Below are 72,089 nucleotides of genomic sequence, written 5' to 3'. Positions count from 1 at the left end.
TTCCAACCCAAGTGAACTGTCTTTAGTAGTTCAATAAGTTGTACTGTCTCCATCGTTTGAAGTGAAGGAAAGGTTTGTATGTCTTGTTGAGTTGAAAAGCACTTCAGCTGAATCCATATTTACAGCAATTGATGCTGAACTAAAGAAAAGAAAACTTTCTTACGACAGATTATTATATTGTTCTTTCGACGGTGCTGCTAATTTTAGTGGTTCTATCTCTGGAGTTCGCGATCAGTTGTCAGAGAGAAAGGGCCATAAGCAGCCATACATTCACTGTAGAGCACATGTTTTGTCAAATGCTGCCACCAACTCTAGGAATAAACACCCCTTTATAAAACGCACATTACATGTTGTTAAAGACATTTACAAACTTTTTCATGGCTCTTCCAAACGAGAAAATGTTTTGCATGAAATTCAGTGTGCTTTAGAGCAACCTGTTTTAAGTATTTATCGCACAGTTCATGCTATTTTCCTAACCTACAAGTCCATTATAATGGCATGTGAACAGATACACAAGGATGGCGTGGATTTAACAAGTTTAGCTGGAGGAATGTTGTTGGAAATGATGAATTCCAATTTCATTGTGGGTTTAGTGATTTTAGACGATATGTTAAATGCAGTCTCAAACTTACGTAAAGTTTTGCAGAGACAATCACTTAAAATATCGCAAATCCCTCTACTTGTTTCTGGAACTCTGGAACATTTAAGACACATTGACAGTCTTTGTGACTGCAATGGACATAGTGCAGAAATTGAAACTCTAAATAAAATTAAAAAACTGCAGGAAGACACAACAGAAGTTAAAGGTGTGCTATTCACGAACGTAGAGGACCAGATTAAAGCTATGAAAAGTGCAAGGAAATTTGTTAAAAGTATGACTGATGAAATTGAGCAACGGTTTGATGAGAAGGCAATAAAAGTGATAGAACTAAGTGCATATTTTAAAATTTTAAAAAATGTCTAGAGTTTAGTGATAATGATTGTTAAGAACTATGCTTAATTTTGGGACTTACAAATGTCGACGCTGTTATTGCAGACTTGCATTCTTTTAGGTACGTTGTTAATAATAAATTAGATGATGCGTCTTCTGATGTTGCTTCTTTCATTCCGAGAGCCGACATCGGCTATGAAGCACTACGGACACTCGCTGAACGTGTACTGTGCATTCCCGTTTCGACTTGCACTGTGGAAAGGTTATTAAGTACAATGAACAGAATGATGGCAAAAATAAGGAATAGGATAGGTCAGGAAACGCTCCAAGCTTGTGTGAAGATTTCAACTGAAGGGGACGAGGAGCCAAAAGAAAGTTTTATTGATGACGTCATCAAGAGATATGCTGTAAAATAGCCACAACGTATTAGTTTGATGTAAATGTGAGTTTTTTTTGCATGCAATAAAATTATTTTATTATTTAATATAATTAACTTAGGCTTAGTCTAACAACTTAGTACTTAACCTACATATTATTTAATTATATTTTAGCTATTCATGAAAAATTTTAAATATTAATAGCGCTGCTACGTCTTTAGAACGCTATCACTTAAATTTTAAGCCTATAACTTTGTCTTCTCCTCCCTCTCCCCCTCTCCTCCCCCCCCCCCCCCCCCCCCCCCCCCCCGTCAAGCTATATATCCCCCCCAGGGGAAAGTGGCTGTATTCATCACTGGCCGTCTGGCAACGAGAAATAGGTTTACTTCAACCCAGTTGGGAAGGTCTTTTCATTTCGAACAGGAAAAAGAAAACTGGCAGTCATGCAAACTGCAGCGCCATCACTGGATTACATGTGAAGCGCTAGGACATCCTTGATTAGCAAAGAGCGCGAAATTTTAGCAGATGTGGATCAGTACTGTACAGCTCCGTTTCCAGATAAGCTTTTGTGTACTGAATAGTGCATACCACAACTCCATCGTACAGATCTATCTGCTCAGCGACGAACGTAAGACTTAAACATACCTTGCCTCTCCCAGCCCTAGTAGAGAAAAGTGGAAATGTTCTTACAAGGAACAGTGCAACATCGACAACCAAGGGATGACCAGATGAGTAGTGGCTGACGGGAAGCAAACTTCGCCTTCCTCACGCCAAGTCTGGAGCCGAGCGACCGCTACGGTCGCAGGTTCGAATCCTGCCTCGGGCATGGATGTGTGGGGTATCCTTAGGTTAGTTAGGTTTAATTAGTTCTGAGTTCTAGGCGACTGATGACCTCAGAAGTTAAGTCGCATAGTGCTCAGAGCCATTTGAACCTCACGCCAATACACAATGTGTATGACTCCCCTTTCGAAGCATAAGAAACAAAACAGATCAAAGTTGTCAGCCATAGAGTTGCCAGGTCCAAAAACAGAAACGTCGGACTCGGCGATATTTTGCTCTGAAAGACAGACTATCTATTTTAAATACAAATATACTCATTTGGATATTTTCAATAGTTATTAATTATCAATCATAATTTAACAATTACAATACACAACAACTAAATGCTGAGTCCTGTTAATTGCTCAGTCTTTGTCCTACTATAATCTTATGTCAAAACAGCTTTTAATTAAATAATAAAAACGTAGGACACACACATAAGAACAGCATGGTTGGTACGTTGATATAGCCTCATGGCATTTCTCCGTAATCTTTCTCGTATTATTCCTTGCCCTTATATTGTTAGATTGGAACGGGACATAGTTGTACTATACTGCTAGAAACCCGGCAAAAGCCTAACTTGTATATATTTGGATGGACACGATTGTAAAATGCCAGACATGTCAGGCAGAAGCTGGATACATGGTAAACATAGTCAGGAACCAAGAAGTAGTATTTTTTATGTAGTTCAGGTTATAGTGAGGGTTTGACTATTGACGACAGTAGGTTGCAGTTTCTGGCGATGAAATTTTTTATATTTGCCTTGGAAATACAGTCTTTTCTTTGTTGCAACCGCATGCAATTACCTCCTTATTTACCAACCACATTTCAACTAGTTTTGAAGACGAATCTCTGCGTTAACAAGAACTTAAGTAACAAGAACTTAAGCCATAGATGGTAGACACTGCAACGTATTTGTTTTATGTAAAAGTACATTCTATCAAATAAAACTTTAAGCAGTTGTCCCATTTTATATGCACAAATATTTAAATAGTTAAGGTTCACTTTTCTGCTTTTATTCGCAGTTTCTGTCGGGCTAACATTCACTAAAAGTATCTGTAAACTTAAAAAAGAAAACATTTTCTAGCGTGAAAGCAACTTGGCATTAAGAATTATATCTAGTGTCAGTCCTAGATCATCATGCAGAGACCTCTTTAAGAAACTTGGTATTCTAACTACTACTTCTCAGTACATATACTCGTTGATGTCCTTTGTCATTTCCAATATGTCTCTTTTTCACAAAATAGTGCAAAACATGATTATAATACCAGAACCAAAAACAATCTGTTTAAGGACTATAAATGCTTAACATTAGAACAAGAATGAGTCAAACACATGGGCACTCATACAATCAATAACTTACCAGAGCATAAAAAGGTCTTGTAAAATGTTTTATGAGACGCACTAAAATGACCTCGTCTCGGGACAATACTCTCACAACAAGACACTTCCAGGACTCTCTTTCTATTCCTCCGAATACCCAAATATGATTGATTTAACTTTGTAAAGGTCCTCTCTGGTTCTTCCGTCTAGCTATATGAGATTCGTCTACTTCTACAACTTTATTTGCTCCACCAATTGGTACACTATCATTTGTCACTACCACATAACAGACTTCTCGGCAGAACCCGAAATAGTCACACACGGTATTTGCAAATAACTGTTTCTGATGCTGTTGCTTGCAACGTGTAGTAGTATCGAATCCAGCACGATAGAAGAATTACGCTCGTCTGAATGGATAACTTAGAAGAGTCGAACCACGTATTTTTCCTGATACTCGTTCGTTTTCTGCATTGTCTGCAATGAAATTGCATCGTTATTTCAGCATCGACACTCCTCTTACGAAGTTTTACAGACTTTGCAGCACCACAGTCAACACAGTCCCTCCTTTCATTGTCCGGAAGAACTCCATATTTGCAGCAAAAGTCCAACAATTCTCTAGGCTGGATATGCCTGGAATTAGAGTTTTCCATGTCAGAGAATCCGCCGAAGAAACGTCAAGAGCACCTGACATCACACTCGCTATCGACAGAAACCACCTGGGTTTCCCAATCAAGTCACAAATAAATCGCGAGGAAATGTAATGTAGAGGAACTAAAGGAATGACGGAATACAGATAAAAATGACGATCACAAATAATTGATCATAACGCCCGCCACGAGACTCGATGATCGATTTACTACCGCACTTTCGATATGTATAGTTTGTACCCCACAACTTCGAGAGGCAATTATTCTTGGAAATTACCAAGATCGGTTTCAGTGTGAATTAAAGAATTTCCTGTTGGCCAACACCTTCTACTCCATTGATGAATATCTTCACAAGGTTTGTAGCTCATAACTCTGTCTGCATTAGAACTGTACAATATCCATGTATCTGAGTAAAAAACAACAAAAAACCATCCCAGAGACTCCTCTCCAAGAGATCCACGGAAAACGATACATGTAATGCAATAGTACAGATGAATTTCTAAGCAAAAATTCATAATATCTCCTCGGTATGCTTAGATCTACTTTTGTGGCCTTTCTGGCCTTAATCATCATTCTTTGTCTATCTACAGTGTAATTTAAAAATTGAAATCTATGTGTATCTGTATGTATAACTGCATATTCATTCAGAAGTCAAGTATGATAACTCATACATAAAGTTATGTGTTAGCTAATCTGTTCCTGTTATTTGTATGATAAGAACAATGTACTCATGCACTAAACAATAATTTGTAAAAATTTCACTTGCTCTATATCCAGAGATATATTCTCATATGAATCTGCAGAACTCGAAATAAATAAATAAATAAATAATAAATTAAGCTTGTGTGAGACTGAATTACTGCAACGATATCATCAAACCATGAAGCCTGAAAATTCGGAATCGTGACTTGTATTTACTTAAACAGATTCAGAAAACTCAAAACAAAAATATAAAGTTTACATTGTGATATGAAGCGCCATCACAAACTACGAGTAATTTCATAATTTGTTTTGCATTAGCACTATGTGGAAGCATTTATTTATTGATTCTGCCAGTTTCAGTGTCTGCATTTTCAATATTTTACCAGGTTCCCAAATAGCTTCATTATAACACTTTTATTTGCAATATGATGGCTTTTAATGCAGGAATCTAATGACATTTTACAAATTTTCAACGACACGTAAATTAGGAGACTGGAGTGTCTTGAGCTGTCCTGCAGGATTGTATAGGAACTGCATTGTAATGCTTGTGTCAGTACCACTATTCTTTGTACAGTACCACAGTGCTGTTGGAGGATATATGTTGTTATCTACATCCACATTTCGAATACCACCATACGGTAGTTGGCTGTGGTGGAGTGTCTATACAGGTGCAGATCCGAGTGGGGCAAAAGGGGGGGGGGGGTGATCATGAAGCCCCCAAACTCCAAATTCCTCAGCCAGAGCGAAAACTAAAACCATGTCTCGAAAATGGCAGGAAGCTATATTGAACACAGGATATTTTGCTTTTCCCTGCTACGTGCTGGGCCCTGCAGAGAATGTTCCAACAGGAAGGGTGCACACTCACAGACGGATCCTACCCGCCATCGTCAACAAATCGACACCGTTTGATAACATATGGGCAGGACTGGCAAACGTGTGCAGGAACAGTAGTACAAGGAAGATGGAAAATACTGACTGAATGACAGCGTTCTGTACATATACACACTCACATAACAGTAATGTACTGACCTGGCGCTCACAGTTGTTACGTTCAGTGTAATACTGACGATGGAGACCACACACTTCAGTTTAATTCGTGAAAATTTTCATGCTGTCAATGTTGCTAGAGTTTTTTGATATTATAGTTCTTTTAACAATTACATGACACATGTTCTTGTAATAGTTTTAACTGCAGTATTCTTCCAAGATCCAATTTCCTGGTTGTACTTAGTACTGATATAAACAAATTATTGTAATTAATACTGGTATACTAAAAATTTTACATACCTCATTGTTAGAATAATAATAATAATTATTATTATTATTATTTCTCTTTCCTGTCCCAGACGTTATGTCTGGTTAAAAATGGAAAGTGACACAGACCTTCATCAAGTGTGACTTCCTTTTAACTGTACGGTATACGTTACATTGCATTTAGGAACTTTTGGGTAATTGAACATGTATCAATAATTACAGATTTCTGTAGTTGTATATATACGTTTGGATGTAGCTGTATTGCGTTGATGTACTGGTGGATATTGTGTGTTATGACTCTTGTAGTTGATAGTGTAATTGGTATGATGTCAACTGTATCCTGATGCCACATGTCTTTGACTTCCTAAGCCAGTTGGATGTATTTTTTAATTTCTTCTCCTGTTTTCTTTTGTATATTTGTTGTATTGGGTATGGATATTTCGATTAGTTGTGTAAATTTCTTCTTTTTATTGGTGAGTATGAAGTCAGGTTTGTAATGTGGTGTTGTTTTATCTGTTATAATGGTTCTGTTCCAGTATAATTTGTATTCATCATTCTCCAGTACATTTTGTGGTGCATACTTGTATGTGTGAACGTGTTGTTTTATTAGTTTATGTTGTATGGCAAGTTGTTGATGTATTATTTTTGCTACATTGTCATGTCTTCTGGGGTATTCTGTATTTGGTAGTATTGTACATCCGCTTGTGATGTGATCTACTGTTTCTATTTGTTGTTTCAAAGTCTGCATTTATCTGTTGTGTTATTGGGATCTTTAATAATATGCTTGCTGTAATATCTGGTGTTTATTGTTTGATCCTGTATTGCAATCATGAATCCTTCCGTCTCACTGTATATATTGCCTTTTCTTAGCCATGTGTTGGATGCATCTTGATCGATGTGTGGCTGTGTTAGATGACACGGGTGCTTGCCATGTATTGTTTTCTTTTTCCAATTTACTTTCTTCGTATCTGTTGATGTTATGTGATCAAAAGGGTTGTAGAAGTGGTTATGAAATTGCAATGGTGTAGCCGATGTATTTATATGAGTGATTGCTTTGTGTATTTTGCTAGTTTCTGCTCGTTCTATAAAGAATTTTCTTAAATTGTCTACCTGTCCATAATGTAGGTTTTTTATGTCGATAAATCCCCTTCCTCCTTCCTTTCTGCTTAATGTGAATCTTTCTGTTGCTGAATGTATGTGATGTATTCTATATTTGTGGCATTGTGATCATGTAAGTGTATTGAGTGCTTCTAGGTCTGTGTTACTCCATTTCACTACTCCGAATGAGTAGGTCAATATTGGTATAGCATAAGTATTTATAGCTTCTGTCTTGTTTCTTGCTGTCAGTTCTGTTTTCAGTATTTTTGTTAGTCTTTGTCTATATTTTTCTTTTAGTTCTTCTTTAATATTTATGTTATCTATTCATATTTTTTGTCTGTATCCTAGATATTTATAGGCATCTGTTTTTTCCATCGCTTCTAATCAGTCGCTGTGGTTATCCAATATGTAATCTTCTTGTTTAGTGTGTTTTCCCTTGACTACACTATTTTTCTTACATTTGTCTGTTCCAAAAGCCATATTTATATCATTGCTGAATACTTCTGTTATCTTTAGTAATTGGTTGAGTTGTTGATTTGTTGCTGCCAGTAGTTTTAGATCATCCATGTATAGCAAATGTGTGATTTTGTGTGGGTATGTTCCAGTAATATTGTATCCATAATTTGTATTATTTAGCATGTTGGATAGTGGGTTCAGAGCAAGGCAGAACCAGAAAGGACTTAATGAGTCTCCTTGGTATATTCCACGCTTAATCTGTATTGGCTGTGATGTGATATTATTTGAATTTGTTTGGATATTAAGTGTGGTTTTCCAATTTTTCATTACTATGTTTAGGAACTGTATCAATTTAGGATCTACTTTGTATATTTCCAATATTTGTAGTAACCATGAGTGGGGTACACTATCAAAAGCTTTTTGGTAATCAATGTATGCGCAGTGTAGCGACCTTTGTTTAGTTTTAGCTTGATATGTCACCTCTGCATCTATTATCAGTTTCTCTTCACATCCTCGTGCTCCTTTGCAACAGCCATTTTGTTCTTCATTAATAATTTTGTTCTGTGTTGTATGTGTCATTAATTTCTGTGTAATGACTGAAGTTAATATTTTGTATATTGTTGGTAGGCATGTTATGGGGCGATATTTTGCTGGGTTTGCTGTGTCTGCTTGATCTTTAGGTAATGGAAATGGAAATGAGCGTTTGGCGTCATTGGCCGGGAGGCCCCTCGCGGGGCAGGTCCGGCCGCCATATCGCAGGTCTTATTACATTCGGCGCCACATTGGGCGACCTGCACGCCGGATGGGGATGAAATGATGATGAACACAACACAACACACAGTCCCTGAGCGGAGAAAATCTCCGACCCAGCCGGGAATCGAACCCGGGCCCAGAGGACGGCAATCCGCCACGCTGACCACTCAGCTACTGGGGCGGACATTGATCTTTAGGTTTCAGATAAGTTATTCCATGTGTAAGTGTATCAGGGAATGTGTATGGGTCTGCAATGTAACTGTTAAATAATTTAGTTAGATGTGAATGTGTTGAGGTGAACTTCTTTAGCCAGAAATTTGCTATTATATCTTTTCCAGGGGCTTTCCAATTGTGAGTAGAATTAATTGCTTGGGTGACTTCATGTTGCAAAATTATCACTTCAGGCATTTGTGGTATCATCTTGTATGTGTCTGTTTCTGCTTGTATCCACCGTGCATGCCTGTTATGTTGTACCGGGTTTGACCATATGTTGCTCCAGAAGTGTTCCTTGTCTGTTATGTTTGGTGGATTGTCTATTTTAATATGTGTGTTATCTATTGTCTGATAAGATTTCTTTTGGTTTGTGTTGAATGTTTGGTTTTGTTTCCTTCTATTTTCACTTTTTTGTCTCTTCTATGTCGTTTGGCCAATGCTTGTAATTTCTGCTTTGTTTCATCTAACTGCTCTATCGCTTCTTGTTGTGGGATTTTACCTAACCTTTTTCGTTTGTTGTCTGATATTTCATTTCTTATAAATTGTGTTAGCTGTCCAATGTCTTTTCTCAGTTTTTCTATTCTGATCTGTAGCCTGTGTTACCATGGTGGTTTTGTGGGTTTTTTCTGTGTGTTGGTTTGCTCTGATCTCTGCCTAATGTGTATATTTAGTGTAATGAGTGCTCCTATATAAACCAGTAGTTGTAACACTTCCATAGTTGTATTTTCATTGATTTTGTTGTGTATGATTGTGTTGATAGTTGTTATTGTTGTTTCGACTTGTGGGTTATTTGGTGGTCTATGCAAGAATGGTCTAATGTCTGTATTTGTGTCTTTGTATTATATATATGTTAGCTGAAATTTTTCTTCTATATCTAACTTGTGTGTCACTTCATGTTTTATTTGTGCTTGTTCTGGTGGCTGTCTTAAGATTTTGTTTTCCTCTGATTGTTTAATTGATGCGTGGTGTTCTTTGTTAGTTTGCTCTGGGATGTTTGAGTCCATTACTGTGTTTCCTTCTTCTTCTGATTGCACATTATTTTGTTCCGTATTTGTTGTACTTGTTGTTTGATGTTTACTAATTCTGACTGGAGTATCCTGTTATTTTTTATTATTACACAGATCCGATCAGCTAGTCGTTCTTCTGTTAAAAATTTTAATTCTGGGTATCTGGTAATACATTTTATGTATACTTGTGATCTGTATCTACTTGTGTTGGTTCCTATGTTTGTATCTTGGTAATAACAGAATATGAGGTGTCGGTTAACTTCATCTGACCATCTCATCCTCTGCCTTTGTTTTCCTTCTAGAGTGGTTGCAGGAAGCATATCCTACAAAACACCTGGATTTAAATCATTTTCTGTGTGGTTAGCAGTGTCGTTACCATTGTGAACAGGCATAGGGTTCAAGCGTCGTCCCCGACCATGACAACACTTGTCCAAGGCTTCATTAGTTCTGTCCTGAACCAACTAATCACACTAAAGGAGGGGTTAGCCCTATTAGTGGTTTGTTCTTTTCGTCGCCTTTTACGACTGGCAGAACATACCGGAGGCCTACTCTTTTCCCGGGCCTCCACGGGATTATTATTATTATTATTATTATATTTTCCTTTCTCAGGCGTTATTATTATTATTATTATTATTACTAAGTGTCTGTGGCACGTTAAAACTGGGGTTGGCCAGTTAAATTTAGTGGTCTGGGTAGTCTGTAACGATCTGTGACCTCCATCCCTCCCCAGCCTTAACCTTGGATTTGTGCCCATTACCTTGTATACCACTGATTCGAACACAAACCTAGTATTTTTCACTTATACACATTTGTCTTCAGTACATAAATACAATGTGTTGCCCATTATTCCTTCAATAAATGATTCCAGGTCATATGGGAGGAACCCATATCAAATAGGAATAACAGAAGATATTTAATGGGTACAACAACGGACAGCACAAATGATCACAGGTTTCTTTTACCCATGGGACAGAATCATGGAGATGCTGAAAGAACTGAACTGGCAGACACTTGAAGATAGATGTAGATTATCCCATGAACATCTGCTTCAGAAATTTCGAGACCCAACTTTAATTGATGAATCTGTAGTTTAGTCAGCATACATTGTGATCCCTGACAGTTGCAGTGGGCTGGGCGTGGCAGTTTTGTGGGCCAACCTCAACCTATAACGTAATGTGATTTTGTAAATGTCTCTATGGCAATGCGTCAGTGTCGCCACAGTTCTGTAGATGTCTGCTGCAACTGTCAGCGTTTCACAGTTGAAAGCTGACAACAGCACTTTGAGCTGTCAGGAATCTTCATAGGCCATCTTGGCTATAGGAATATATTACAACCCCCTACACATTGCTCACATAGAGATTGTAAAGACAGTATTAGACTAATTACTGTGCACACAGAGATACTTAAGCAATGATTTTTTTCACTCCATATGTGAGTGGAACGGAAAAAATTCCTAATAACTGGTAGAGTAGGACATATCCGCAATCATCCACTTCACAGTGGTTTGCAAAGTATACGAGCCATGGCTAGTTAGTTAGTTAGTTACTTTCATGTACCATGCCTCATTTTGCACGATAAATCGTCATGATGTGGAACGAGTCATTTTACATTCATATTGCAAATTAATTTGTACATATATTTGTATTCTAAACATCACCGTATGTTGTTGTTGTTGTGGTCTTCAGCCCAGAGACTGGTTTGATGCAGCTCTCCATGCTACTCTATCCTGTGCAAGCTTCTTCATCTCCCAGTACCTACTGCAACCTACATCCTTCTGAATTTGCTTAGTGTATTCATCTCCTGACCCCCTCTACGATTTTTACCCTCCACACTACCCTCCAATACTAAATTGGTGATCCGTTGATGCCTCAGAATACTCCTCACCAACCTATCCCTTCTTCTAGTCAAATTGTGCCATAAATTTCTCTTCTCTCCAATTCTATTCAATACCTCCCCATTAGTTACGTGATCTACCCATCTAATCTTCAGCATTCTTCTGTAGCACCACATTTCGAAAGCTTCTATTCCGTTCTTGTCTAAACTATTTATCGTCCACGTTTCACTTCCATACATGGCTACACTCCATACAAATACTTTCAGAAAAGACTTCCTGACACTTAAATCTATACTCAGTGTTAACAAATTCCTCTTCTTCAGAAACGATTTCCTTGCCATTGCCAGTCTACATTTTACATCCTCTCTACTTCGACCATCATCAGTTATTTTGCTCCCCAAATATCAAAACTCATTTACTACTTTAAGTGCCTCATTTCCTAATCTAATTCCCACAGCATTACTCGATTTAATTCGACTACATTCCATTATCCTCGTTTTACTTTTGTCGATGTTCATCTTATATCCTCGTTACAAGACACTGTCCATTCCGTTAAGCTGCTCTTCCAGGTTCTTTGCTGTCTCTGACAGAATTACAATGTCATCGGCGAACCTCAAAGTTTTTATTTCTTCCCTGTGGATTTTAATTCCTACTATGAATTTACTTTTGTTTCCTTTACTTCTTGCTTAATATACAGATTAAATAACATTGGGGATAGGCTACAACTCTGTCTCACTCCCTTCCCAATCGCAGCTTCCCTTTCATGCTCTGTGACTCTTATAACTGCCATCTGGTTTCTGTAAAAATTGTAAATAGCCTTTCACTCCCTGTATTTTACCCCTACCACCTTCAGAATTTGAAAGAGAATATTCCAGTCAACATTGTCAAAAGTTTTCTCTAAGTCTACAAATACTAGATACGTAGGTTTGCCTTTCCTTAATCCATTTTCTAAGCTAAGTCGTAGGGTCGGTACTGCCCCACGTGTTCCAACATTTCTACAGAATTCAAATTGATCATCCCCGAGGTCGGCTTCTACCAGTTTATCCATTCGTCTGTAAAGAATTCGCGTTAGTAATATGCAGCTGTTACTTATTAAACTGATAGTTCGGTAATTTTCACATCTGTCAACACCTGCTTTCTTGTGGATTCGGATTATTATATTCTTCTTGAAGTCTAAGGGTATTTTGCCTGTCTCATACATCTTGCTCGATAGATGGTGGAGTTTTGTTAGGCCTGGCCCTCCCAAGGCTATCAATAGTTCTAATGGAATGTTGTCTACTCCTGGGGCCTTGTTTCGACTTAGGTCTTTCACTGCTCTGTCAAACTCTTCACACAGTATCATATCTCCTGTTTCATCTTTGTCTACATTCTCCTCCATTTCCATAATATTGACCTCAAGTACATTGCCCTTGTCTAGACCCTCTATATACCCCTTCCACCTTTCTCCTTTCCCTTTGCTTAGAACTGGGTTTCCATCTGAGCTCTTGATATTCATGCAAGTGGTTCTCTTTTCTCCAAAGGTCTCTTTAATTTTTCTGTAGGCAATATCTATCTTACCCCTAGTGATATGCGCCTCTACATCCTTACATTTGTCCTCTAGCCGTCCCTGCTTAGCCATTTTGCACTTCCTGTCGATCTCATTTTTGAGACGTTTGTATTCCTTTTTGCCTGCTTCATTTACTGCATTTTTATATTTTCTCCTTTCATCAATTAAATTCAATATCTCTTCTGTTACCCAAGGATTTCTATTAGCCCTCGTCTTTTTACCTACTTGATCCTCTGCTACCTTCACTATTTCATCTCTCAAAGCTACCCATTCTTTCTCTACTGTATTTCTTTCCCCCATTCTTGTCAATCGTTCCCTAATGCTCTCCCTGAAGCTCTCTACAACCTCTGGTTCTTTCAGTTTATCCAGGTCCCATCTCCTCAAATTCCCACCTTTTTGCAGTTCCTTAAGCTTTAATCTACAGTTCATAACAAATAGATTGTGGTCAGAGTCCACAACTGCCCCTGGGAATGTCTTACAGTTTAAAACCTGATTCCTAAATCTCTGTCTTACCATTATATAATCTATCTGATACATTTTAGTATCTCCAGGCTTCTTCCATTTATACAACCTTCTTTTATGATTCTTGAACCAAGAGTTAGCTATGATTAAGTAATGCCCTGTGCAAAATTCTACCAGGCGGCTTTCTCTTTCATTCTTTACTCCCAATTCATATTCACCTACTACGTTTCCTTCTTTCCTTTTCCTACTAACGAGTTCCAGTCACCAATGACTTTTGTCTCCCTTCACTATCTGCATAATTTCTTTTATCTCATCACACAGTTCATCAATCTCTTCGTCAGCTGTGGAGCTAGTTATCATATAAACTTGTACTACTGTGGTAGGCGTGGGCTTGGTGTCTATCTTGGCCACAATAAAGCGTTAACTATCCTGTTCGTAGTAGCTTACCTGCATTCATATTTTCCTATTTATTATTAAACCTACCCCTGCATTACCCCTATTTGATTTTCTATTTATAACCCTGTATTCACCTGACCAGAAGTCTTGTTCCTCCTGCCACTGAACTTCACTAATTCCCACTATATCTAACTTTAACCTATCCATTTCCCTTTTTGAATTTTCTAACCTAACGGCCCCATTAAGGGATCTGACATTCCATGCTCCGATCCGTAGAACGCCAGTTTTCTTTCTCCTGATAACTATGCCCTCCTGAGTAGTCCCCGCCTGGAGATCTGAATGGGGACTATTTTACCTCCAGAATATTTTACCCAAGAGGACGCCATCTTCATTTAACAATACAGTAAAGCTGCATGCCATCGGGAAAAATTATGGCTGTAGTTTCCCCTTGCTTTCAGCCATTCGCAGTACCAGCACAGCAAGGCCGTTTTGGTTAGTGTTATCACATCACATCACCATATAATAATTATAATAATAATTATTTTTTTAATTAAGTGATGCTGTCACAGAGTAAGTACACCAAAGATGAAGTACCAACAGCTATGAAGCATGAAGCCTTCTCAGTCCAATGTGAAATCTATGGTGTCTGTTGACAAATCAGTGTGCCTGTTCCCTTCGTTTGTGTAGGAGCTATTATTTTGTTTTGCCAGAAAAATGGTAAGTCTAATAAGAGAGTAATGAATTGTAATGAAGGTTCACATGGAACGTAGAAAAACTGCAACTGGAGCCAACCTTTTCATAAGAGAAGTGCAGGACAAAGACTGTTTATCACGTACGCAAGCTTTTGAGTGGTTCGAGCGTTTCCAAGGTGTCCGAAATGTCGTTGAAGATGATTTACGCCTGGGACCCCCTTCAGTGTCACAAACGGACGAAAATATCGAAATAGTAGGTAATCTGATTATATCTGGCTATCGGTTGGGTATTCGATCGATTGCTGAACTAAAGCAATTGACAAGCAATGCGGAAGGTGACTTTTACATAAGCAATTTAACTTGAAAAAGGTATATGCTAAACTGGTGCCGAAAAATCTCATCGTCAAACAAAATGAAGCTTGTGAAAATGTTTGTACTGACTCTTTGAATACTATTGAAAATGAACGCAGTTTCTTTGAATGATAACACGTGACGAATCTTGATTTTTCACTTCTTATCTGGAAACTAAGCTCCTATTCATGCCTCGCTAGGGCCAAACATCAGCTAGAGCAAAAGAACTCGAATGAGCAAATCAAGATTCAAAGTGGTAATCATTGTTTCTTTTTATATTCATGAAATTGCGTATCTTTACTGGATTCCAGAATATCAAAATACAAAAAAAAATAAAAAACAAAAAACAAAAAAAACACCCGAACTATGGAAGAAAAAGTCATGGGTTCTGCATCAGGGCAACACACCGGCTCACACTGCATTATCTGTTAATAGATTTCTAGCCAAATACAGCATCCCAGTGTTAGACCACACGCCTTATTCGTTTCACCTAGCATCATATGACTTTTTTCTATTCCCTAACGTCAATTCTGCGTTAAAAGGAATTTCGGTCCGTCGAAGCAGAGAAATAAAAAGCAGCATGCATCGTCAAAGAAGCTACCGAGGAGGACTTCCATCAATGGAAAATTTTCATGGAGCGTTGTAGTGATAGAGGAGGCAATAACGAAATATGTGTGCTTTTGAAACAAAATGTTGCACAGCAATAGCCCCTTTATTCTATAGCGACATGTCATTGATATAGAACTTACTGTGCACCCCAGACCAAAACTGGTTTAGCTCTACGAGGTGTATTCAAAAAATTCTGGAACTTTGTCCAAAAAAATTTTCTGCGCTTACCTTTTATTTATTGCGGATAGTCTCCTTCGGAATACTCTTCTCCACAACTGATGCACCGCTTCCAACGCCTTTTCCACTCTCAGAAGCAAACTTGATACGCGTTTTGCTGGATCGCGCGAAGCGCCGTCTGCCAATTTTCTTTTATCTCCTCTGTCGCTGCGAATCGTCGTCGTTTCAACAGGATTTTCAATATTAGAAATAAAAAAAGGTCCGCAGGGGCCAGGTCTGGAGAGTACGGAGGATGAGGGAGCACAGTGATTTCGTTTTTTGTGGAGTAGTCATGCACCAACAGGGATGAATGTGCGGGCGCGTCATCGTGATGCAAGAGCCATGAATCGTCTCGCCACATTTCAGGCAGTTTCCTTCTCACATTTTCTCACAGGCGACGCAACACGTCCCGATGGTACCATCGATTAACAATGTGTACCTGTGACACGAATTCATGATGAACTAATCCTTCAAAGTCAGAGAAAACTATCAGCATGGCTTTGACATTTGACCCGACCTGACGAGGAATCTTTCCCGAGAATTTAATGACATGATCAACTGAAATGTTACATTTTTCTGCAATCTCTCGGACAGTCAGTCTTCGATTGGCACGCGTAGTTACGTTGACATTCCTGACGTGAGTGTAGTCGGTAGACGTCGAAGGGCGTCCTAAACGAAGGTCAGCTTTAACTTCCGTCCGGCCATTTTTAAACTGTGTGAACCATTCGTTAACTCTGCCATCTCGAATTTCGCAAACCGTGCAACACAACGTTGTACTCAATACAGCACTGGTCAGTAACTGACATACAACAATGAAATTTCCGGCAGTTACACATAAAACCAGGCGTGTGCAGCGATTCCGACCGCATTTCGCTCCAACAGACCATGTGCGCGAAATTACGAATGTTCCAGAGGTTTTTGAACAGACCTCGTATGCTTTATAGTGCATATATTTGAGCTATAACTATGTATCTGCTAGTTGTAAAGTTAAAAAAAATAAAGACACTCAGCAAAGGATATTATATCTTTAATAAAGATAGAATTATATTCATTTCATTAAAGACTGAATAAATTACGTTCATATTTCATTTGGTCTTACTGAACATACAGCAAAGACTGTTCTGTTCATCTTTGTTTTTCTTTTGTTTTACTTTGCATTTATGATTTTGGATATGAACCTTATAACAATGACAATAGGTAATTCTGTGTACAAGCAAACACAACTTTATTCCGTGGAAAACAATAAAATGCATCTTCTTCTGAATGGCATACAATGGGTTTAATTTTATAAAAGCTCTTTCTGGAAAAATCTGTTGTTTCTATAATATCCTAGAGCAGATGCTCTGGCCATGGTCTCTTACAGACTGGCCGGAATGGTTTCAGTGCACCAGCACTGTCCTGTTGGCCTGCTTGAAGCATACGATGGCTTACTTGTTGTGTGCTACTGCCCGTTCCTTATGTTGATACTCTGTTAGTGAAGAAGTGAGATCTTACCTTTCATGCAACATATCTTACTGACGACGTATTTTTTTCTGTAAGCTTGAGAGTTGTCACAACCCTTTAATAATGAAGAACTGTAAATTCTTATTGAAATGAACCAGTATTTGAGTTAGCCGAATGATGTGTTTAGCAGTCAACATGTATTAGCAAAACATTTTTATTTCACATACTTGTGGTTTTGATGAAAGACATAGGTCTACGATTATCTGGTTGCACTTTGGTACTACTTTGAAAGTTTTGTTTGCAGATGGATCCAAAATGTGTTCCAGGATGTCTCAGCAACTACGAGAGCACCATTAAAGAAACAGGTTATGTAACTGTATTCCACAGTAAGATTGTTTGTAGAAGACCCAGTATCGGTGGAGGTCATAAAATTGTAATTGGATCCTTCTGTCAACCACCAGATTCACCTCCTGATGTAGCGAGAACTTCAGAGAAAACCTCGGTTCGATTGTATGTAAGTAATCATATAGTGAACATCGGTGGGGATTTTAACCGCCCAACAATCAGTTGGGAAAATTATAGTTTTGTTAGTGACACATTACTAAGCGCCTTCTCTGCAAACTACCCAGAGCAGATGGTTTGAAACCTCACTCATGATCTAAATATTTAAGATCTAATGGCAAAAAATAGACTTGACCCCTTTGAGGATGCCTGCATCAAAACTCATATCAGTGACCATAACACAGTTCTGGGAACAATGATTACCAAAATACAAAGGGAAATTAAACAAGATGGAAGATATATGTTCACTAAACTAGATAAAAGAAGCGGTACCGGTAGTGTCATGTGTGACTGAGGAATTTGAAACTTTTAGCACAGGACAGGAGCATGTTGATTGCTTATGGCTCCAATTTAAAAGAATATTTGACTATACACGGGATAGAAATGTACCCAGTAGAATTCCTCATAATGGGAGGAGCTCTGCGGTATACAGTCACTCTAGAAAAACTTCTAAAGAAACAGAGACAACTGCATAATACGCGCAGAACAAAGCATGGCTCTATAGACCGAGAGATGCAGTTGGATGGCCAGACAGCAATGCGTGAAAACTTGTCACTGCCATAACAGATTATGTCACATGATTCTTTCGCAAAACCCAAAGAAATTCAGGTCGTATGGTTAAGGCTGTTAGTAGCACCAGTGTTAGTGCCCAGATAATAAGGTAGCAAAGGAAAAGCAGAAATGCTTAACTGCATTACGAAATTCTCCTTTACTAAGGAAGACCTAGGAAAGATGCCCCAGGTTAATTATCGTACTTCTGAAGAGATGAGTGAAACAGCATTAGTGTCAGTGGCGAAGAGAACAGCTGAGTTCATTAGAGCTGGACGAAGCTCCATAGCCCAATGGAAGCTTCATCAGATTCTGTACTGAATTTGCACCTAAGTTGGCCCCTTTTTTAATTATAAAGTATCATAGGTCCCTCAAACAGAAGACCATGCTAAACAGTTTGAAGAAAGCATAGGCTACACCTGTTACACAAATGATACACAAATCTACCATCGCATATTCTTGACATCGATTTGTTGCTGAATATTATAACATATTCTGAACTCAAATAGAATGACTTGAACAGATTCCGGAAACATCGATCATGTGAAACCCAAATCACACTTTTATCACATGACACACTAAAAGCTTTGTATCGAGACAGTCAGGTAAATACAGTATTCCTTGATTTCTGCAAAGCATTTGACTCAGTGCCATGTCTTATTTCTAAAGTACGATCGTTTGAGGTATTAAGCGACATTGGTGACTGGATAGAGGATTTCTCGCAAGGCCGTTAGTTATCCAGGATAGAGATTCATTGACAGGGTAGAAGTAACTTCATGTGTGTCCCTGTGAAGTGTATTGTTGGAACCACTGCTGTTCACACTGTATATTAATGACTTTGCAGACAATATTAATGGTAAACTCAGATGATGCAGTTATCTGTAATGAAGTACTGTGGGAAAGAAGGTGCACAAATATTCAGTCAGATCTTGACAAGATTTCGAAGTGCTGCAAAGATAGGCACTTTATTTTAAACTTTCAGAAATTAAAATTGTCCCCTTTGGGAATCAAAAAAATGTAGCAACCTATGACTACAGCATAGATGAATCAGTGTTGGAATCTGTCAACTCATACAAATACCTGGGTGTAACACTTTGTAGGGATGTGAAATGGAATGCTCTCATAGACTCAGTCATGAATACATCAGGCAGACTTTACTTTGTTGTTAGAATACTAGGGAAATGCAATCAGTCTACAAAGGAGTTTGCTTACAAATTAATGCTATGTACTTCATAGAGGCCCCCCCCCCCCATGAACCATGGACATTGCCGTTGGTGGGGAGGCTTGCGTGCCTCAGCGATACAGATAGCCGTACCGTAGGTGCAACCTCAACGGAGGGGTATCTGTTGAGAGGCCAGACAAACGTGTGGTTCCTGAAGAGGGGCAGCAGCCTTTTCAGTAGTTGCAAGGGCAACAGTCTGGATGATTGACTGATCTGGCCTTGTAACAATAACCAAAACGGCCTTGCTGTGCTGGTACTGCGAACGGCTGAAAGCAAGGGGAAACTACAGCTGTAATTTTTCCCGAGGGCATGCAGCTTTACTGTATGATTACATGATGATAGCGTCCTCTTGGGAAAAATATTCCGGAGGTAAAATAGTCCCCCATTTGGATCTCCGGGCGGGGACTACTCAAGAGGATGTCATTATCAGGAGAAAGAAAACTGGCGTTCTACGGATCGGAGCATGGAATGTCAGATCCCTTAATCGAGCAGGTAGGTTAGAAAATTTAAAAAGGGAAATGGATAGGTTGAAGTTAGATATAGTGGGAATTAGAGAAGTTCGGTGGCAGGAGGAACAAGACTGCTGGTCAGGTGACTACAGGGTTATAAACACAAAATCAAATAGGGGTAATGCAGGAGTAGGTTTAATAATGAATAGGAAAATAGGAATGCGGGTAAGCTACTACAAACAGCATAGTGAACGCATTATTGTGGGCAAGATAGATACGAAGCCCACACCTACTACAGTAGTACAAGTTTATATGCCAACTAGCTCTGCAGATGACGAAGAAATTGAAGAAATGTATGATGAAATAAAAGAAATTATTCGGATTGTGAAGGGAGACGAAAATTTAATAGTCATGGGTGACTGGAATTCGAGTGTAGGAAAAGGGAGAGAAGGAAACATAGTAGGTGAATATGGATTGGGGCTAAGAAATGAAAGAGGAAGCCGCCTGGTAGAATTTTGCACAGAGCACAACATAATCATAACTAACACTTGGCTTAAGAATCATGAAAGAAGGTTGTATACATGGAAGAACCCTGGAGATACTAAAAGGTATCAGATAGATTATATAATGGTAAGACAGAGATTTAGGAACCAGGTTTTAAATTGTAAGACATTTCCAGGGGCAGATGTGGAGTCTGACCGCAATCTATTGGTTATGACCTGTAGATTAAAACTGAAGAAACTGCAAAAAGGTGGGAATTTAAGGAGATGGGACCTGGATAAACTAAAAGAACCAGAGGCTGTACAGAGATTCAGGCAGAGCATAAGGGAGCAATTGACAGGAATGGGGGAAATAAATACAGTAGAAGAAGAATTTGTAGCTTTGAGGGATGAAGTAGTGAAGGCAGCAGAGGATCAAGTAGGTAAAAAGACGAGGGCTAGTAGAAATCCTTGGGTAACAAAAGAAATATTGAATTTAATTGATGAAAGGAGAAAATATAAAAATGTAGTAAGTGAAACAGGCAAAAAGGAATACAAACGTCTCAAAAATGAGATCGACAGGAAGTGCAAAATGGCTAAGCAGGGATGGTTAGAGGACAAATGTAAGGATGTAGAGGCCTATCTCACTAGGGGTAAGATAGATACCGCCTACAGGAAAATTAAAGAGACCTTTGGAGATAAGAGAACGACCTGTATGAATATCAAGAGCTCAGATGGAAACCCAGTTCTAAGCAAAGAAGGGAAAGCAGAAAGGTGGAAGGAGTATATAGAGGGTCTATACAAGGGCGATGTACTTGAGGACAATATTATGGAAATGGAAGAGGATGTAGATGAAGATGAAATGGGAGATATGATACTGCGTGAAGAGTTTGACAGAGCACTGAAAGACCTGAGTCGAAACAACGCTCCCAGAGTAGACAATGTTCCATTGGAACTACTGACGGCCGTGGGAGAGCCAGTCCTGACAAAACTCTACCTTCTGCTGAGCAAGATTTATGAAACAGGCGAAATATCCTCAGACCTCAAGAAGAATATAATAATTCCAATCCCAAAGAAAGCAGGTGTTGACAGATGTGACAATTACCAAACTATCAGTTTAATAAGTCACAGCTGCAAAATACTAACACGAATTCTTTACAGACGAATGGAAAAACTAGTAGAAGGCAACCTCGGGGAAGATCGGTTTGGATTCCGTAGAAACACTGGAACACGTGAGGCAATACTGACCTTACGACTTATCTTAGAAGAAAGATTAAGGAAAGGCAAACCTACGTTTCTAGCATTTGTAGACTTAGAGAAAGCTTTTGACAATGTTGACTGGAATACTCTCTTTCAAATTCTAAAGGTGGCAGGGGTAAAATACAGGGAGCGAAAGGCTATTTACAATTTGTACAGAAACCAGATGGCAGTTATAAGAGTCGAGGGACATGAAAGGGAAGCAGTGGTTGGGAAGGGAGTAAGACAGGGTTGTAGCCTCTCCCCGATGTTGTTCAATCTGTATATTGAGCAAGCAGTAAAGAAAACAAAAGAAAAATTCGGAGTAGGTATTAAAATTCATGGAGAAGAAATAAAAACTTTGAGGTTCGCCGATGACATTGTAATTCTGTCAGAGACAGCAAAGGACTTGGAAGAGCAGTTGAATGGAATGGACAGTGTCTTGAAAGGAAGATATAAGATGAACATCAACAAATGCAAAACAAGGATAATGGAATGTAGTCTAATTAAGTCGGGTGATGCTGAGGAAATTAGATTAGAAATGAGGCACTTAAAGTAGTAAAGGAGTTTTGCTATTTGGGGAGCAAAATAACTGATGATGGTCGAAGTAGAGAGGATATAAAATGTAGACTGGCAATGGCAAGGAAAGCGTTTCTGAAGAAGAGAAATTTTTTAACATCCAGTATTGATTTAAGTGTCAGGAAGTCATTTCTGAAAGTATTCGTATGGAGTGTAGCCATGTATGGAAGTGAAACATGGACGATAAATAGTTTGGACAAGAAGAGAATAGAAGCTTTCGAAATGTGGTGCTACAGAAGAATGCTGAAGATTAGATGGGTAGATCACATAACTAATGAGGAAGTACTGAATAGGATTGGGGAGAAGAGAAGTTTGTGGCACAACTTGACCAGAAGAAGGGATCGGTTGGTAGGACATGTTCTGAGGCATCAAGGGATCACCAATTTAGTATTGGAGGGCAACGTGGAGGGTAAAAATCATAGAGGGAGACCAAGAGACGAATACACTAAGCAGATTCAGAAGGATGTAGGTTGCAGTAGGTACTGGGAGATGAAAAAGCTTGCACAGGATAGAGTAGCATGGAGAGCTGCATCAAACCAGTCTCAGGACTGAAGACCACAACAACAACAACAACTTCATAGAGGTTTGTATAGTATGGATGTGCATGTAGGTGAGGGCAAGGCAGTTGCGCAGAGTAGAACTGTTTCGCAAAAAGACTGGAACAAGCAAAATACAAAGGTAGCTCGGAAAGAAAGTTTCATAAACTGCACACGTTTAATGCCTAAATTTCTTAGGGAGCAACACTGCTACGATCGCAGTTCCGCTCATGAGCAGTAGCATTTTTGGTAAAAAAAAAAAAAAAAGAAAAGAAAAGCAGAACCAAATGACGCCATTTCGAGCTCGCTATGTGTTGCATGTTGTTCGTAGTAATTGTTTAGAATGACATCACTAGTTTGGAGAAACTACAATAAGTGCGTCCTTCGATGGTGAGAAGATGGATCCGACAACTTGAGGAAGGGCGTGATCAAGAGCATGACGAAGAGCAAAGTGCATATCTATCTGTGATTTCTGATGAACTGGCTAGTGCAGTTGAAGAAATGATTAAGAAAACCCTTAGGTTTACAATGAATGCTATTGCTCGTCAACTTCCACAAATTTTATGAACAGTAATTTATGAGATTGTTACTGAAAAACTGGGCTCTCGTAAACTTTGCGAACGTTAGGTGCCGAGAGCTACTGAACACAACAATAACGGACGGGCAGCGCACTTGATTTTTTGACATGTTACAATGACGATGGCGAGAAATTTTTATCCCAGGTAGTCATGAGGGATGAAACTTGGGTTGCTTATGACACCTCTGAAACGAAACTCAATAGATGGAATGGGGGCACACTTCGTCCCCAGGAAAGGTTAAACCCGAGCAACTCTTGAAACCCCAAAAAGTCATGTGCACTGTGTTGTGGGACAGACAAGACATTTTGCTGACTAATTTTTTACCATGAGCTGAAACAATCAATGACGTTTATTGCGAGACGCTTAAGAAATTGCACTGTGCAATACAGAACGAGCACAGAGGAATGCTCTCAAAAGGTGTGGTTTTCATTCACAACACTGACCACACACTGCGAATGCGATAAAACAACTACTTCAGAGCTTTGTCTGGGACGTTTTTGGCCATTTTCCATCAGTCCCGACCTCGCTCCTAACGATTTTCATCTCTTTTTGGCACCTGAAGTCATTCCTTCGCGGTAAGCGCTTCAACATCGATGAAAAAGTAAAAGAACATGTTACATCATTGTTGACAACACACATTCTATGACGAAGGAATACATAAAGGAACACCAAACTATGAGATATGCCTGGAAAATTACGAGAGCTATGTTGAAAAGTAGTGTAAGCATTATAGATTTTGTGAAATAAATTGCTTGCTTTATCTGTACTCGACTGCTTTTTTTACTACCAAATGGAGCTTACTTTCCGAACTACCAGAAGGTGCAGTGCCAAGAATATTCTCAGGTCTCTGTAACGTTTTAATAATCATGTTGATCCTTCTGTGAGACGAGAGGTACAACTTAAGACATTGGAAGAAAAGCAGAACCAGTGGTTGGAAAGACTTCAACTGCTCACTTCAGGACTTCTTGAGTAAGATAGATGAGAAAAGTGACTACAGTACCAAGTGGAAACTGTGTGTAGAAGATACTTTTGTTTGCTTCTATGTTTTATAGTGTGAATATATATGTCTGGCTAAAATGGCTGTTATTGTTATGGTACAAGTGGATTTAAAACTCGTTTGTGTTAATAATAAAACAATCAGTGATCACAGTTGTGATGGTTGCAACTTGTTGGATAAGTATAATGACACACAAAATTTGATGCAATTACTTTAACATCTGAGTTACAATGGCATTTTCATACATGAAACTTTTGTCCACTGAGCAAACAGCAGAAGAGAGATTAACTTTGCCATATCCCAAACACATGTAAAACCCATCACAAAGACTGCTTGTCTCCTAATGTTGGAAGATGTAAACAGGAATTATTGGAACAGCTTGCAATAGGCAAAGTGACTAGGAGAAGGGTGTTGTTCAGATAGATGAAATTTATGCTCATGAGAAGCTTTCATTTTATAATGGCACTATAATGGGTTTTGTTGAAAATCGACCTCTTTGTAGTGTAGGAACTATGCTGGCTCCCATGACTTCATCTGCATTTGGCCATTTGAAAAAAAAAATGTCAGTTTATTTCCAGCAAGAAATCTGACAGGTTAAAAGTTATTGGAGCTTACTTTAAAGGTACTGACATTCATTTCAAAGTACACATAATCATTTTTGATAACAACTGGTTGAACATAAATATGATTGCTATGTTGAACAATGAACCATTAGTTATCTTTAATATACCTTTCAGCAAAGGTACTGACTTTCCAAAATGTCTGTGGATGCTTATAAATGGCGGAGTGTAGTATATGTTTTCTGTGGAGTCTCGATATTTTTTACAAAGATTACCTTTCATTTATAATCTTTTATAAACACTGCCTGTGTCATAAAGATCTGAGATGTGATAAAGTAAAATATATCAGTACTTCAAGCGTATGTTGAGACTGCCCTAGCTCAGTCAGTGACACAGCTGGCTTAAAAGCAACAGAAATGAGATCAAACTCAAGTTCAAATGTATTTGGACAAACCCACAAGCCCAGATGCATTAACATACACCATACAGATTTGCCTGCAAAAATAGAGATCCTGACACCCTAACATAAAATGCATAATCTATCATTGCCGGCCGGGGTGGCCGAGTGGTTCTAGATGCTACAGTCTGGAAGCGCGCAACCGCTATGGTTGCAGGTTCGAATCCTGTCTCGTGCATGGATGTGTGTGATGTCCTTAGCTTAGTTAGGTTTAAGTAGTTCTAAGTTCTAGGGGACTGATGACCTCAGAAGTTAAGTCCCATAGTGCTCGGAGCCAGAGCCATAACCTATCATTAATTAATGTAACTTTCATTGCAGAAGGTAGAAATAGAAATTTAATGGAGTATGTTGTAAAATCCCACGTAATATAAACAAAGAGATCATTCATTTACTATACTGAAAGTATTAAACCAGAATTAGTAATACTGATAAATGTTATTAAAAATTAAACACATTACAGTGATTGACAATAAATATTCATTAGCATAGGCCTATAGTTCTATCCATTGTCTGATTGTTTTGTGCTTATAAAACCTTACTGTGTTCACCTTTATCTCTAGTGAAAATGGACCATGTGGCATACTTTTTGCAATGGAAGGTATTGATTATTTCAATGGCATCAATAGAGCACTTTGGATATTGTGGAAGCAGAATTCACTAACTCTGTCTTGGGTCATAGAATTTGAAAGGTGTCAGGCAAATCCAACACCTTCCATGAAAATCCTGACATGATAAGCAAATCCAGAAGTATGTCAAATAGCTCCGAATAAATCGTGACATTAAATCAACCAATGTAATACGAGTAACGAGTGAGCAAATGGAATACCACAGACTAACACAAGAATGCCTAAATGCATGTCATACCTTCCCACCGTGAGACAGACGCAGTTCCGAGGGGAGAAACGAGAACAGAAGCCGAGAGCAGAACCGTGTTAAGCTGAAGGCCCTACGATAAGGGACGAACACCCACGTCGCCAGCTAACCGCTAGGACCACCCCCCAGCCCATGTTAAAAGCTAGAGCCCTCCAGAAGAACAGTATAGATCTTACGATAACACAAAAAGGGCCACACCACCCGCAAGTATTAGCGTGAGACTTTTTCGCGTCTCTGTTACGTCAGGACCACCCCCCAGCCCATGTTAAAAGATAGAGCCCTCCAGAAGAACAGTATAGATGTTACAATAACGCTAAAAGGACCACACCAGCTGCAAGTTTAAGCGTGAGACTTTTTCGCATCTCTGTTACGTTGCAAACTTTAAAAACATTGCCCCATCACGAAAAGTATAACGTTTCTCATTGGATGGACAGAATTTTTGTAGGCGGAGCTTAAGGTTAACATTGAGACCCTGATTGGTCAGATGAAAACACAGCCAGATAGTTTTTTTAAACCAACTTCGGTAAATTGTAGTAAGGAGAAGTTAGGAGGAGTTGCTTCCGAGACAGCGAGGTGTGCGGAGCTGTGCTGCCCGCCACTCCTTGACGAACACCGACAAGGTAATGTACGCACGCGATACCGCATTTTTGAGCGCATAAGGCTTCACTCAGAACTGCAGAAGTCTCATCTGTTACACCCCCTTTTTGCGTAATACTAGTGTCGACCATCAATTAAAGCTCATGGTGTTCACATTTGCCACTTGAAGTAAAAATCTGAAACGCGATGATTTTTCTGTTATATAGTTATTGAGAAGCCACATCAGCCACTGTAATTTACGACAAGTTAGGTAAGTAATTAAAGATAATCGAGGGTCACTGTAGACCATTTTGATAGTTTTCTCTTTTGTGGAACTTAATTTAAACCTAGATTATAGATGTGATATGGCATAGGTCATCCTTCGATCCATTGTAGAACTTGGAAACCCATTCAGGGAATATTTGTTCACGTTTTTGTTGAATGTAGTTGGTTTTTACCATCCTGTATTAAAACATTTCCTTTTATTAATAGTGCAATTTATAAACAATGTTTTGTGAGTAGAATAAAATTTCCAATGGTAAACTTAACTGCTTTTTCGACGTTATTTTACCAGCTAACTAAAAATAGGAAAGCCTTGAACCCCTTCCACTAAATTTAGTTAGTATTAAGATTCTTAAACAGAGTGTGCAGTGGAGCTGACGCTGAAATCATTAAGTATTTGGTTATAACATCGCTAGTCTCACTGAACTCTTCTGAATTCTACATGTCATGTGTGGTCTGACGTCTCCTTACCAGCAACAGGTCCCAGGTTCAAACTAGTCAATTCCCTAAAAAAAACACGCTCAGAGCGTCGTTGCGCGAAAGTGGTAGGGAGACACGATATAGAACAAAGAGACACCACGCAGAATGTAAGAGAATGGCGACCCTGCCAGGATGGTAAAATACCATGATTGAAGGTCGACCACATGTCTAACTAGGTCAGAAAAATATCTTATTGAAAAATTTTTGTAAAAATAATTTTTTTTCCTAACGTTATACATAGTCGAAAACAGTAGCTGCAGCGATAGATAGTAAAAGTATTCAAGAGACAGTGAGACATTCTAGCAGAGAAAGTAGCATAATTAAGTTATGACTATTAAAAATTGTTAGAATTAAGTTTTCTACTCAATGCAAGCACACAGGTGGCGGATACATCGTTGACAAGTTGGTTCTGACCCAACAAGTGAATGGTTTGTCAAGTCGTGTGAACAAAAAGTTTATGAAACGCGTGAGATCGTATGAGCGCATGTTGACTCGAAGTAGGGCGCGTGAATTGCTTTTAAAACAGAAAATAAGGGATTCGGAAAGATTAGCAATGGCAGTTCGAGACCTTGACCGATTTGAGGTAGAGACCCAGCATGAAAATGGATAGAGAATAGAGGACAGAAGAACAGACGATGCAGTATCGCGAGAAATAGGACATATAACGCACCATAACGAGGATAATGAACGTCAAGGCATAGAAAACGTAAGTCAGCATACGACAGAGGAGCAGGAAAGTAGAGAGACAGTCGATGAGGATTCTAACTTGCGTCTTGAATACGTAGAACCCATAGTACAAGTAATCAGAGCTCCCTCACCACAGAGTACAAGGAATTCGAGCAGAAACGTGTCACCGCACAGTTCAATGCAATCGGTTGCAAACCAACACTTGGGCGAAAACACAGAGCGTAGGACGTCGGAAGAAAACGCAATAGGACCCACCAATCTGACAGAAGTATTACAATTAATGACGGAAACCATGACAAGACAAAATAAAGAAATTGCGAACCAAATTAAAATTCAAAATACAGAAACGACGAAACAAACTGCAGAAACCACGAGACAAATGCGTGAGATTAAAGAACAAAACAAAAAAATTCAGTTACACCTAAGTCATATTGAAGACGAGGCAAAAGAATATCGAGAAGTCATAGGAAACTTAATAACAGGTCACAATCAATTGAGAACAGACATTGACAAGGTACAAGCGGACGTAGAAACATTGCGTAATGACATTCAGGACGAGATCAAAACATTACGTAACAACACCCAGGGAGAAGTCAAGAAACTAGAGAAACAGATAAACGAAATTACTAGACAAGCAGCAGGTACAGCGCGTGAAATTGTTGAAAATAGTGTGTTACACAAACGTATCACAAAAGCAGCGCTGAAAAGATATGATAACCGCATAGTCAAAATAGAAGCGCAAACGAAGCGACAATTTCAGAAATTGCGAACAGAGTTGTTGCAAACCATTGAAGAGCGTAGTGAACAGGATCGAACAAGCACAGAGTCTGCAACCACATCCGTATCTGTAGCGGCACCGGAAAAACAAGCTATTAACGAAGATATTACACATTTGCGATTCCAATCACAGGCGGAAAGTAACATACGTGAAATCAGACAGCCTGCACAGCAACAAACACGTTTCGAAATTCTTGATGAACAAACGTCATCACAGACACATGCGGAACCACAAATGTATGTTTCAAGACAGTTTGGATCGTGCAATGAAGCAGCAAGGTTAGCCAGACAAGATACCGAACCAATACCTGACAATGGAAAGCCAGGTCGCGAAGAGTACAGTGCAATGCATTCAGCTACACGTTCACAACCGATGGAAGACAATTATTGCGTACCACTCCAAGGGTAGGCGAAAGTTACAGTGGACAATATCCAATGGATCTACCACAACCGGAAAGATCGACGGGTGAAATGATCGGAATCAAAAGTGGCGAAGAATCGCAAATTTCATATGGAACTATGACGAAGTACGATAACGATCATTTCCTCACAGTCAGAAAATTTCAACACTTTCGAGAAGGAAACTCATTACATCCACGAACTTTTATTGATCAATTCCGAGTAGGATTACCAGAACACTGGGTGCTAGCACACAAATTAGACTTTATATTTGCACACATGTCAGGAACAGTCGCAGAAACCATGCACAATGTTGCAGCGACATGCCGATCGTACGAAGATTTCAGAGAGAAGTTTCTCTCACGATATTGGTCCAGCGAAGCACAGAACAGAGTGAAGTACGAATTATTACAGGACCCATATTTTGAAAATTCAGGAGAGAAGAGTCCCGTGAAATTTTTCGAATTAATGGCAAAGAAAAATCAATGCTTAGATGTACCATACAGTGACGGAGTGTTGATTAAATTATGCGCGATGAAGTTACCATTGAGATACCAGCAATTATTAGTAGGTCGCGGAGGCAATGACGTCGAAGCATTTAAAGGTATTCTAAGGGAACTAGAGTTCATATTTTCGGAAGATGACGCAAGAAAAAGACGAAGCGCACGTGAAAACGAAAGCAAAAAGCATTGGAATACGAAGAAACAATAATTACGAACCATGTGATAACTTCGCACCAAGAAACGACAATAGATTTCAACAAAGAACCGGTTATGGATTTAGAAGAGAATATGGCAATAACTATAATTCACCAAGGAACGGCAACAACTATTACAGAGGGAATAACGACAACCGGAACGGGTACTGGAGAACCAATAGACCGACAAATTATCAACAAAGAAACCACTATCAACAAGCTGAACAAGAAAAGAGAATACAGATAAAAGAGGTGAAGGTAAGACCACCAAACCCCGATAAACGTTCGAATTGACAGCTAAGCGCCCATGCCAAAGGGAATGACGCACCGACCCAGGACAATTGCAGCACCTTGAACAAAGAAGTAAATACCTTATCACGAGAAGAGAAGAAGGAAGAAACAAATCCGCAGGGACCAGATGAAAACGAAGACAAGAAAATAACAATATCGTGTTGGGACGAAATTAACTGGGAGAATACTGACGAGGAAGATGAATTACCAGAGGCATGCACAACGAATGTAGGAGGAAAGGACGAAGTAGTGAGTATTGCAGAGCTATTTGAGATGGAAACCAGGGAAAGCGAATTCAGTGAGGATAATGCGCAGTCGACAGAAGTTGAAAATAAGTTACGAGTGGGCACACAACCCAACGTATATAATGAAGGAAGTTATGAAGCGATAATTAGAGCATTTATATGTGATTATGTAGAAGTAGCGACGAAGAAGGAGAAGATAGACGAGGATGAGGAAAAAGTAGAGGATGTTGAAGAAAGCGTAAATGAAGGAAGAAATAGAGAAGAGGAAATAAAAGAGAGAGAAGTAGCAGTCGAAGCTTATCCTACAGGAAGTTCGAATTCACAAGGGAAATTCCTAAAAAGACTCATGTATGATTCAGTGGAGGATTCGTTGATGCAAGAAGAAGAAGAAGAAGAACAGAACCAACCATTTCAGATTCAACCAATTGTGAAGGCATGGTAAAGCATATCCCAGTCAATATTGTAATTGATAGCGGAAGTGAACTGACTGCGATCTCAGAAAATTTATTCATGCAGTGTAATGCCAATGAGGAATTGCCAGTTCTGAAAACACGTAAGAGACAAACAAGGTTAACTCTTTCGTGTCAAGGTCAAAAGATCGAAGCCAACTTCGTGATTATAGCTAAACTAACTGTAGATTTGATTATAGGTGCAGATTTTTTAAATGAGAGACGAGCGATAATAGATCTGGGGAAAGATAGCGTAACATTCGGGAATGTCACACTTCTCTTTGAGCAAAAGCTAAAATTAGAAGAAATACCAGTTATAAACAAACAATTAAGAATTACGCGAGATAAAGAGGATGAAGAATTAGAATGGTATGCACAAAAGGGGGAATCGCCTCAACTCATGTTATAAGTCCATAAAGAAATCGACGAAAAATTGCAAGAAGTTCCAGGTATTTCGGAACACAGTAAAAGAGAAGTAGAGGGTATTTTACGCGATAAAGCAGAGGTATTTCTACCTAAGACTGGCAGTATTAAACACTTTCAGTACAAGTTTGAAGAATAATTTTATTACTGGTAAATAATCAGCACGATATTTCAAGATTATGTTGCAGATAAGATCGTCAGGAGAAAGAAGAATGAAGAGAGAGGAAGGTGGGAAAAAGAAAGTAATTTCAATAAAAACAAAAACAAAAATAACACCAATAGTACCATAGATTAAGGTGAAGGGATAAAGCGTAGATAGTCTAACAGCATGAAATACAAAAATGCTATACACCACGACACTACATAAAAAATAAAAAAAAACGAATTTGAGGATTTTTGTAGAGGTTAAGACTCAAAATATCTTAGAATTGTAACATGGAAAGGGCGCCGAAATTTGTAAAGCTTTTTAAGAAGGCGTAAAACAATGTAGGTACTAGACATATGTTAGACGATTATAAGTAAAACTTTTTGTAAGAACCATTGTAAAAACTCCAGCAAGGACGAGATGCAACGACCCACAAGTTGCAACGTGAGAAGTATCAAGAAAGAAAAGGACGTAATTAGCAAGACACGATTCCTACAAGGCAGAAGTGTCGAGAGAAGGGAAAGGACAGTGAGACCAACAAAAGGCACTTGTAAATCTCCTGCTGAAGGGACCGGTGCAGGGACTGACAAGCAGACACCGGACTTTCACTGCTCGTAAACCCCGTGACGCCCACTCAGAGGAGCGAGCAAAAAACGGCCCGACGTGAAACCGCTTGGGCAAGCCACCACTGGTAAAAAAAATATGTGTAAAAGTCACACTACTGCTACCAAACAGCACGCTGATGCACGAAACTGAAGAAAACGTCCACAAAGTAGAAATGACATGTCCAAACCATTTATCAAGCTGTTACTAAGAGGAGAACTTCAAAGCGACTAGTTATCAATAAATATTTCCATATCCTGCCCAGAAAAGAACCAAGAAGCAAGTAAGAAGCAGAGAAAAAGCAGGAAGAACAGAAGTTGAAGTTTCGCAAGATTGAGACCAAGAAAGAAGATGGGTGAAGAATAGACGACATACCTTCCCAAATCCCTACCCTATTGTAAACTAGTCGTCTGCAAAGTACAACAACGAAAAACGACCGCTTGCAGCGACACATAACGATGACTTTCATGCATACAAAGCCAGTAAACCACAAGATTCTGCACTCACAGCTCCATTCCATTATGGGACCTCCACAACAACAACACACACTTGCAAAGCCAACAAGGAACGACGAACAAAGCTGTACATCAAATACTTGCCCACATCCATCTCGCTCAAGTCCATCACCTTCATGCAAAAAACATTCGCCAACCTCATGCTTAAACATTCATAGGATTGTGTGAATGTGTGAAATCAAATTATGTGATATAGGAATTGTGCAAAAGAAACGTGTGAAAAACTAAATATGTTAAGCACACCAGACAGCTAATAAACTACAAAATAACAGTCATTGACTATGGACTTAAGTAAAAAATAGACTATCGATAACAATAAGTCATTAGTTCTGAAATGGACAGTATGTAAAGAACAAAAGTAAGACATAATAAACACTAAAACTATATGCCACTTATTATCTCCCCATAAAAATAAAAGAATAACTATATTTTACTTATTTTCTTCTTATAAAAACAAAGAATAAAAAATTATCTTGTTGGATGTTTTCCCTTTTTTTAACATTTGTACCATTTGTTAGGGTAATATCTCAAGACTTTTGTATGTATATTTCTTTGTCAAAGCAATTCTTGGAAATAATTCTTATTTGTTAGTGTAACAATGTTGAAATGAGTGTCTAGAAACAAAAACATTTTACTTGTACATGATTTTTAGAAAATGTGTTAGGAATAGATTTTACTTAATTACTACATTTATAAAAAAAAATATATTTCTAAGAAAATCGATGTGAAAGACTCCTCACTTTAGGCCAGTCCACACGCAACGATCTGTCTGCGCAAATGTCTGCGCACATCACATCTGTGCAGACAGATCGTTGCGTGTGGACAGAAGATTTGCACCAACCTGAGGTGTGTGCAAACCTGGAAGTTGGAGTTGGAGGTTTGAGCGAAACCTCTCAAATCTGTGGGTTCAAACCACATCTGCGCAGACAAGTTGGAGCGTGTGGACAGGAGATCGCCGCAAATCTGGCGCGAAACAGCTGTTTGCTCAGTCTAGTGTTTGTATTTGTGCGCACAGGGCATCAAAATGGCTGATACTCGTCAGTGTTCGCGCGAATTTATCAGTGAGTTCATTGAATTATATAGACACCACACGTGTTTGTGGAAGATAAAAAGTAAAGAATATAGTGACAGAGACAAAAAGGCAGCAGCATACAATTCTCTAATTGTAAAATTGCGGGCAGTTGACGCCTCGGCAAACCGAGAAACAGTGATAAAAAAAATAAATTCGTTGCGAACTGTTTACCAGAAAGAGTTCTCGAAGGTGCAGAAATCTCGAAGATCTGGTGTAGGAGTGGATCAGGTGTACCAGCCAACGCTGTGGTATTTTGATCTGCTTGGCTTTCTTAGTGATCAAGAAACGCCAAGACCAAGCAGGAGTACAATTGAAGATGAAATTGGAGTGTTAACGAGCGAGGAAATGGAACACGAGGTAATGTAAAACAATATATTTCACATACATTTATCAAGAGTTTATTCAAAAGAATATATTTGTGTGCAAACATAATAGAAAATTAACTGCTGTTATAAAAAGAAACATAAATATACTTGTGATTCTTGAGTTTCTCCCGGCGTATTTGATAATCAAAATATCCACGGGTATGCTGCCGGTCTATAGTGTCCAACGGGCACAATATTTCGGCGATCAAACAAGTCGCCATCATCAGGTGAACTGACGGACTGAGCTCCTGTGAACGTGCCGGCACGGAGATCCGTACGCTATGGCTGCTCAGAGGGAACTGGGTTCGGTCGCGGCGGCGGCCGATTTAAATACCCTCCGCCCGCGGCGCGCTCCCTCCGCCGTCCGCGCCCAGCGCCACGGTCGCGCGGTGGAACAGATTGCGACGGCGTCTGAGATGACGTCGGTGTGATGGCTCTGTCCGCCGTGGTCGTCACAACTATACGTCTGCTCGATTTACTCTTGATTAACCCAATCGCTGGTTCCCAAGCCTTGCTAAGATTATAGCCACAGTCACGTTTTATGAGGTCGTCATTGGTGCGAATTTCGATGGCCTCTCTAACAACGCTGTCCCAGTATCTCGACGTCTGTACCAGAATCCTCGTGCGGTCATACTCCATGGCGTGATTTTCCGACAAACAATGTTCAGCGACCGCCGACTTGCTCGGATACATCAGTCGAGTGTGCCTCTGGTGTTCACGGCATCGATCCTCGACGGTACGCATCGTCTGACCAATATACGACTTGCCACATTGACACGGAATCTGGTACACGCCGGCCTTCCTCAAACCGAGGTCATCTTTGGCGCTCCCCACCAGTGCACGAGTTTTATTTGGAGGACAAAACACAGTTCCGACCCGGTGTTTCTTCAGAATGCGGGCGATCTTCCCCGAGAGAGCGCCTGTGTATGGAATAAATGCAGTGCCTACCTCCTCCCTCGTGACTTCATCCATCTCAACAGGTTGTGCTGCAGTGATTGGGCGGAGAGCACGTTGAATCTGCCACTCTGCGTACCCATTTTTTCGAAATACAGTTTTCAGATGTTCCAATTCCTGGGGTAGACTCTCTGCGTCAGAGATAGTGCGCGCCCTATGTACTAGAGTTTTAAGTACCCCATTCCTCTGTGAAGGGTGGTGGCAGCTGTCTGCATGCAAATACAGATCAGTGTGCGTAGCCTTCCGATACACCCCATGACCTAGAGTGCCGTCAGCCCTTCCCTTGACCAATACGTCAATGGGTACGCAGAGTGGCAGATTCAACGTGCTCTCCGCCCAATCACTGCAGCACAACCTGTTGAGATGGATGAAGTCACGAGGGAGGAGGTAGGCATTGCATTTATTCCATACACAGGCGCACTCTCGGGGAAAATCGCCCGCATTCTGAAGAAACACCGGGTCGGAACTGTGTTTTGTCCTCCAAATAAAACTCGTGCACTGGTGGGGAGCGCCAAAGATGACCTCGGTTTGAGGAAGGCCGGCGTGTACCAGATTCCGTGTCAATGTGGCAAGTCGTATATTGGTCAGACGATGCGTACCGTCGAGGATCGATGCCGTGAACACCAGAGGCACACTCGACTGATGTATCCGAGCAAGTCGGCGGTCGCTGAACATTGTTTGTCGGAAAATCACGCCATGGAGTATGACCGCACGAGGATTCTGGTACAGACGTCGAGATACTGCGACAGCGTTTTTAGAGAGGCCATCGAAATTCGCACCAATGGCGACCTCATAAACCGTGACTGTGGCTATAATCTTAGCAAGGCTTGGGAACCAGCGATTGGGTTAATCAAGAGTAAATCGAGCAGACGTATAGTTGTGACGACCACGGCGGACAGAGCCATCACACCGACGTCATCTCAGACGCCGTCGCAATCTGTTCCACCGCGCGACCGTGGCGCTGGGCGCGGACGGCGGAGGGAGCGCGCCGCGGGCGGAGGGTATTTAAATCGGCCGCCGCCGCGACCGAACCCAGTTCCCTCTGAGCAGCCATAGCGTACGGATCTCCGTGCCGGCACGTTCACAGGAGCTCAGTCCGTCAGTTCACCTGATGATGGCGACATGTTTGATCGCCGAAATATTGTGCCCGTTGGACACTATAGACCGGCAGCATACCCGTGGATATTTTGATTATGAATATACTTGACTACTTGTCCATGTTTTACAACACAAAGTTTATTACGATACAAATCCATCCTGCCATGGAACAGCTCCAGTAGTACTGAAATAATGTTTATATTTATTTCTAACAGTTTTTGCGCTTTCAAAAATTTGTCCACTTCTTCCACGCTGCAGGGCGTGCATAATTTCTTCGTCACATCTTTCGCCCAGTTCAAGAGAACATTCGTTGATATTTTCGCGATCCAGTGACTCATATGGTGTGTAAAATTGCGGGTTTCTTCTGCGCAAAAAGTTGTGTAAAACACAGCAAGTTAATACCACAGTGTCAATATTCTCCAGCTTCAAGTTTATGGTTGTATGGAAAATACGGAACCTTGATGCCAATATTCCAAACGTATTTTCAACAACTCTGCGTGCCCTAGAGAGACGGTAATTAAAGAGTCTTTCTTCCTTTGATAATTTTTCTTGACGATATGGCTTCATTAAATCTTTGCGAATTGCGAAGGCATCATCACCAACAAAAACATACTCCATTAGGCCTATTTCCTGCGAATTTGCAATTCGTTGAGGTTGAGGAATTTTTAAACTATTATTAACAAGAAGTTCATAAAATTTAGTGTTCTGCAGAACCCCTCCATCGGATACTCTCCCATTTGTTCCCACATCACAGTACACAAATTCATAATTTGCATTAGCTACAGCCATTAAGACGACACTATTTGTTTTCTTATAATTGAAGAAAAACGATCCACTTTCTTTAGGAGGTACAATTCTGATGTGTTTCCCATCAATAGCTCCTAAACAGTGAGGGAACTGCCATTTGCTTTCAAAATCACTTGCAATTCTCAGCCAGTCTTCTTCACATTTTGGGAACTGCAATGAAAAAAAGAATTAAAATAAATTTGTGTAAAGTTTCTGTTAACAGTAACATTCAGCTAATTGTTAATGTACATGATCACAACAATAACAAAAAAATGAAACTCCATCGAGTTGTTCTTTGTCTGAAAGTGTTTTTGTTCAGTATTCATTCTACACTGTCTCAGAATTTTATGTGGATAAAGAGTTAGTTGCCCAGTGCAGTGTGTGTTTCGTAAGCATTCCTGTTTTCGTTTTAAGATGTGAGATTATGGAACTCTATAAGACCTTTTATTAACAATTTCTCGGTTTTTGTTAGCTAGACATATTTGTTAAGTTTTTCATTACACCATGTCAAATCATATACCACCACAATATTTACAGCTTGGCTCTTATCACAATGTATCAGTTTTGTACATTCCAATATGCATACATTTTTCCAAAAATTATTCATAAGCTCTATAAAGATATAAGAAACAAAATCCAAAGCAAAAATCACAAACATACAGTCTTTCTTATTTTTTCAGTGTGAAGGAGAGAATGACATAGAAAATGTAGCCATTGAAGATACTGACTCGAATCCAGTGACACCAGTAACTGGAGAGTCAACTCCAATGACACCAGTTACTCCGGAAGGGTACAGTACCGCCCGACATTGAAAATAGGTACGAAATACTTGATTATTTTTGTCAGCACAACACATTTTTTTTGTAAAATAACTCAATTTCAATTAATACAGCGAAGCCGGATACCAGTGTGGGAAAGAATGACAATTTATTTATTTAATTGATCACATGTGCACTCCCACAAAGTAAATCCCTACATCCAGTTTGGTGAGATCTGTGAAATGAATGAATGTATGGTCGTCTGCTAACCGCAGATAGTGAATGTGAATATATGATCATCTTTGAGTCGATCCTTTGGCCACCTTTGGTGGGACCAAAGAGATGAAATTTGCCTAAGCTTTGAGCGCCTGAATTGTGGCTGACCAATACGGTAAGAAGGTGCTCCCCCCACTTCGACAGAGGTGCGAGAGCACCTCGAGAACGGCCATATTTCAGCACTCTACCGCTGGATCTTGTGCTGTTAAGACCTGTTTTAGTTGTGCTTCGTAATGATGAAAGAGTGGAGACATGGTATGCATGTGGAATATTTAAGAGTAGTTTGAGATATTAATTTCTCTATTTCAGGAACTTTTGTGGGGAGAATTAAATGTCAGGCACGTAATATTAAAGGGATTGTAGTAATCTTCAGAAGTGACCAACGGTCACAATGGAACCACGTGTAGCAATAAGTTGAAATACTTCCGTGTGCTTAAGTTAAGCTGAATTACTAGCGTGTGTACAATAAGATGAAATATTTAAGAAATAGCGTGTGTACCATAAGTTGAAATATTTAAGAAATGGCGTGTGCAGGACTTGAAATTAGAGACGAGTACTTCCACGTGGTGAGTACTGTGTGAGTCTCAAACTGTGTATGAGACAAAAGATAAAGAGAAGTACTCGTCCATGGTATCAGTTGAGGACTCGCGTGTGAGCTTAATATTAAATTGTGTGATATGATTCCGTGTGACGCTAAATTTAAACTCTGAGAGAGAATCGAGGTGAGTCGGCCGTCTATCCAGCAACGCCACTTGGCTTGCATTGCACAGGAAGACGTGCATATATCTCCAGAGTTCACAGTAGGAAAGTAGAATTACAAAGTGGGGCAGTGTCGTGTGAAACTGGGATAAATATTAATTGAAGTGGGAAAGCTGAAAGTGATAATGTTGTGACTATTCTCTGTGTAGTATTTCATGTTGTAGTGTGGTGTATGTCATGTAATTTGGGTATGTGTGGTTTGCATGGGAGAGTAGCGAGGTAGTTTGAAAAGATTAGTGGGTTATGCTTGTTCCTTCGGTACCGCTCGGTCTGGAGGAAGGTTTAGTGATGATGATTGTGAGAGTCGAAGCGTGAGGTATAATAAAAGATCCACCATCCTATCCAGAAAGTGCACTGTAGCGTTAAAAGTAATTACGAGACCATAATATAGAGATTCACTATTGTAAAGCCATGCCCAGTGTGCGGAATTTCTTATGTGTTATTGTTGTAGGTTGTAGAATTTGTGTGTTTAGGTTAGAGAATTTATCGGAATAAATAAGATAGTGAAAAGAAAAAGATTGGTGGACTTTTACTTCGAATTGTATGTTGTCATAATGTCCCGAATTTATAATGTGTGTGGTGGCCACGTGTTGACAAAAGCCGTTAAATAAAGGACAAAAAAGAAAATGTGGTTTTGCCAGTGCGTAGTGTACAGTCAGAGTTCTGTAAATTATTGATAGTCAGATGCGTGTTTCCGTTGCGTATTAATCATATAGGAGGATAACTTGTAACTTAAATTGTGAGTACGAGAGTTCATGTTACTCGATAAAATTAAGAATGAATCCACTCGCTTGGCAGACCACTCATCTTGCAGGCCTGACTGCTTGATGCCACAGTATGAGCAAGGCATGTGGGTGCCTCTCACTCCGAGATCATCAAACTCTAATAACAGTTTGAGTAACGCTCCTCGTGGGAAGCGGAAACGTTCAATGGAGGATAAAACAGGCGAAATATTGTCACTGGTGGGCAAAACATTGAACACAATGCAGCCACCAGATCCATTCGACACATTCGGCCAGCATGTGGCGAACAAGCTACGTGCACTCACCCCTCAACAGAATATCATTACACAAAAATTAATCAATGATGTGCTATTGAAGGTGACATGGAGTCTTTAAACAGAAACTTTAAGGTTGTTGAGGTTGAGACACTTTCAAACATGGAAAGCCAAAACCTGACACAGTTTTTTAAAGGTTTTCAATAATGCAAAATGTTTCCATATGTTGTTTTTAATGTCATATTATAAGTGCAAGTGATGCATACTGTGAACAGTTGATAGCCAATAAAGTTCTACACTCCTGGAAATTGAAATAAGAACACCGTGAATTCATTGTCCCAGGAAGGGGAAACTTTATTGACACATTCCTGGGGTCAGATACATCACATGATCACACTGACAGAACCACAGGCACATAGACACAGGCAACAGAGCATGCACAATGTCGGCACTAGTACAGTGTATATCCACCTTTCGCAGCAATGCAGGCTGCTATTCTCCCATGGAGACGATCGTAGAGATGCTGGATGTAGTCCTGTGGAACGGCTTGCCATGCCATTTCCACCTGGCGCCTCAGTTGGACCAGCGTTCGTGCTGGACGTGCAGACCGCGTGAGACGACGCTTCATCCAGTCCCAAACATGCTCAATGGGGGACAGATCCGGAGATCTTGCTGGCCAGGGTAGTTGACGTACACCTTCTAGAGCACGTTGGGTGGCACGGGATACATGCGGACGTGCATTGTCCTGTTGGAACAGCAAGTTCCCTTGCCGGTCTAGGAATGGTAGAACGATGGGTTCGATGACGGTTTGGATGTACCGTGCACTATTCAGTGTCCCCTAGACGATCACCAGTGGTGTACGGCCAGTGTAGGAGATCGCTCCCCACACCATGATGCCGGTTGTTGGCCCTGTGTGCCTCGGTCGTATGCAGTCCTGATTGTGGCGCTCACCTGCACGGCGTCAAACACGCATACGACCATCATTGGCACCAAGGCAGAAGCGACTCTCATCGCTGAAGACGACACGTCTCCATTCGTCCCTCCATTCACGCCTGTCGCGACACCACTGCAGGCGGGCTGCACGATGTTGGGGCGTGAGCGGAAGACGGCCTAACGGTGTGCGGGACCGTAGCCCAGCTTCATGGAGACGGTTGCGAATGGTCCTCGCCGATACCCCAGGAGCAACAGTGTCCCTAATTTGCTGGGAAGTGGCAGTGCGGTCCCCTACAGCACTGCGTAGGATCCTACGGTCTTGGCATGCATCCGTGCGTCGCTGCGGTCCGGTCCCAGGTCGACGGGCACGTGCACCTTCCGCCGACCACTGGCGACAACATCGATGTACTGTGGAGACCTCTCGCCCCACGTGTTGAGCAATTCGGCGGTACGTCCACCTGGCCTCCCGCATGCCCACTATACGCCCTCGCTCAAAGTCCGTCAACTGCACATACGGTTCACGTCCACGCTGTCGCGGCATGCTACCAGTGTTAAAGACTGCGATGGAGCTCCGTATGCCACGGCAAACTGGCTGACACTGACGGCGGCGGTGCACAAATGCTGCGCAACTAGCGCCATTCGATGGCCAACACCGCGGTTCCTGGTGTGTCCGCTGTGCCGTGCGTGTGATCATTGCTTGTACAGCCCTCTCGCAGTGTCCGGAGCAAGTATGGTGGGTCTGACACACCGGTGTCAATGTGTTCTTTTTTCCATTTCCAGGAGTGTATTTCAAAACATGTTTTGTTGCCTCAAATCTTTTGTGCCTTGCCTGTTATTATTGTACCACATATTTTCTAGAATACCCAATTATGGTAGTGTCTTGTGTAAATTGCGGTGTACAGCTGTTGCCTTATATATGAAGTACCTGCGGAGAGACTAATTTCATTTCTTTTATTGTATCATTGAAACCTGACTGTCTCCCTTATAGGGACATAAAGTTTTATTGTGGTTCCTTAGAGTATTTGGGAAATTAATAGAAAGATATGCTATAATGAAGGTGATATAATAATTAGTTATTCAGGAAATGATCTGAAGAAATCCTCGGATCTTTTAAGTTCTGGTAACAAATAATTCATTCATCATAGGCAGTGCATTATCAATAATCAATGTGATGTCTTATTTGTACCACCACAGAAGTTCCAGGAGTGATTCCACTGAAGATGGATCATAAGAAACAGTTTAAGATTTTTCTTGTAGATAACACTATTACTTGACTTTTGCTACTATTCTCTTCTCTACAAGATAGAAAACATACAAGTCTTAACTGGGTGAGTTTGCTGCAGATATTAATCCACAACTGGTACACCTAGGTCCTATTGCCCTGAGGGAAACTCCTTTATTAATCTTTATTTTTGTAATGCCACTATCTCCCCCCCCCCCCCTGGAACTTCCCCAGCACAGTTGGCTACCACCTCAACCTTGTTGCAGGTATGCCTTTGCTAGGCTGACTTTTGTTAAGTTGATAGGGTCCCAAGGAGCCAGGTGTCCCTTAAGTGAAAGGTTTTTTTTCCCAGTATCATATTAAATATTTTGGATTAATGCTAACATACTTATGAAAAATGAATGAGGAAGATATTATGGGTACTCTTAACAACCCAATACTGTTATTAATGACATAAGCTTCTACGACAAAGTCAAAGAGGACAAAGACAAGATGTTGAGCACTGTTGTGTTTGAAATGTTCCATTGTTTTGTGTCCTAAAAGTGTATGTAGCAAGTGTGAATTAAAAGTACTGGAGTGAACTGAATGAGCAAAAACTAAGATTTTACAGCAATTTATATTGCTGTGTACTGTTTTCATAAATGATGTAGTCATTCAGTTGAAATTGTTGCAATAAAATCACCCGATAAGTTATCCCTGCAGAAATTTATACACTGAATTTGCACTCTTCTTTTGGTATACTGCTTTGAAGATTATTCTATTTTGTGTTTAAATGCGTGAATTTAGCTTATTATTTGTAGCTGATGAGTTAGATTTTGGAAAAGTAGGCCATATTTTTCACATTATATATTTTATGTACTTCACTGCCTTTTTTTAAAATAACATCTATAAGATATGACGAGAAATGATTAATGTAGTCTTAAAAGGATAGCAATAATCCTTATTAAATGTTTAAATTTCATTCAATTGTTTTCTTTTTTACCAAGGCATTCCCAAAACAAAGTACGCGCTGAGGATCCAGGTGTACCTTATGCATCAAAATTGTTAGGTGGGACCACAATTTGGGTAACTTAAACAAAATTGTAAGATTTGCTTGCTTTGCCCTTTGAAATCTTTTTCATTATGTTTACCTGCAACAGGGATTGTTAGCACACTTCCACTCAGTACTGTCCTATGCCGTAATCCTTTGTGACATTGTAGCAATATGAAAAAGCATGCCCTATCTGTTCTGAAGAAAGTGCAGTCAGAAGATTGTGTTAAGCTAATATTGGAAGGTCTTGCAACTATGTGTTCTGGACAGAAGGATTGTTAGACTTGTTTTACTACCTAACATGTGGTTCATAACAATAGTAACTTAGAGATTAACTAAAGTATTCACCACCACAGTACTACAAATAAAACTTTTCAGGCAGATAACGAATCTCTGTCTAGAATTCAGAGTGGAGTTTTGTATCCTGGAACGAAAGTTTGTAACAGGTTACTTCTACACTGCAGCGAACTGAAAATGCCTACTCAGAAACAAAGTAAACTGCAGCTCATTGGCCATGTAGGTATATAATCTCTAATAATATAGGCCTACTGTGTTTCAAACAGGTCTACAACACGAAAAATATTATCTGTAACTTGACAGACTTAATTTACTTGACTTGCCTTCATGAACTCATCCTTCAGGACAGCGTAAATAGCTTCACATGTGTTGGGTATTATTTCACTCAACGCTTGTTTTGATATTGCAGCTGAAAATTCCAAATCCTTGTAGCTCCTTCCTGTTGCTAGGAATCTTAGTGTTACCGCCAGCCGTTCATGAGGAGAAATTGCCCTTCTCATACAAGTACTTTTTCTCATAATATGAGGTGTTACAAGCTTTAAGAGATGATTATATGTGTCGACATCCATCCGCAAATAATTTCGCCAGTCGTTAGGTTCGCCCTGCAACTCTCGCAGCAAATTTACATGAGAAAACTGCTTTCGCTTTAGCAGCCACTGTCTACACCATTTTGACCGCTTACTCTGTTTCCTGCGGTTGGTCTGAATGTTTTTTGCAACACAAGTTGCGAACACAGACCACAACAGAACTTTTTCCATATCTATATTTCAAAATAACTGAATTAGTTTTTTGACGTTTACGGGGAGCGTAGTCGCTTGCCACTGATATTTCTTTTCTACACCGACAGATGGCGGGCGAGTAGTAGATTGGGGTTTGTGTCGTGTGAACGCACAACATTTGCAGCGATCTTTTGCATGTACAGACATCTGCGCAGATGTCTGCGCAGACAGATCGTTGCGTGTGGACGGGCCTTTTCGATAACAAACTTCTTAAAAAACAAACTTCACACTTAAATAAAGAAAGAAAATAATTAAAAATTAATAATAGCATAAAAATATTCTTCTCTTGTCATTTTTGCGAATAATGTAGAAGAATATAAAAATATAAATTAGTAATACGAACTAGCATAGAACCAGAATAACGTGGCTGAACAGTAGGCAACAAAATTTAGATAAAGGAATAATTTTTGACTGACTTAGACGATTCAATCATTGCCTAAATTCAGTGCAAAAATTAAGTTCGAAGGGTGGTGATATGTAAGGTGTCAGGCAAATCCCACACCTTCCATGAAAACCCTGACATGATAAGCAAATCCAGTAGTATGTCACATAGCTCCGAATAAATCGTGACATTAAATTAACCAAAGTAATACGAGTAACGAGTGAGCAAATGGAATACCACAGACTAACACAAGAATGCCTAAATGCATGTCATACCTTCCCACCATGAGACAGACGCAGTTCTGAGGGGGGAAACGAGAACAGAAGCCGAGAGCAGAACCGTGTTATGCTGAAGGCCCTACGATAAGGGACGAACACCCACGTCGCCAGCTAACCGCTAGGACCACCCCCAGCCCATGTCAAAAGCTAGAGCCCTCCAGAAGAACAGTATAGATCTTACGATAACACAAAAAGGGCCACACCACCCGCAAGTATTAGCGTGAGACTTTTTCGCGTCTCTGTTACGTCAGGACCACCCCCCAGCCCATGTTAAAAGATAGAGCCCTCCAGAAGAACAGTATAGATGTTACAATAACGCTAAAAGGACCACACCAGCTGCAAGTTTTAGCGTGAGACTTTTTCGCGTCTCTGTTATGTTGCAAACTTTAAAAACATTGCCCCACCACGAAAAGTATAACGTTTCTCATTGGATGGACAGAATTTTTGTAGGCTGAGCTTAAGGTTAACATTGAGAACCTGATTGGTCAGATGAAAAACAGCCAGATAGTTTTTTTAAACCAACTTTGGTAAATTGTAGTAAGGAGAAGTTAGGAGGGAGTTGCTTCCGAGACAGCGAGGTGAGCGGAGCTGTGCTGCCCGCCGCTCCCTGACGAACACCGACAAGGTAATGAACCCACGCGATGCCGCATTTTTGAGCGTATAAGGCTTCACTCAGAACTGCAGAAGTCTCATCTGTTACACCCCCTTTTTGCGTAATACTAGTGTCGATCGTCAATTAAAGCTCATGGTGTTCACATTTGCCACTTGAAGTAAAAATCTGAAACGCGATGATTTTTCTGTTATATAGTTATTGAGAAGCCACATCAGCCACTGTAATTTACGACAAGTTAGGTAAGTAATTAAAGATAATCGAGGGTCACTGTAGACCATTTTGATAGTTTTCTCTTTTGTGAAACTTAATTTAAACCTAGATTATAGATGTGATATGGCATAGGTCATCCTTCGATCCATTGTAGAACTTGGAAACCCATTCAGGGAATATTCGTTCACATTTTTGTTGAACGCAGTTGGTTTTTACCATCCTGTATTAAAACATTTCCTTTTATTAATAGTGCAATTTATAAACAATGTTTTGTGAGTAGAATAAAATTTCCAATGGTAAACTTAACTGCTTTTTCGACGTTATTTTACCAGCTAACTAAAAGTAGGAAAGCCTTGAACCCCTTCTACTAAATTTAGTTAGTATTAAGATTCTTTTACAGGGAGTGCAGTGGAGCTGACGCAGAAATCATTAAGTATTTGGTTATATCATCGCTAGTCTCACTGATCTCTTCTGAATTCTACATGTCATGTGTGGTCTGAGGTCTCCTTACCAGCAACAGGTCCCAGGTTCAAACTAGTCAATTCCCTAAAAAAAAACACGCTCAGAGCGTCATTTCGCGAAAGTGGTAGGGAGACACGATATAGAACAAACAGACACCACCAGAATGTTAGAAATTGCACAGATAGTTATTTATAAATAAGTGCTTAAAAAGCAAGTGTTCTGCTAAAGAAACCACAACAGTTAAGAACAAGTAACATTTTGTGCATTTATCTGGAACACTATAGTTACGTTTCGATTTGATGTTACTAACAGTTTTATTGATCAGCTACCAAGGTTAATGAGGCTACTTCTTTTTCAGAGCTTTTTTCATTTGGGATAAATCCTCCTCATATTCATTTTGAAGAATTACTGCTTCATTTTGAGTCTCTTCATTGGAAACAGAATTTATAAATTTTGGGAAAATAATTTTGAAGATAAGGTTAACATCATGCATACTATCAAATTTACTCTTTCACTTGGTTACTTGACTACAATTACGTTCAAATAGACATTAAAAAGACCCATTTCTTTGCCAAAGATGTAGCCGATGACACTGCTTCTTAAAAATTGTGCCGATGGCAAGATAAATTATCAGCTGAATCTGAACAAAAGAACAATCGTTATCAAGCTCTACATTTTCCCATTGAAGGATTTGAGATGCTAAATTGCAAAGCTTTTATTGCAAACCTATCTGAAAAGTGAATTCACATCCCTCTAATTGGCTTTTTCAAAACAGCAACTTGTTCTCTTTCTTCCCTTTACTTAGACATCGATATTATTTTTTATGGAGTCATAAATAGCCTAATAGACATAAGCATAACAAAGAGCTTTTACAAACAGGTAGAGTATCTCGAAGATGAACGTGTTGGGTGAAGCTATTTTAAGTCACAATAATATAGCAGAAGTCCTCATCTTTCAATTTTGTGACTGTCCACGCCCGGTAGCTGAGTGGTCAGCGCAACGGATTGTAAATCCTAAGGGCTCAGGTTCGATTCCCGGATGGGTCATAGATTTTTCTCCGCTCAGGGACTGGGCGTTGTCCTAATCATCATCATTTCATCCCCATCGACGCGCAAGTCGCCGAAGTGGCGTCAAATCGAAAGACTTGCACCCGGGGAACAGCCCTAGTCACACAACATTTAATTTTGTGACTGATGAAAGGATAAAGCGTTTCCACTGTGTCGTGAAAGGACCTGACTTGAATTCCAATGTAGCATTGTTAAGTGCTAGGCTTAAAGCGTGCACTGGACAATGCAAATATTTTGCAGCCTTTTGTCATTGTTGAATTCTCGTTCTGATAGCTTTGTATATGCCTGACATACTGGTACAACCATAATAACGCTGATCACAGCACTCAATTAAAAAGTCCCTTTTCGTCTATTGCATTAAGTATTTCATTTCCTGATATACTTTTACCTATTATTTTCACGAAAGCTTAAAAAGCTTTCATTTATCTTCACATCACAAGGTATTCCACTGTAACATATCTAAATGTATGAGTTAACTGATCTATTTTGAAATGTTCTGCATTGCATATGTAATAATAGAAAATAAAGAGACAGTGTTAATGTCATTAATAATTTTTTTCTCAACTGCATGGAATAAGACATTTTTAATTGAAGGGCTAAGGCATTTCAGCATACCAGTATAGGCCTATTTTGGTTTATTTACAAGATCGTGTAATACCAGATTGTACTTTGTGAGAAGACTGATGGATGCTTAAATGTTTCCATTGTTTGATTTCCCTGTTTTCTCCCTATGTCCACGAAAAGCTATATTATTGGAGTCCAATAATATTGTCATCTTCACAATAAGCTCTGAAACGTAACAGCCCATTAAGGCCAATTTAAAATGAACACTTCCCAGTCTAATTCAGGATTGCGTATCTAAATAAAATATGTAACTCACCCAGAAAAACTTATAACTGAGAAAATAACTGTTTAATCTACTTCAGTTCAAAGTGTAGAAGCTCTGTAAATGAAGGGAATAATTCCTGTGAAGGGAGTCTCTAGTAATTAAAGAAAAATATAAATGTATTATTGTAATTTCTTACGTGAGAGTTTATTCTCGAAAGAAATAGCAGACATGTACTAATATCATAGTGTTCTTACTGTACTGAGCAGACATAGTTTATATATGTATTTTCAGTTTTCGTATGAATTTTATTTGTGAATTAATCAAATGTTCATCTTAAACAATGCCGAGGATTGTTCAGCATTGTTAAGAAAATATAAAGAGTGACTACCATGTTGGCAGGGAGAATCAGTCTGGTTTTAGTTTTTGAGCAGTGAGCATGTAGCAGCTCATTTTGTATTGTAAGTATTGTTTGCCTTTGTAATAATACTTTGACTGTTTTGAAAGTATAATAAATGTATTTAAAATAACATAATGCAAGATGATTTTTTAATTTCAACTTTTCTGAAGTTGGAATTTTACAGTAACTGTCTCCAGCACTTATGCTGCGACAGATTGCCTGATACGATGAGTAAAACAACCCCTAAGAATGTTATAATTGGTGTATGGAGCTGGGATACAGTGTAAATCTGTAAACTAATCTTCTATTTTGTTTCAGAGTTAACCCGCTTATTGAAATAATATTCCATTTTTTACGAGTATAGGACAAAGAAGAACGTGAGTAACACTACAAAGTATACTTATGTGAAAACGCAACTTGGAGAACCAGCTTTTTGTAATTTACTTTAATTTTACTTTGGAAACAGTTTTTCGTCTACCTTTTTACTTTAATTTTACTTTTGGAAACTGTTTTTTCGTCTGCTTTGTGATTATGGAGGACAATAGAGAAGTTAACAACAATACGCAAGTTGATGATAATGGGAAGGTTAATGGAAACTTGGAAAACAGCGTAGATATTACTGCTAATAATATAGTTAATCAGGACAGTGAAATCGCAGAGAATAGTGACCACAGTAGTGAACGTTCACCCTTTTGTGGATCTGAATGTAGTGTATCAGCCTTTAATAGGTTAGTTCAGTTAATGAAAGAACAGAAGAAATCGTTTGATATAAAGCTAGTACTGTAAAATATTTTTTGTAGTTTTTGTTCATATTTCTTTGTGTTTGAATATTTGTATATTTTTACATATATTTTTGTGTATTCAAAGAGTGGGGGTTAAAAAGGGTATATTTGAACATTTGTGTATGCTTTTACCTGGCACAGATTGAGGGTTGTTTGATTTTACGTAGGACCATTTGAATTTGTTGTTATTTGGACTCAGGAATGTTACATAGCTGAAATTATACAAACAGTCGTCATCACTCATATAACATCATAAGAATTGTCTTTCCTCAGGAGGTTGCAAGCTCTTTTTGCGATTTGGGAGTGGCGAACCCAAGGCTCCAAGTTGGTTGACTATTTGCGTTTCTTGTCACATCCTCTCTTACTTATCTGCACAAAGTCACCCTCTTCCACTTTTTGATTCGGACGAGTAGTTAAGAGACCGGATGCCAAAAGGAACTGGTGCACGTATTTTATACTGGGTGAGCTGCCTTTTTCTGGTTATCTGGATAAAAGTACAAACTTTGGGCAGACTTAATAATGTGTAGTTTAATAATACAACCACAGAATGAATTTTGAGGAGAGTTGGTGTAATATTTACTCATGATGACCATACAGTTATTCTCATTATGCTGATAAAGTTATAATCTCATTTGATTTTGTGAAAAGTTGAGAATATGTTTAGAATTGGTGTGAAGTTTACTTAAGATATCTGTGTTGTAGTAGCAATGTACTGTTACTTTACAACTGAGATGTGATTACAATTAGGTCAGACTGTTTGCAGCCTTATACACGGTGTTACAAAAACGTATGGCCAAACTTTCAGGAAACATTCCTCACACACAAAGAAAGAAAATATGTTATGTGGACATGTGTCCGGAAACGCTTACTTTGCATGTTAGAGCTTATTTTATTACTTCTCTTCAAATCACATTAATCATGGAATGGAAACACACAGCAACGGAACGTACCAGCGTGATTTCAAACACTTTGTTACAGGAAATGTTCAAAATGTCCTCCATTAGCGAGGATACATGCATCCACTCTCCGTCGAATGGAACCCTTGATGCACTGATGCAGCCCTGGAGAATGGCGTATTGTATCACAGCCGTCCACAACACGAGCATGAAGAGTCTCTACATTTGGTACCGGGGTTGCGTAGACAAGAGATTTCAAATGCCCCCATAAATGAAAGTCAAGAGGGTTGAGGTCAGGAGAGCGTGGAAGCCATGGAATTGGTCCCCCTCTACCAATCCATCGGTTACCGAATCTGTTGTTGAGAAGTGTACGAACACTTCGACTGAAATGTGCAGGAGCTCCATCGTGCATGAACCACATGTTGTGTCATACTTGTAAAGGCACATGTTCTAGCAGCACAGGTAGAGTATCCCATATGAAATCATGGCGGTGAATCGAGGAAGTACAGTACATACTGAAGAAACTAAAATGAGCTCTAACACGGAAATTAAGCGTTTCCGATCACATGTCCACATAACATCTTTTCTTTATTTGTGTGTGAGGAATGTTTCCTGAAAGTTTGGCCGTACCTTTTTGTAACACCCTGTATGTATATATATATATATATATATTACAATACAGAGTTAAAGATTAATATTTCTATTATTTACCCCAGTCCCTTAAATGGCACAAAATGCATGTACTATATTTATAGATTTATTTATTCCTATTTAAGAATTCATCTATGATATAGAAGGAGTTGTCAAGGAGATATGATTTCAATTTATTTTTGAAGCTATTACTGCTCTCTGTCAGACACCTTATTTCATTTGGTAATTTGTCAAAAATTTTTAAAGCAGCATATTTTACCCCTTTCTGTGCCAAAGATAGGTTGAGCAAAGGATAGTGTAAGTCTTTCTTTTTTCTGGCATTATAATCATTAATATCGCTGTTGATTTTAAACTGGTCCATGTTGTTGAGAAAAAATTTCATTACTGAGTAAATGTACTGTGAAGCAGTTGTAAGAATTCCTAACCTTTTAAACAGATGCCTACAAGATGTGCGACTATGAACACCACACATTATTCTAACCACTTTCTTTTGAGCAGTGAATACTTTTTGTCTAAATGTTGAGTTAGCCCAAAAAATTATTCTATATGACATCAGAGAGTAAAAGTATGCCAAGTTTGTTAGCTTACTGATTTCTGTATACTCAAAAATGGCAATTATTCTGATTGCAAAAGTTGCTGAACCTAGTCGCTTTAGGAGATCCAAAATATGAATTTTCCAGTTAAGATTCTCACCTGTATGTACACCCAAAAACTTAGTATGCTCTACCCTGTCTACTGACTTCTGTTGATGTGTTATATTTATTGAAGGAATTGTACTTTTTGCAGCAGAAAATTGGACATACTGTGTTTTTTCGAAGTTTAGAGCAAGCCCATTTGCAAGAAACTAACTGATGACTTTTCCAAAGACCTTATTTGTATCATTTGCAATTTGACGGAAGCGATTGAACAACTTGGATGTTCTTCATGCCCAACGACTGCCTTAAAACCTGACATGGGCTTTTCATCAGCAGGGTTAGTGTATTGGGAACCATTACACGTCCCAGAAGAATTTCTCGCACCTGCGCCACTCCCGAATGAGTCACAGGTACCTCACCTCTTGCAACAAATCATGAAGCATGCAGAGACCCTTTGTGCAACTCTGATGTCACAGCATAGCTCACACCCACACACAAGGCTGTCAATAATTGATCACACGTCATGCTTCGCATGGATATGATGTGACGTCATCCATAGCCACCATACACTGGTCCTTACCAAGTTTTCTATGAGACACACACATGCTGGACAGCCTTCTCCAAGGAAAGCTGACCAAAGTCTCCACAGAGCGGGTGAAACCAGTTTGGATGCTGGAAACGCCGCCCACTACCCCACAGTCAACTTCATGCATGCCTCACACTGAGTCAACAATACTGTCAGAACCAGACAGCTGTGACCGACCCGACTTTTGCCACCCGGGACCAGATGCATCAGCAGAACCATACTACAGCACCATACCACAGCACCATACCACAGCACCATACCACAGCACCCGTCCCCCTACTGTCCGCATTCATGCCGGCTGGGAGGTAAAATTTAAGTAGCCGGCCATACCTTGTGTTCCGCGCTTTAGGATTTGGGCTTTGCGGGAGTGACTGTCGATAGTCGACAGGATACCATGCGCAACGTAACGTTAGCGACAGCCCCGGACGGTGCACAAGTCCCGCCCAATCACCCCCCTCCACACCAATCCATATCCTAAGCTCCGCCCATGGTCTGCCACATGCTCCAACATCAAAGTTGTTCATATCACAGATATGCCAGTCATAACAAGGGAGAAAATCAGTAGTTAGTACGAAATACAGTTTTTCCGGTACCATTGTGAAAAGAATTAGAAATATGTTCAATAATATGCGAGTTGAAAAATCATCAATAAGAAACAAAAATAAAAATGGTATCCACACTGTCCTTTTTATTTCATGAGCTTTCATCTGCACTATATCAAAAAACCTGAAATTTGTTAACTGCAGTGAGCGCAAATTTCCGTCACCTCGTGTAGTGTAAGAAATTCTGTTGGGAAATATTAATTGGTAGTATCGCCAAGGATACTGTCCATTATCTCGATTGTTTAAAGTCAATGTTGTGCATAAACAAGGCAAAGTCGATGTCTTGGTTTGTTTCTGATTACCTCATTAAGACTGAAGAATATAACATCTACATCTACATCTACATCTACATTTATACTCCGCAAGCCACCCAACGGTGTGTGGCGGAGGGCACTTCACGTGCCACTGTCATTACCTCCCTTTTCTGTTCCAGTCGCGTATGGTTCCCAGGAAGAATGATTGTCTGAAAGCCTCCGTGCGCGCTCGAATCTCTCTAATTTTACATTCGTGATCTGCCCGGGAGGTATAAGTAGGGGGAAGCAATATATTCGATACCTCATCCAGAAACGCACCCTCTCGAAACCTGGCGAGCAAGCTACACCGCGATGCAGAGCGCCTCTCTTGCAGAGTCTGCCACTTGAGTTTGCTAAACATCTCTTTAACACTATCACGGTTACCAAATAACCCTGTGACGAAACGCACCGCTCTTCTTTGGATCTTCTCTATCTCCTCTGTCAGACCGATCTGGTACGGATCCCACACTGATGAGCAATACTCAACTATAGGTCGAACGAGTGTTTTGTAAGCCACCTCCTTTGTTGATGGACTACATTTTCTAAGCACTCTCCCAATGAATCTCAACCTGGTACCCGCCTTACCAACAATTAATTTTATATGATCATTCCACTTCAAATCGTTCCGCACGCATACTCCCAGATATTTTACAGAAGTAACTGCTACCAGTGTTTGTTCCGCTATCATATAATCATACAATAAAGGATCCTTCTTTCTATGTATTCGCAATACATTACATTTGTCTATGTTAAGGGTCAGTTACCACTCCCTGCGCCAAGTGCCTATCCGCTGCAGATCTTCCTGCGTTTCGCTACAATTTTCTAATGCTGCAACTTCTCTGTATACTACAACATCATCCGCGAAAAGCCACATGGAACTTCGGACACTATCTACTAGGTCATTTATATATATTGTGAAAAGCAATGGTCCCATAACACTCCCCTGTGGCACGCCAGAGGTTACTTTAATGTCTGTAGACGTCTCTCCATTGATAACAACATGCTGTGTTCTGTTTGCTAAAAACTCTTCAATCCAGCCACACAGCTGGTCTGATATTCCGTAGGCTCTTACTTTGTTTATCAGGCGACAGTGCAGAACTGTATCGAACGCCTTCCGGAAGTCAAGAAAAATAGCATCTACCTGGGAGCCTGTATCTAATATTTTCTGGGTCTCATGAACAAATAAAGCGAGTTAACCATGTTGATTCCTACATAGTAGATTCTGGGTTTCCAAAAACGACATGATACTCGAGCAAAAAACATGTTCTAAAATTCTACAACAGATCGACGTCAGAGATATAGGTCTATAGTTTTGCGCATCTGCTCGACGACCCTTCTTGAAGACTGGGACTATCTGTGCTCTTTTCCAATCATTTGGAACCCTCCGTCCCTCTAGAGACTTGCGGTACACGGCTGTTAGAAGGGGGGCAAGTTCTTTCGCGTACTCTGTGTAGAATCGAATTGGTATCTCGTCAGGTCCAGTGGACTTTCCTCTATTGAGTGATTCCAGTTGCTTTTCTATTCCTTGGACACTTATTTCGATGTCTGCCATTTTTTCGTTCGTGCGAGGACATAGAGAAGGAACTGCAGTGCGGTCTTCCTCTGTGAAACAGCTTTGGAAAAAGGTGTTTAGTATTTCAGCTTTACGCGTGTCATCCTCTGTTTCAATGCCATCATCCCGTAGTGTCTGGATATGCTGTTTCGAGCCACTTACTGATTTAACGTAAGACCAGAACTTCCTAGGATTTTCTGTCAAGTCGGTACATAGAATTTTACTTTCGAATTCACTGAACGCTTCACGCATAGCCCTCCTTACGCTAACTTTGACATCGTTTAGCTTCTGTTTGTCTGAGAGGTTTTGGCTGCGTTTAAACTTGGAGTGGAGCTCTCTTTGCTTTCGCAGTAGTTTCCTAACTTTGTTGTTGTACCACGGTGGGTTTTTCCCGTCCCTCACAGTAATTTCTCCCGAGGACATGCAGCTTTACTGTATGATTACATGATGATGGAGTCCTCTTGGGTAAAATATTCCGGAGGTAAAATAGTCCCCCATTCGGATCTCCGGGCGGGGACTACTCAAGAGGATGTCGTTATCAGGAGAAAGAAAACTGGTGTTCTACGGATCGGAGCGTGGAATGTCAGATCCCTTAATCGGGCAGGTAGGTTAGAAAATTTAAAAAGGGAAATGGATAGGTTGAAGTTAGATATAGTGGGAATTAGTGAAGTTCGGTGGCAGAAGGAACAAGACTTCTGGTCAGGTGACTACAGGGTTATAAACACAAAATCAAATAGGGGTAATGCAGGAGTAGGTTTAATAATGAATAGGAAAATAGGAATGCGGGTAAGCTACTACAAACAGCATAGTGAACGCATTATTGTGGCCAAGATAGATACGAAGCCCACACCTACTACAGTAGTTCAAGTTTATATGCCAACTAGCTCTGCAGATGACGAAGAAATTGAAGAAATGTATGATGAAATAAAAGAAATTATTCAGATTGTGAAGGGAGACGAAAATTTAATAGTCATGGGTGACTGGAATTCGAGAGTAGGAAAAGGGAGAGAAGGAAACATAGTAGGTGAATATGGATTGGGGGACAGAAATGAAAGAGGAAGCTGCCTGGTAGAATTTTGCACAGAGCACAACATAATCATAACTAACACTTGGTTTAAGAATCATGAAAGAAGATTGTATACATGGAAGAACCCTGGAGATACTAAAAGGTATCAGATAGATTATATAATGGTAAGACAGAGATTTAGGAACCAGGTTTTAAATTGTAAGACATTTCCAGGGGCAGATGTGGACTCTGACCACAATCTATTGGTTATGACCTGTAGATTAAAACTGAAGAAACTGCAAAAAGGTGGAAATTTAAGGAGATGGGACCTGGATAAACTACAGTAAAAGAACCAGAGGTTGTACAGAGATTCAGGGAGAGCATAAGGGAGCAATTGACAGGAATGGGGGAAATAAATACAGTAGAAGAAGAATGGGTAGCTTTGAGGGATGAAGTAGTGAAGGGAGCAGAGGATCAAGTAGGTAAAAAGACGAGGGCTAGTAGAAATCCTTGGGTAACAGAAGAAATATTGAATTTAATTGATGAAAGGAGAAAATATAAAAATGCAGTAAGTGAAACAGGCAAAAAGGAATACAAACATCTCAAAAATGAGATCGACAGGAAGTGCAAAATGGCTAAGCAGGGATGGCTAGAGGACAAATGTAAGGATGTAGAGGCCTATCTCACTAGGGGTAAGATAGATACTGCCTACAGGAAAATTAAAGAGACCTTTGGAGATAAGAGAACGACTTGTATGAATATTAAGAGCTCAGATGGAAACCCAGTTCTAAGCAAAGAAGGGAAAGCAGAAAGGTGGGAGGAGTATATAGAGGGTCTATACAAGGGCGATGTACTTGAGGACAATATTATGGAAATCGAAGAGGATGTAGATGAAGATGAAATGGGAGATACGATACTGCGTGAAGAGTTTGACAGAGCACTGAAAGACCTGAGTCGAAACAAGGCCCCCGGAGTAGACAATATTCCATTGGAACTACTGACGACCGTGGGAGAGCCAGTCCTGACAAAACTCTACCATCTGGTGAGCAAGGTGTATGAAACAGGTGAAATACCCTCAGACTTCAAGAAGAATATAATAATTCCAATCCCGAAGAAAGCAGGTGTTGACAGATGTGAAAATTACCGAACTATCAGCTTAATAAGTCACAGCTGCAAAATACTAACACGAATTCTTTACAGACGAATGGAAAAACTAGTAGAAGCCATCCTCGGGGAAGATCAGTTTGGATTCCGTAGAAACACTGGAACACGTGAGGCAATACTGACCTTACAACTTATCTTAGAAGAAAGATTAAGGAAAGGCAAACCTACGTTTCTAGCATTTGTAGACTTAGAGAAAGCTTTTGACAATGTTGACTGGAATACTCTCTTTCAAATTCTAAAGGTGGCAGGGGTAAAATACAGGGAGCGAAAGGCTATTTACAATTTGTACAGAAACCAGATGGCAGTTATAAGAGTCGAGGGACATGAAAGGGAAGCAGTGGTTGGGAAGGGAGTAAGACAGGGTTGTAGCCTCTCCCCGATGTTGTTCAATCTGTATATTGAGCAAGCAGTAAAGGAAACAAAAGAAAAATTCGGAGTAGGTATTAAAATTCATGGAGAAGAAATAAAAACTTTGAGGTTCGCCGATGACATTGTAATTCTGTCAGAGACAGCAAAGGACTTGGAAGAGCAGTTGAATGGAATGGACAGTGTCTTGAAAGGAGGATATAAGATGAACATCAACAAAAGCAAAACAAGGATAATGGAATGTAGTCTAATTAAGTCGGGTGATGCTGAGGGAATTAGATTAGGAAATGAGGCACTTAAAGTAGTAAAGGAGTTTTGCTATTTGGGGAGCAAAATAACTGATGATGGTCGAAGTAGAGAGGATATAAAATGTAGGCTGGCAATGGCAAGGAAAGCGTTTCTGAAGAAGAGAAATTTGTTAACATCCAGTATTGATTTAAGTGTCAGGAAGTCATTTCTGAAAGTATTCGTATGGAGTGTAGCCATGTATGGAAGTGAAACATGGACGATAAATAGTTTGGACAAGAAGAGAATAGAAGCTTTCGAAATGTGGTGCTACAGAAGAATGCTGAAGATTAGATGGGTAGATCACATAACTAATGAGGAAGTATTGAATAGGATTGGGGAGAAGAGAAGTTTGTGGCACAACTTGACCAGAAGAAGGGATCGGTTGGTAGGACATGTTCTGAGGCATCAAGGGATCACCAATTTAGTATTGGAGGGCAGCGTGGAGGGTAAAAATCGTAGGGGTAGACCAAGAGATGAATACACTAAGCAGATTCAGAAGGATGTAGGTTGCAGTAGGTACTGGGAGATGAAAAAGCTTGCACAGGATAGAGTAGCATGGAGAGCTGCATCAAACCAGTCTCAGGACTGAAGACCACAACAACAACAACACAGTTTTACTCGGCACGTACCTGTCTAAAACGCATTTTACGATTGCCTTGAACTTTTTCCATAAACACTCAACATTGTCAGTGTCGGAACAGAAATTTTCGTTTTGATCTGTTAGGTAGTCTGAAATCTGCCTTCTATTACTCTTGCTAAACAGATAAACCTTCCTCCCTTTTTTTATATTCCTATTAACTTCCATATTCAGGGATGCTGCAACGGCCTTATGGTCACTGATTCCCTGTTCTGTACATACAGAGTCGAAAAGTTCGGGTCTGTTTGTTATCAGTAGGTCCAAGATGTTGTCTCCACGAGTCGGTTCTCTGTTTAATTGCTCGAGGTAATTTTCGGCTAGTGCACTCAGTATAATGTCACTCGATGCTCTGTCCCTACCACCCATCCTAAACATCTGAGTGTCCCAGTCTATATCTGGTAAATTGAAATCTCCACCTAAGACTATAACATGCTGAGAAAATTTATGTGAAATGTATTCCACATTTTCTCTCAGTTGTTCTGCCACTAATGCTGCTGAGTCGGGAGGTCGGTAAAAGGAGCCAATTATTAACCTAGTTCGGTTGTTGAGTGTAACCTCCACCCATAATAATTCACAGGAACTATCCACTTCTACTTCACTACAGGATAAACTACTACTAACAGCGACGAACACTCCACCACCGGTTGCATGCAATCTATCCTTTCTAAACACCGTCTGTACCTCTGTAAAAATTTCGGCAGAATTTATCTCTGGCTTAAGCCAGCTTTCTGTACCTATAACGATTTCAGCTTCGGTGCTTTCTATCAGCGCTTGAAGTTCTGGTACTTTACCAACGCAGCTTCGACAGTTGACAATTACAATACCGATTGCTGCTTGGTCCCCGCATGTCCTGACTTTGCCCCGCACCCGTTGAGGCTGTTGCCCTTTCTGTACTTGCCCAAGGCCATCTAACTTAAAAAACCGCCCAGCCCACGCCACACAACCCCTGCTACCCGTGTAGCCGCTTGTTGCGTGTAGTGGACTCCTGACCTATCCAGCGGAACCCGAAACCCCACCACCCTATGGCGCAAGTCGAGGAATCTGCAGCCCACACAGTCGCAGAACCGTCTCAGCCTCTGATTCAGACCCTCCACTCGGCTCTGTACCAAAGGTCCGCAGTCAGTCCTGTCGACGATGCTGCAGATGGTGAGCTCTGCTTTCATCCCGCTTGCGAGACTGGCAGTCTTCACCAAATCAGATAGCGGCCGGAAGCCAGAGCAGCTGAATTAAACAATGCAAGTACCAAAAACACGCAAAGAAATTAAGAATTAAACTATGTAACAAATGAGTGAGCTAGGAGTATACGACTTGCTGCTGCAGCTGCTTATCCAACGGCGGCAGGGAGCACACTTGCGCATCCCGCTAGCGAGACTGGCAGTCTTCACCAAGTGGGATAATGTAGAAATGCGTAATGCAAGCAGTCAGATATTTATACAGTGACATTCTTCATTAATATTTGCCTGTGTAATGGATGAATTTTTACTTGTGAACTCTTATGACTGCTTGCTTATAGCAGACACGAGATTACTTTGAGTTCTTCTTCAGTGTTTGAGAGCTTTAGAGCTGCCTATTGTTAAACATATGTACATAATTTCGTCAGTGTCATTCCAACACATCTTTTCGTACTTTAATGTATGTTAGATATCAGTCTTGAAAGCAGTTGGCCACAACAGTCAAGATTAGGTACCTTGTGTATGATAACTTTATTGAGAGTGCATATCTATGTTTCATTTTGACAGTATTACACAAACTGCTAAGAAGTACTAACAGCACAACACTGCTAGTATGAACAAGCGCGGTAAAACAAAAAACGACGAACAAAAACACGACAGCGAGGAGGACTACCAAAGATCATATCGATGCGCTCTTCGTTGGTGGCGTGGAGTAGGTGTGGAGTGGGGTAAATGGGCGGGGCTTGTGCTAATGTCAGCGGCTGTCGCTAACGTTTCCTCCATGCGCATAATGCGCAAAATCGGGCTAGTAGCCTTGGACTAAGTTTGAGAAATTTATTTCGTTCCCGGTTCCCGCTCGACGCAATGTATTTTTTTGTTGAGCTGCAAGTTAAAGTGGACGTAGCACAAATACGCGTACATGTTCTTTTATGTAATTCGAAAATCGTGAGCTGATGTCGAAGATAAATACGATAAATTAAGCCAATAAAACGCTTCTTCGTATAATTGGAGAAAAGCTGTGTACGCAAACAGTCTACATAAAGTAGAAAACCAAAAAAACTTGTGAAAACGGTGTAAGCTTCGTTTACAACAACTCTTTAATGAACTGAGGAACCCAAACAGTGAACGAAGCGCTCTCGAGCCATTGGGAAATGGTAATTCCTGCAAATAAAAAAGTACTCAATGGTGGAAAGTGGAAAACTGAAAAAAAGCATCAAAGCAGTGCCAATTTAGTGGGCAACAACGGCTGTGAAGAAAAAGAGAACTGAGCGCACTAAAATTTTCGCAACGTAAATATGGTCAAATATCATATATGCCGACTTTTATGGTGAAGTCAGTGATGCCATTCTCAAGAATGTTCCTACATAGCATGGTGGGAAGGGAAATGCGTGCAAATACTGCAGGACACTGCTTCTGTTCCCCTTCTCAGTCCAACCTAAAACCAGAACTACATAGGAAAGCAATTGACTTTGGTGACAGCGTTTCTTCCCGTATAATTGAAACATCTGCGTCGTGCATGATTGCAGAAGTTAACAAACGTTAGTTTTCCAACGAATTCACCGTGCCGATAAAGGGCTCGAATTATTTTCATAAGAACCAAATGCCCATACCCGCTCGGAAATTGAAGAAATGTTGGGATGTGTGGACAAATCCCAACGTCCTGGTTTTCAACATCCCACACCCCAATGATTTGCCATGGCGGTCCTGTGTTAAACAAAAATAGCTACAGCAAATCAACAGTTCAAAAATACATGTAAACATATTGGTTTATACACTCCTGGAAATGGAAAAAAGAACACTTTGACACCGGTGTGTCAGACCCACCATACTTGCTCCGGACACTGCGAGAGGGCTGTACAAGCAATGATCACACCCACGGCACAGCGGACACACCAGGAACCGCGGTGTTGGCCGTCGAATGGCGCTAGCTGCGCAGCATTTGTGCACCGCCGCCGTCAGTGTCAGCCAGTTTGCCGTGGCATACGGAGCTCCATCGCAGTCTTTAACACTGGTAGCATGCCGCGACAGCGTGGACGTGAACCGTATGTGCAGTTGACGGACTTTGAGCGAGGGCGTATAGTGGGCATGCGGGAGGCCGGGTGGACGTACCGCCGAATTGCTCAACACGTGGGGCGTGAGGTCTCCACAGTACATCGATGTTGTCGCCAGTGGTCGGCGGAAGGTGCACGTGCCCGTCGACCTGGGACCGGACCGCAGCGACGCACGGATGCACGCCAAGACCGTAGGATCCTACGCAGTGCCGTAGGGGACCGCACCGCCACTTCCCAGCAAATTAGGGACACTGTTGCTCCTGGGGTATCGGCGAGGACCATTCGCAACCGTCTCCATGAAGCTGGGCTACTGTCCCGCACACCGTTAGGCCGTCTTCCGCTCACGTCCCAACATCGTGCAGCCCACCTCCAGTGGTGTCGCCACAGGCATGAATGGAGGGACGAATGGAGACGTGTCGTCTTCAGCGATGAGAGTCGCTTCTGCCTTGGTGCCAATGATGGTCGTATGCGTGTTTGGCGCCGTGCAGGTGAGCGCCACAATCAGGACTGCATACGACCGAGGCACACAGGGCCAACACCCGGCATCATGGTGTGGGGAGCGATCTCCTACACTGGCCGTACACCACTGGTGATCGTCGAGGGGACACTGAATAGTGCACGGTACATCCAAACCGTCATCGAACCCATCGTTCTACCATTCCTAGACCGGCAAGGGAACTTGCTGTTCCAACAGGACAATGCACGTCCGCATGTATCCCGTGCCACCCAACGTGCTCTAGAAGGTGTACGTCAACTACCCTGGCCAGCAAGATCTCCGGATCTGTCCCCCATTGAGCATGTTTGGGACTGGATGAAGCGTCGTCTCACACGGTCTGCACGTCCAGCACGAACGCTGGTCCAACTGATGCGCCAGGTGGAAATGGCATGGCAAGCCGTTCCACAGGACTACATCCAGCATCTCTACGATCGTCTCCATGGGAAAATAGCAGCCTGCATTGCTGCGAAAGGTGGATATACACTGTACTAGTGCCGACATTGTGCATGCTCTGTTGCCTGTGTCTATGTGCCTGTGGTTCTGTCAGTGTGATCATGTGATGTATCTGACCCCAGGAATGTGTCAATAAAGTTTCCCCTTCCTGGGACAATGAATTCACGGTGTTCTTATTTCAATTTCCAGGAGTGTATATTTGCACAGTAAAATATTGTTGATGAAATAATACGATTTAGGAAAATACATTTTACTACATATATGTTCCCAGCACTTTACGAAGGAATACTGTACTAAGGCATATTACACAAAACATCTAGCATAGATGCGTAGCAATACGTAATAGATGAAGAAATCTTTACACATTAACTCACTCCCATATAACATATTTTTTCACCAAATTAAAACACCTCCCCCTGAACAAATATTTTTATGTTGTCACAAGAAATCTTTACATGTTAACTCACTCCCATATAACATATTTTTTCACCAAATCAAAACACCTACCCTTAAGCAAATATTTTTATGTTGTCACAATAATTTTCGACACTACTCCATTTAAAGCACCATGCATAGAACTTTGTTAAACCATACCAGTTTACCAATTTCAGTTAGTTGCTTTTACTCAGAGGTTGGGTCAGTAAATCAAAAAGCATTTCATCTGTACACAAATAGTTTATAGAAACGTCCTCTCTAATATCATGTCCTTGGATATGTACACTTATTATTTGGTTTTGAGCTTAGTTGTTAGCTCCCATGTTGTCGCAAAACATGGTGGTCGGCTGGATAATTGTATGTGGCTAAACTTGACCTTAGAGTTCTTAGCTAAAGCTCTTCTTGTACAGTGAAAAACAATGCCATATACTACTCAGCTTCAGCAGTACTCAAAGCCACTGCAATTTGTTTCTTGGAAGACCAGGATATTAATCCTCCTATCATCTTGAAACAGCTACCTGAAATATAATGGCTGTTACAGTTCATTTCTCAGTCTGCATTGCTGTAACATTTCTGTCTTACCGGTACTTTAATTTGTAATCAAATTCCTTTTAAACATCTAAATATTCTTGTGACAACAACCCAGTGTTTTTTTCTAGGATGTCTGCACAATTTGCTCATAGTTTTAGTAGCAAAGGCAGTATTTCACCTGGAAGTTTGAGCTAAATATAAAAAACTTCCCACTGCCTCCAAATAAGGTCCTTCTTTTTTACACATTTCATCCTGTTTTACTACTACCAACTTCATCCTGTTCCACAGTGTGGAAATTTGCTTACAATTACTCATGCCAAATTTTTCTAGTATTCTGTTTGTGTACATTATTGGTCAGTTGACAATTCTTCTCCACTGTCACTTTTTCGATACCGATCTACTGTTTCAGTTCACTTAAATTATGCATATCAAATTGAAGTTGTTTCTTGAAACTATTCATTGACCTTTCATTTTTTGTCAAAATAAAAATATTGTCAATCCATATGGTGAAAATTGTAGTTTCTTATTCGTTCCTTCTGTGATATACACCAGGACCAGCAGCTGACTGACTCATGTCCATCCTTTTTAATGCGTTATGTAAATACTGATTCCAACAGTATCCACTCTGTTTAGTACCATACATGCTCCTATGCAGCCACCAACTTTTATTCTTTTATTGAGGAGTTTTTGTGGTTTCCTTTGGCGGTATCACAAAAATTTGGATACTGCTTCTGCCCAGTAACATTTTGGTAATCCTGCATCCTTTAAAATGCTCTTTGCTTTCTCTGCAATAGTTCTGTTAGTCAATTCTGCTGCTCTGTTTTGAGCAGAACAGCTGAAATTTACAATGGGCCGCGCAGATGCAGATGTTGGCAACACATATGTGTGTATGGTTAAGAGCAAATGTGTTATTACTTTTGACACTAAAAGTTGATCATTTATCTTCACCCATCCACCTCCATAGCCCCATGTTTTTTTCCCCCATATAGGATCATTCCATGGTAACTCACATTACAAAGTGATGTTTATATTATAAGTTTTGGACAATTAACTGAAGGAAATGTTTCTACTAAATATTTTTTATACTTCAAGACATACTTTATACAGAATGTTCTATAAACCTATATCACAATAATTGTCACATTACTATATTTATAAAACCAAATCTTATAATTATTCTTGGTAACTCACGTTACATTTCCAAGAAATGGCTTTTGCATGTGATAAAGAAAATACAAAAGTCTGCTCTGTTTTATGTGAACATTTCTTGTAAGTTTTACACACAATACCAGAAGATCTTATAAGTATTTTAACAAAGTTTAAAACATTTAATCTCCAATAAAATAAATATTAAAACATAATGAACAGGTAACTCGCATTACAACATACGGTAACTCACGTTACATTGTCACAGATCACAGTCAAACCTGAAATAATCACGGGAATTTACAACACTTGGGCGAGGGTTCACTTTTCTCACAAGCTTGTCTTTAGTGTAGTATGTCTCATCTTTAATTTCAGGTCACTTTCAAAACTTCCCATCTTTCACCATAACATCAAATTTAAACTCACCATTTTCAATTTTAGTAATATTACCAGGAAAATATGAATTGTCATATTTTACCACCACCCAGTCATTTACTTGTGTAGCTAGTGATTTTTGTGTTCTGTTAGTGTTTTCCTTCACAGCTGATGAAGTGGTGTGTCCTACAATTTCATTATTATAGAGTGATAAGTGTTGAATTTTAGAAATGTTCAAGAAAGGCTTGCAGTTCACATTAGAAGAAGAATTCAACAATGCTTTTGCAAAATCTGTTGAACTGTTTACAACACATTTCCTGCTTTTCACGTGAGACCAAAGTTGGCATTTGACAGCCCCACCAATTCCATCCACTGGCCCCTTCCCATGAGAAGTTGCAAAGCACTTCCATATAACTCTTTTGGCATGACTCTTACTTAGAACTTTTATAGTCTCTGCAATATATCTGTTTTTAAACTGGGAAGCAGGACCATGTCACCAGATTGTAACTTCTCTAATATTTTTTGGTAGTTCTTCAAGAAGTCTATCAACATAGGGAATGACAGTGTTTCTTGTGTGGTCCAGATTATCAGATTCCAACACATAGGGGTTAGAAGTACCTGAATGCCAAATCATGGCAGTAAAAATACTAATTTGATTATGTTGCCAATGTGCACTTTGAATTTCATCTTGACTTACACATGTAAAATTTTCAGAAAAATCGATTTTCATCATGGCAGTTAGCATCGGAGAAGGCAGTGATTCCTTGTCACTCTGATAGTTCTTTGATTGTTCTCTCTTAAAGTAGCAATGCTCTAAAAATTTAGGTCCCATGGTAAGAATATGATCAGTAAGACTCTGTAGTATACCTCCTTCTCTACTTTCAAAATTCTGCCATCACTCTTCTGCCACACATACCCTATCACACCGTACTCTTGTACTCCAGTACATAAATCAAGAAGTTTAACTGCCAATAAATCTTTACATTTCATGCACTTTCCCAATCAACAATCGGCTGTAGGATCTGCATATAGAAAAAGTTCTGGCCAGTTATTGGTGTAGGCCTACTTAGGTATTTGAGGTACTGTGCTATGAAGAGAGATAATAGCACAGATGAAATTCTCGTGATATCTGCAGAGAGACACGTTGTGCGGAACTTTATTAGCAAGCATGACATGTTTGGGTCTTAATTCTGCGAATTTACTTTTACCAGTCACTTTGCTATTTTCTTTACAAAACATTGCATGGGCTTCTTTCAAAGAAAACGTCAAGTGTCATGTAATTTAGAATCGATCTGACTGCTCAAAGTTATAACTAATACTACGAAAATTATGGTAACTCATATTACATAAATAGAGGTAACTCCCATTTTGTGAATTAAATACCCTATACCAGGAGAAAGCTTCCAGGAGGAAATTTATTTGAGACACCAAACTATCAAGCACACTTATATGAAGGACATCATGGCATATAAGTTTCTATACTTAAATGTATTCTGTGAAAATCTTAAAAAAATTGGCATTTGATAACTCATGTTACACATTTTGGGTCAGGTTATATAACTGTTTTTGTATTTATCATGCTTAAATTGTTTGCTTCTAAAAATATACCAAAAAGAAGTTTTGCACTTTAAAGTGATACATAGACCATAAAGAATTATTATAAATTCCATTTTTTTTCTTGTCTTGAAATTGATCAAATCTTCTACATGAACAAACTCAACAATATTGTCTCCAAAACAATGGCTCCCACATGTAAACAATAGGTTTTGGAGGGAAAAATCAATCTTGCCCTGTTACATATGTAACAGGGGGGGGGGGGAATATTCCCACAGAAAAATTAATTTTTTGATAATTATTCCTAGTGTACATGGAATGACCCTATACAGAAAAACAAATCAGATGAAACATTGATTCACAGTTCAGCTGTTCTGCTATCTTTGATTTCCCCGACAGTCCTTTGTAAAGTTTTACCAGCAGAACTATAGTGAATTGTAGTTTAATGTCAGATTCCAAATTCACTCAGCTGTTGCCTAACTGTTTATTGACATAATTGGTACCATTGTCTGATCTGATAACTTAAATCTTCTTACCTATCTCTCTTTCAACCATGGTGTGAAAATTGGCAAATATTTTGCTCACTTTGTCGTTGGTTCTAAGGAAATTATAACTGCCTCCTGTAATGTCTTCTTCCATAGGCCCTCAAATGTCTGCATGTAGGTCGGGACACACACGTCCGGGCCATGTCAGGACCAAGCGTCGGACGAGTGATGGCCGTGCTCCGGTCCGTTCCTGCAGAGGCCATACATGACCAGGGCATGTCCGTGTCTTTGTTGTTCCTTGTAGTGACTCGGATGCGGTGATATGTGTTTCTGTTTGTGAAAGCTGTAAAACATGTTCACTAATTTTCGTAATAATGAATTACGACTTATAGCACTTGCTTTAGACGAAGAGGAAAAAGAACGAAGGCAAACAAGAAGAAGAAAATTATGGATCCACAGTGCCTGGAAAACAAGACCAGTACAGGGAGAGTTTCGAACATTATTTTCTCATCTCATAAATGATGAGACTAAGTTTTATGAATATTTTAGGATGATGCAGTACACCTTCTGTGAACTTTTAAAGAAACTAGAACCAAGACTGAGAAAAAACGACACTTTCTGGAGAGTATCAGTTTCACCCAAAGAACGATTGGCTGTTTTTTTAAGGTAGGTTAAAGAAAAGTACACAGAACACAAGTAAATAAGAAGTTTTAAGTACAGCATTTTTATTTTATTACTTTAGTAATTGAAAAATAAACACATAAGTTAGTAAATAATACAGTTAAATTTCTACTATCCTAAGAAAAACAATTGAGGACTATTCAGTGAATTAGTTTCTGAAGCTGATGAGGATGCAGGCGAACTTGGAGGACGATGGCTTTGGTTATTTATATACGAATTGTGGGAATCCCTTTGCAGATCCAAAAGCTGCTGTGTAGGTTCTGTTGACTCGTTTTACACAGGTGAAGGATATGGTGTTAAAACAGATTTTGCTGAGGAATTGGAGGATGATGGAGTGAATTGATAGACTGATACGTCATTCATGAGTTGCTTCGGTTCAAAGTCTTGTGCAATTGAAAAAATCCTACTTTTAGCTTGATGAAAAAGTAGTGGATGCAACGATTTTAGGGCTGGTGCTATACCAGCCAAAAAAGCATCAACTGGGTTTTGTATTTCTCTCTGTTTTTCAGCCTTTTTTCTGCCAAAATGTAAGCCATGAGCTGGCTTGATGCAGATTCTTGTGGTTTAACCTCACGCTGAAATGTTCGTTTCAGTTGTGGTTTCATAAACGTGTTCTTATTTGAAGTGATGGACAAATGAGCTGAGGACGTCTGGGAATGCCGAGTGCGCTCTATCAAATTCTCTGTTTAACTACCCTGGGTTTTAATGATCCATTCTTCATATGCAATGTCTTCTTGTGTAGACTCTTTTTCGTTTTCAACAATAGACTGCTCCTCTTGGGAATCTGTGTTTGATTCTTGTTTATGCTCATTATTGTCTTGCGTGTAAGGAACATTGGAAACTATTTCTCGTTCTGCCATGTAGGCCCTCAAATGTCTGCATGTAGGTCGGGACACACACGTCCGGGCCATGTCAGGACCAAGCGTCGGACGAGTGATGGCCATGCTCCGGTCCGTTCCTGCAGAGGCCATACATGACCAGGGAACTTTAAGAGATCTTCATACTTATATTTATGATGATGAACAGCAGCTTGTCCTGAAACAGTTTTCCTTTTCTGCAGGGTCTTCCTTAGTTGGTCAGGAACAGATGCCCCCCCTTTTTTTTCATTCCTGTGTTCCACCTGTAGCAAAAATATTTTAAATCGCGTATTTGTATTACAAGGTTTAAATGCTGCAAATATTTTATAGATTATACAGTATTTCTCATCTTATGCAGTTCAATTTTTTTCAAGTCCCTTGCTACAGGAGATTCCTTTAAAACTATTTCCTTCAGCTACAGGTTGGGAAACTCTACAGTTGGAGCTATCGTCCCTGACATCTCTAGAACAGTTATCGATTTATTGTTAGAAGAGGTGATGCCTGTGCTGAAGGAAGAAAAATGGAACGCTATAGCTGAGGAGTTTTGGACAAAATGGCAGTTTCCAAACTGCATTGGATCTTTAGATGGAAAGCACGTAACAATACAGGCTCCAAAAAACTCATGAAGTCTCGATTGGAATTACAAAAAAACATATTCCATTGTGCTTCTTGCTCTGGTTGATCCATGTTATAATTTTATTGCAATAGACGTGGGAGCGTACGGAAAAAACTGTGATGGAGGCATTCTAGTAAATTCAAACCTTGGAAAGCCATTGGAAAACAATACGCTTAGCGTCCCCAAGAGTAAAATTTTACCCGCAACTGATGTTGAACTTCTAATGGTAATTGTAGGCGATGAAGGCTTTCCTCTCAAAACATACTTGATGCGACCATATCCCGGCAGGAACTTAAGAAATGACAAGGCTATATTTAATTATCGTTTGAGTTGGGCAAGAAGAATATCCGAAAAAGCATTCAGTATATTGTAACAGAAATTTCGAATACTTAGAAGAATCCTTCAGGGAGATCCTAATAACCTGACAATGACTGTGACGGCTGCGCCTGTACTGTACAACTTTATTCGAAAAATGGAAGGTTATAGGGTGCCTGAACAGAGGATGGATCAAAAGGAAACTGCTTAGGGATCCGGAAGATCTCAAATCTTCGAAACCTACCTCGAATTCGTGGGAGATCAACAGATGCTGCATTTGCTGTATGAGGACAACTAAAAAAATTCCTGAATTCTCCACAAGGGACTGTGGAATGGAAGAACATGTCGCCTTGGCGATATAACGATGACATAAACCAAACATCCGTTTGTAAAATAAAAAGTAAATAAATACCTTTCGGGTATTAAAACTTGTATAGTTTTTATCTTACCTTTGGCTTGTTGATCTGTTGCAGTTGTCTTCCAAACTCTGTCTTTGTACTCGATATTCCTGTAGTTTTCACTTCGCTGATCGTAAAGAACAGGAAACTTACGAACTTCTTCTATTAGTCGTTCCACATCCATGTTTTGTACACAGAACAGTCTTGCGCAGCTGCACAGCTCACAAGACAATTCTACCGTCAGGCCGTGTCCGTCACGTGAAAAATTAAACACGACAAATCCCACCCGGCCCGGCCCGTTGACGTTCCCCAAGCACGGCCCGGTCAAGTGGGGCCCGCTGCATTTGTTTTAATGATGTATTTCGTTCTCCGGGTGACGGCCGATCTCGGACGTGTCTCGGCACGGAAACGGTCTGGACATGTGTGTCCCGACCTTGTATCAGCTCTAATAGCTCAGTAGACATATTTCGACTTGTCACAAATGGTAATTTGGCTTGCTTTCCTTGTAGAAAAATTCCACATGGTAAGTTACAAGCATTATATTCCTTTACCCCCATTGCCATACTTTTTAACATAGCCATTACTTTTCGTATTAAGATGCCCGATTCTTCAGTGTCGTAAAAAAACTTTTTGCATAATATACTGAATAACTATTTACAACTTGAAGAACATCTAATTTATAAATATCTTTTTTTTATGTTACCTTATCATTGTTGGATTCTTAATTGCTGTGGCCATCACTCTGGTCAATTATTTATGCACCATTTAAATAAAAAATTACCTTGTTACCCTTATTCACAATTTCACTCACTGAAATCAAATTTGTAGCGACATTCTTCACATAACGTACTTTATGTGCTGTAGTAGGCCCATCCTCCTACTTTAACATTAAAATTAAAGTCTCTTTCCTCTGCCAGTACACATTGTAACTGAGAACAATAAATTGTTGGAACACCAGTGTTTGTTCTTGGAGAAACAACTTATAAAACTGATTGGTCTTTGGTAATATTCATCGGTAATATGCATAGGTGCTTCAGAATCCAGGAACCAATCTGCACCCTTACTTTCAGTTTTACTGTAAGAGTGATATGCATAAAGTGCCTTATTGCTTACCTGCCTTTCTGGACCTTTTCAAACCTGACTTTTTCTTGTGTATATTTATTTTTTCTATGCACTGTGGTGCAAAAGCCCCATTCTGCATCATTTACAACATGGAACATGATTCTTCTTTTTGTATTTTGAATATAAAGATGTTTCCTTGTTCTGGATAGAATGTTCCTGTACATGCTTAAAATCTGTAATATCTTGACTTATACACAGTTGCCTGGGGCTATTGAAAGCCTACAATTCCACCCATCTGCTTTGATCTGTGACATAAGTGTGTTGTGTTGTGTGGCATCACCATTGAACAGTGGTTTTGAGTTGATTCATGTTTGTAGATGTCGTGTTGTTGTATTTGATGGTGCCCTCTTGTGGTGGATGTTGATGTGTTGAGTTTAATGTGTGGTGTTAAGTAATTCTTGTTTTGATTTTATTTTATAGTAATTGTGATGTTTTGTGTGTTTTATACTTATGGCATGTTGATTGTTTTAATTGATGTAGTGAATATGGTGGTTTTTACATTTTCAAGTTGTTTTGCTTTTATGATTTATATAAGTGTCTGAAGTTTGTGGTTGTGTTTTTTTTATTTGTGGTTTGCCAGCAGGCCTAGAGAGCTGTGTTTGAGTTATATAGGTCAAGGTAAGTGTCTGATTCCAGTTTTCATAGTTGGGGGAGTTGATTTTCTGGTATTGAGGACTTTTTTTTAGTTATGTAAGTCAACTGAAGTATATGATTCCTGATGGTTTTGTGGCTGTAGCGTTACATCCTAAGTTGAGATTCTTATTCATTTAATTATTTGGAATATTTGTTTTGAGATAGTGTGGTGTTTTGAACTGTTATATATTTAGCTTGTCCCCACCCTACACTCACTATTTCCTATTTGCCACAGTTGTCCTATTAGTTTCATTTATTATTGGAGTGAGAAGTTCTTCTGTCATTTTTATTTTTGTTCGCATTTGTTGGCATATGTACACAGTGACAACATTGTTGCCATTTTGTATCTGCTGGAAGTAACGTTTCTGCTATATTGATGATGTCATAGATCAAAGCAGATGGGTGGAATCGAATGGTTCCCTAAAGCTGTTGCCTGTAATAGGTATTGCTGAACTCTCTAAGCCCTTTGTCAAGGGGGAGTATTTACCAGGTAGTCCGACTAGTAATAAGGTACCAGTCATTCCTCAGCAATGTCGAATCCAGTATTTTTTTGACAGTTCGAAGTGGAGATGATTTTGTTTGCATATTCATCAGCCTTCATGCATTTGTCTATACATGTCATAATAAGCTATCTTAGCAAACCTACTTTCATAGTTAAACCTATATCTAACCAAAGCTCATGTTATATTGTCCTGTACTGACTTTGCTGTGCTGGCCTTTACTATATGAACATAATTTACAGGATCAACTATAAGAATTAATCTGCATTTGGCCTTGTGATCTTTATTCTTGGAATCGGAATCTCTGGACTTCAAGGTTCCATCAATGACATCCTAAAGGTCGTCCAACTGTAAATAACCTTCTACTGTAAACTTCCAAGTTGCATAATTCTCTCGACCTATGAACTTCTCAATCTGCAGTATCTGGGCAGAATCCATTTGCATAGTTACAATATAATTATTACTCACACACA

The 72,089-nt window shown here is 39.8% G+C and overlaps 1 protein-coding gene across 1 annotated transcript; it reads right to left on the bottom strand.

The window, feature by feature from the left end:
* Positions 1 to 36,373: 36,373 nt before the first annotated feature.
* LOC126456330 (uncharacterized) lies at positions 36,374 to 69,545 on the bottom strand. The gene is made up of 4 exons (XM_050092080.1): positions 69,413 to 69,545; positions 67,870 to 68,133; positions 64,484 to 64,641; positions 36,374 to 37,220 (listed from the first exon to the last, which is right to left on the bottom strand). The coding sequence occupies exons 1-4, from the start codon at positions 69,543 to 69,545 to the stop codon at positions 36,405 to 36,407; spliced, it is 1,371 nt and encodes a 456-aa protein (XP_049948037.1). The 3' UTR covers positions 36,374 to 36,404.
* Between the last annotated feature and the right edge of the window lie 2,544 nt (positions 69,546 to 72,089).

This window comes from Schistocerca serialis, chromosome 2 (genome assembly GCF_023864345.2).
Source record: "Schistocerca serialis cubense isolate TAMUIC-IGC-003099 chromosome 2, iqSchSeri2.2, whole genome shotgun sequence".
Classification (NCBI taxonomy): Eukaryota; Metazoa; Arthropoda; class Insecta; order Orthoptera; family Acrididae; genus Schistocerca; species Schistocerca serialis.
The sequence above is the reverse complement of the archived record's forward strand: the minus strand, read 5'-3'. Positions and strand labels throughout refer to the sequence as shown.

Excerpts from the sequence above, each read along its gene's own strand:
- LOC126456330 (XM_050092080.1), bottom strand. The coding sequence starts at position 69,545 with ATGGATGTGGAACGACTAATAGAAGAAGTTCGTAAGTTTCCTGTTCTT. Across the intron at positions 68,134-69,412 it reads AACAGATCAACAAGCCAAAG|GAACGGACCGGAGCATGGCC; the intron begins GTAAGATAAAAA and ends TGGCCTCTGCAG. Across the intron at positions 37,221-64,483 it reads AGTTTAAATTTGATGTTATG|TTCCCAAAATGTGAAGAAGA; the intron begins GTGAAAGATGGG and ends TTTTCATTGCAG.